Here is a 71,293-nt window from a genome sequence, read left to right on the forward strand (position 1 = left end):
AGCATGAGTTGCATACCCAAATAGAGCTCGCCAAACGATCCGCTACCGATCTTCCGCCCGAGCTTAAACTTTCCACCAATCACGTGCTCCATGATTCAGCTCCCAATCAAACAAAGACAAGCAACAAGCACAGCCCCTTCACCCTCTTAGCTGGCAATCCAATCCAATGCGGTTATACAATGGTTAAAAGGTTTTGTTCATCCAAAAAGTTTATCGCCGACAGATCTTCGATTTCAATCCAGTCTCAGATCCATCGCATCCCAACACAAACACAACGATCAAATAACCTTTTCTATTCATCAAAAACCAAACTAAAACATCCGGACTTCCTCAAAAAAAAAATCTAAGCGATATATGTAGAGAGAGCTGTAGCATCTAGCTGTACTAGAAAATTAATAAATCTAAGGGAACCCCAATAATCACCGAATTGAACTCGGGTTTTAGGGTCACCACACGGGAGTTTTTTCCTTGGGTAATCGGGATGAGAAAAAGAACGTGAAGGAAAAGAGAGCGAGAAAAAAGGCCGCCTTTTTTATGGAAATTGGTAGTGGGTAAAGATTATTGTTGTGGGAAAAAAGAATGGGATTGGAACTTCGTAGTCGGAGAAGAAATCCTAACCTGCTAACGATTCTCACCGTCAAGAAAAAATGAAGGTAGACAGACTCCGTAGGGATCTTTCGGATCTGGGTTAGGGACGAGAATTGGTTTTTTTCTCAGAAAATTCTTCAGAATCTCTGGAAAGGAGTATTGAGAGAGAGGCAGAGACAGTCACATAGAAAGGGTGGGGTTGGGGGAGAAGAAGGGGGGGGGAGGAGGAAGATGGAAGAGAAAGTGGATGATTGATGAAGCAAAAGCTAGATGATATTATTGAATTTTATTTTTTAAAGTTTTATTATTGTAATAGTATTTATTTGGCTGAACTGAGAAAATTATACGAATTATAACCTGAAGGCTGCCCTACGCTACTCATGAACTCTCTACTTTTTATTCAACTTCCGTACAGTTTCCGAGCATGTTTAGGAAGTAAAGTATTCCTACTTGAAAAAATGGAAAGTCATTCCGCGTTTATTTAATAATAAAAAAAAAAGAGACAAAAAAAAAAAAGAAGAAGAGAGAAATAATAATTAAATGGTAAAGCCAGACTTTTATGTATGAACTTTGAAGTGAGTTTTTTATGAGCCCTTCTATTATTTTTCTAAACAATTGATGCGTACTTGCGGCCACTATATACCTTATTATTTAATGTATATTTAAATATTATTAAATTCTCTCACTTTCATATTCTCGCCTGAATAATTTTTAATTAAAATTAAAGTGGTGGAACTCTCTCTCTTGAGTGCTTTACCTTGGTATCTCTCATTGAAACAAAGAGCAGTGCATGGTATATAAATGGTTTTTTACTGCCAAGGTCTAAGAATTTTTAACGTTTAAAACTGTCAATCATGTCACACCAGAAAAGTTGGGCATAACAACAATGGACGTTTAATTTGCAATTTGAACTTCAAAAATATTCGCTAAAATGAAAAAAATATAAACTCCAAAAAGATTTCAGTGGAAGGCATCATTTAAGATTGTCCCCACCGGTGGGTGGTAATGTTGCGTTAAAAATTCCTGATTACGGTGAGCAAAACAACGCAAGAAAGATTGGTTTGTTCATATCAAATCAAATTATTTTATCTTATTTTATTTTATTTAATTATTATAATTTTTTTAAAATTATCACATAAATAATTAAATTTTTTAAAATTTATTTAAAAAAATTATATTAAAATAATATTTTATTCAATTTTTAATAAAACATCTTATTTTATCTAAACTATGTAACTAAATGAATAAACGGTAAACTTCGAAAAAGGGAAAGAATAAATGATAGATTCTGAAGTGAAGTTTTGAGTGTTAACCTTAAACTTGTAAAATAAAATATTTGAGATCAATTTTGCAAGCAAAATCAAACACTCCTAAAAGTTGAAAAAGGAGAGAGAGAGAGAGTGAGAGAAAAATGAAAACCATTATGATAATATGTAATTGCAAATTGCAACCCAAAAGTGAGAAGGTGGGATATATTTGGTAGTGAGAACAGTGGGTGAAGGATAATCCCACCCTGTCTAAAGTTTAATTGCTTAACAGACCCTCCATTACTGGACACCTTTGTAGCAAACGTGCACTTTCTTTTTCTTGAAAAAGTCTCTCAAAAGGCTTAAAGACGATGATGAAGTTCTCCTAAACCTTTTCTTTTTTCTTTCTTTTATCTTTTTTATGTGTATCTGGGCGAGGTTCTCCAAGTCATAAAATAGAGGACCAAAAAAAGCATCTCTCAGTAATCGGAATATCCAAAGGCAGCTTTGTCGACTGGGTAGATGTTTGCAACATTAGCTAATGTCGAGAAGAGTTGAGTGAAATTGTAGATAGTAATATTTTATTAAAATAGATTTAATTTTTTTAGATTGAGATGGATCTAAATTTTTATATTAAAATATATAAAATATGTTGAGATGAATTTTTTTTTATAAAATAATAAATATATAAATTTTAAAAAAATAAAAAATTTCATCCATAATGAAATATATCTTTTCTAAAGGGTAGCTTTCGGTAGTATACATTGCGACAAATGGATGGCTGCTGATTTGACATTTACATTGTTAATTGGGTCTTGTCCACAAAGTTGATTTCTTTTCATTTCCCTTTTGGTGACGGTGGAAACCAAATGTATACTCCATATGGATTTAGGAATAGGAAAATGCTACTTAACTTTATTAATGTTGTTGTTTAAAGATATTGTTTGAATATTTTAATTTTTTTTATTTTAAAGTGATTATTAATAAAATTGTATATTTTTTCAAAAAAATTAATAATTAATAATTTTAAAAAGATATTTGTAAAAAATAATAAAAAAGAATAAATTACAGTCTATTGATAAGTGCTAGCGGCCCACTAGCACCCCCGATTCTCGTTTATGAGGGATGGCTGGTTGGGCTTTGTTTAAGATTTTCCGTTTCGGCCCGGTAGCCAATCTTCAAATAAATTAGAATGCATGAGGAAACAATTGCTTCGACAAAAACGACGAACTTGTAATTGTTTTATAACTCCTTTATAAGCAATCAACGTGATTATGTCGCCTTATCAATAATGTAAATGTCTTCTTTACTTAGAATCTTTTTATTTTGAAAAAGTCTTTTATAAGATGACTAAAAGTAAAACTTTATTGATGGTAAAAGGCATAGTATCACAATAAGTATTAAAGAATACATCTAACAATCATTAAGCACTAGCGGTGGATACAAGCAAATTATAAAAACTATATCCGTTACAAACAATGACCGAAAGTCATGAAAATAGTGTATTATAAAAGAATATCTTCAACTCATCCAACGAACAAGCCGGGTCTTCAAAGCACCTATCATTTCTCTACATCCATAAGCACCACATAATTTCATAATATCAATGTATTTTATATAAATTTTCTCGATATTAAATAAGTGTATTATTACTTGCAGGTTCCTGTTACTAATCATTTGGCTAAACAAGTACTATCAATTGGAGCATATTTGAGTAGTTTTCAAAGTAGAATCAATGATTTAAAAGACTATAGAAACGCCATTTTTCGATGATAAATTGTTGCGAAAGAAGGTTTCATGAGAGTGTTTGATCAAACTAATCACAGATATACCAATCAATGGAATTAAAACTTGCGCAACAATCAATGTATTTAACATGCTCAAAATTGCATTCTCACGACCATTATGACACGTTCTCGTTATGCCGAGTCACCAATAATCACCACAAGAGCATCCTTGAAATGGTGAAATCGGCTATAATCCCTCACAATGATCTCTCTCCCAACAATCTTTGATATAAACTTGGTTGCTGCATGGCAGTCCACGCAGACACGAATGTTCTTTGTTAGTCAAATTGTTTTTCCCGCAGGAGTGCTAATGATGCCGAATGCTATAGCGAGCTTTTCATTGTCGCTACAAAAATTTTCTTCTGTGTGTCCAGGACGTATCATTCTCACTCCATCGGCTCTAGTAAAACTTCCATGGCCTCGTTTATTCTGTCATAATATGGATGAGTTTATCTCCGGACATAAAAGCATGGACCTTCATGAGAGATATGATTTTAAATAAAAAAACATAGTTTAAACAATAAAATAATTTCAGATTTCGTGACAAAAGTAATGTGTTCCAATATGTCGTGCCATAGGGGGTTGCATCCAGCCGAACTCAACACACTTTGTTCCATATTCTATCTTCGTCAGAGATATGATATACATATAACAATTTTTACATCCCTTTATGTAACTCTGTTTTGAATTAAAGATATTTCTATAAAATGATGTTAGTTTTATAAATCATTTTATAAAAATACCCATTTGAAGCATGGTCGTAAAAGGAATTGTATGTCTATATTTAATTTGGTTACCAAACCCTTCTTAACTCACTTTATCTCATCATTATAATTTTTTCAAATTTTTATATAAAATATAATTAAAAATTGAACTTTTTCAAATCCCAACACACTCATAATATGTAAAATTAATATTCTAATAATATCTTATTCAATTCAACTCAACTCAAATCAGTTGAGCCCGACATCCAAATACAACCTTAATCAATGAACCCGAACCGGGTCTGTCATGAAGACATGAAGGGAATTGAACGTATGAGAGCATTGGCATTGCCAAGTCCAAAGTTTAGCTAGAATTTCATCTTTTTGCTCTAAAATGGATTTCTAGATAGATTAGTCCACATTGGACTAGCTATCTTAAAGTCTAAATAATAATAAAATATTAAATATTTTAATAATATTTTTTTATATATATTTTACAAATACACTTCATATCTTAGAAATAACTTTATTAAATAAACTATTATTGAACTATTTAACTACAAATTATTATAAAAATACTATTTTGGTTGTTTTTGGTTGAAAATATGAAAGCTGTAGATAAATACAAATTCAAAATGTGTTGAACTGCTTGACCAGTGCATCAATTTAATTGAGAATGCTTGATGTTGAAGAGTTGAATAGATTTTGAAGAAATCATGACTGCAAACTCCATTCAGCTCTTTATTTCTGGTTGATAATAATAGAAACCTAATGATAATACTCGAAAAATCATGAGGGGATCTGAGAATCTATGTGAGTTTAGTTCTACAGGTTACTGAACAACCATCCATGCTTCAAGGAGGAGAATTAAGGCCATACCAGGTAGAGGGGTTTCAGTGGATGCTCTCCTTGTTTAATAACAACTTAAATGGAATTTTAGCTGATGAGATGGGGTTGGGGAAGACAATACAAACTATTTCGCTGATAGCATATCTCATGGAGTACAAGGGTGTGACTGGGCATCACTTGATAGTGGCTCCGATTCTCCGAAGGCTGTATTACCAAATTGGATCTATGAATTCTCAATGTGGGCTCCTAGGTATGCAGGAAGCATTTTTTTTAAACTGTCAATGTGAGCACATGCATGCACGTTTTCTGTTTCCCAGTGTAATATGTATTTTGAAATCATCCTTTCATGCCACATTTGTGATCCAGTATTGCAACTTTTCTTTACTATGGACGTTTAGATGAGAGAAAAACAATGGGGGAAGAGTTATTAGGGGAGTGGAAGTTTAACGTGTTGATCACACACTACTATCTTATCATGAGAGAGATAAGGCATTTTTGAAGAAAATTCAGTGGTACTACATGATTGTTGATGAAGGGCATCGGTTAAAGAATCATGAGAGTGTTCTTGCAAAGACTCTCGTCTCAGGGTATGACTGACCTTACTTGTCATGTTTTAATATAACTGATGCATTCAAATAGGATTGAAGAAGTGACTCCAACCTCCACCTCTTGCTTTCGGGGGAGGACATGCCATTTTACCTAAAAAGTTTGTAAATCTGGTCATATTAAGAGGCGGTCTAAAAATGTGCTTATTAGAAAATCCAATCAATTAGTTAAATCAGAGGAAGTACTAATCTATTATCTGTATCGTATCAGATAATTATTCTAGTCTGTGGAGCTCAATCAGAGGAAGTACTAGTCTTTCCCACAGTTCCATCACATGATAGCAAAATTTTCAGGGATCATACTTTAATAATTACTTGAACTTCCAAGGGGATTCTGTGGCGTTTTCTTGAAGGTAATACCATAAGGTCTTGAGGTGTGAATCTGTGCATTTGAGAAGGAACATCACACTAGCAAATGCTAGCAATAGCAGTACGTGATTGCTGCCATTATAAACCATACCCAAGAACAATATGCCAAAACAAATAATCATCTTTAATATCAATAGTTCCCCAAAAAAATACTATGAAAAATTAACTAGACAAAATCCTATGTACCATTTTATCCTAAAAAAAAAAAAAAAAAGACAAAACATTTACCCAAACAGATGCTACCAGGAGTGGCAGATCATGGAGGAAGAACCTTCGGCTAGGATTGTGGAGGAAGTCGATGCTGAGCAATTATCTTGACCTGGTTGGGCAAAAGAAGATGTGATTCAATCGGCCTGTTGAAGAGAAAATCAAAATCGGAGAAGAGGGAGAGGAGCGAGGAAGAGAGAGGAAGAGAGGCTTACTTTCAAGAGGTCGGAGACGACGGGTCCGCTGGAGAAAACGACTGGTGGAGAAATTAGGAGTTGCGGGCTGAAGAAGGGGGACGAGTGAAGAAGAATGAGAAAGAAACCGAGTTTGATTTTGGAAAATAAACGAGAAACCGAGGGAAAGAGAGAGGAGCTGGTAGATGAAAAATCATAAAATATTAATTGATCCGTGTACAAGACCTTGCCAGACTTGGAGAGCTTCTAAGAATAACTGTAGCATTTATCTCAAACTTTTCATCTTTGCCTAGGCCATTGCAGACGATTTAACCCAGATTTCTATTTATTTTACACTTGCATTGGGCAATGGCGAGGCCATTGCCAATGCTCTGAGCTGATTCAACCGCACCGCAAGAACTTTCTTTAACAAAATTTAGATGCGTGCTTCAATTGAAATTTAAAAGAAGCTGCGAGATCAGATAAAAGCCATTACCAGATCAAGACTAAAAATCCAAGCCTGACAATAATGACTGATGTTTTACACGCCCACAAACACAAAGTTAGATGAGTACTCGATTCATTGGTCTTACAAACGATAATAGTTCCTTTACGCAATAAGTATGCATTACACATATGGGGACATTCAGCCTGCCGGACCCAGAGTTTGACGTGTTTCAGATTTTGGTTTAAATGGCAGCTCTCAATCGTCTTCTCTTTCAGGGGGGAGACCACAAGGCAAAAGCATTTTCTGCACAACCAAAATCGAGTGGCAGAAAGGATTAGGTGATTTATCAGTAAGGTTTTTTTTTTTATTAAAAAAAAAATGACAAGTCAGTAAGGTTTTAAAAATAGCTGAGCCATCATCCAATATCAGGGATGTTTGGAAAAGTTTTTCATCTCATTTCCTTCCCAATCATCATTCAAAAACATAAACACTTTCAAACTAATCGTTACAACTTTTCTAAACTTTCAAACAAAAAACAATTCAACATTTTCAGATTTCAAAACAAAAATAATATTAAAAATTTATATTCTAACAATATTTTAATTTTATAATATTTTTTATTCAACTTTTTTTCTCTCATTTCCCAAAACATAATAGATATTTAACTCAAACTATCACGCTACTATTCACAAACCATCTTACTACTATTCACAAAATTCTCATCCCATCTCATTCTCCAAGTATTTTTAGATTAACATTAGAAGGAAAATGCTTAGATGGTTCAATTGAATAAGAAATAGTAAATGCTTAGATGGTTCAATTGAATAAGAAATAGTTCGTGATCACCACTCAAACATAAAGCTTTAGATTAAAAACTAGTGTGTAGTATATGTCATCTATAAGGAAATATGAGTGGATTATAGAAACCGCATCATCTGCACAGTGTTCAAAAGCAGGATGTATAACAAATAAAACTTAATATCAGTTTTGCTGAAAGAGGAGAAATAGGGAGCGGGGAGGTGGCAATGAACTCTTGAAGGAAAAATACAACATAATACAATGGTTAAAACCTCAAGACCATAAAAGAGAGTCATTTCCTTACTCCTGTGTCCGTTCTTTGTGCTTTGGCTACGCCTTCAACTTCTTTCGATAAAATTTTTTATTACTTATCAAAAAATAAAAGAATATCAGCTCTATTAAATGAAAAAAATGTGAGGCAGTAGAAAGAGATATTCTATTAAAGTACTTATTAAAAAAAGAAGAAGAGATATTCTATTAAAGTTGTGCATATGAAATAGCAAGAAAATGAGTGAAAAGTTTTCAGCTTCCTTCAGTCGTCTTTTTAACCCAGCAAAGCCAACCCCAATCCCTCATATTTAGCCACTACAGAAAGTTTGAGTAACCAGATTCCCTCATGTTCACACCCCTGCCTTCATAACCTAGTCCTCCGGCCCCATGAGCAAACTAATTAAAAACTGTAAGTTCTTTCAACCACAATCACAAGCCATCTTGACTTATCTTGATGTCAACCAAACAAATAAGCAATCTTAAACAGCTTTTCCAAATATGTCATATGACAGTGAGTGAACAGACTAAAATTTGGCGAACTTTATAGTTTTTTCAACCACAATCACAAGCCATCCTGACTTATCATGACGTCAACCAAATAAGCAATCTTAAACAGATTTTCGAAATATGTCATATGACAGACAGTAAACAAACTAGGCATAACTCGGCGAACTTATCATCTGGCTAAAACAAAAAAAAAGAAAAAAGTCAAGTGTCTTCCTCTCTGTGAAGTATATCATATCAAGCCCTTCAGATCTACAAAAAGAAATCTTTGGTGGTTCAGAAAAACCTTATAACATGTGATTGAGCTTCAAGCCACATTATAGCTTTGGTACAGGCTGCGTATGTAAGTATAACATTGGCCTTGTAAAATTTCAACATCTAACCTGTTACCTAACCTACGTATACAAAAACTCACGAGAAGTGATAAGTCCAAAATGGAAAAATTGCCACCCCAAACTAAAGCCTAAGATCATTATACAGGTATAAAAAAAATAACCATTATACAGGTATAAACAAAATATCCAGTATACAGGTATAAAGAAAATATCAAGTAGAGAAAAAGACGAGTTAGACAAAACCTGCATGAAGTTGTAGTGCTCTCTCCCAATTGATTCATTTTCTGCAATAGCGAAGTACGCTAGTATGGGGTAATGACCAACGTATGATGCATAGCTATCTCGTTGAATGTTCACTGCCCATTCACTGCACATCCAAAGTAAGTGTATAAACACATTCAAATGAAGAACAAAAAACTAACATACAAACTTCACAAAAAATAAGAAGAAGAAGAAGAAGATAAAACATGGGTTTTCAAAGAATTGGCAGCCTCACAATCTATTCAAATCTGCATGCCCAGTACCGACATATTTAGCTTGAAGGTGCTCAAGCTGGGAATTGATGTTAAACCTGTCGCTGGCCTGCACAGTCAAACGTACCAAGCTTATCGATTTTTCAAGCGACTGAAGAAATTAAAATATAAAGATTTTAGTATCAAAGGATGTAAAAATTCAAAATTCCAGCAACGATTTTAAAGAGAAAGTCGAGCTAAATCGAATAGCTAATATTATCAAAGTATGACATCTGTAGAAAATGGAAGACAAACAAAAAGTGTTCCACAAGGCAGCACCGATAGTGTATTAGGTTTTTGACGAGCTACGGGAGTGAGAAGGAATAGGGTTTAGGGTTTCGATTGTACCGTCGTAAGGGGTTCAGAATGCAGGAAGTTAACGTCGAGAGAGAGACTTACCTGCATTTTGACGTCTGGGCGAATTGAACTGCAGTAACGAGGATCGAGAAAGGGAAGAACGAGCAAACTTTCCCCGCGCAGATGGAATGCGGCAGGCCTGTTTGGAAGGGATTCCTGCCCCGTTTGAAGGACTGTTTTGTCTTTGATGTTGAGACGTGTCATTTTATTTCTATCTAATTTTAATTTTTAAATATAAATATTTTTTAATTTCAATTTTTTTAATTAGTACTTAATCATTATAATTTTCTTAAAATTTTAAATAAAATATAAAAAATAATTTAATTTTTTCAAATCTTAAAATAAAAATTATATTATAAAAATATTTTAACTTTATAATATTTTTATTTTTTCTTGACAATTGAATTAAATTATTTATTCTAAAAATTGTTATTCCTTATTTTAATTTTTGTCATCCTATGTTTTAAATAATTTTTATTGAAATGAGATTGATTGATGAAACTTTGAAAAAATCTTATATGATTAATGTAATTAAACATAATAAAAAAGAGTAACAATTTTTTTTTTTTTTATAATTGATAAGACAAACACATCATTATATGTCGATTAATCAACGTCCCCTAAAATACACCAGAGTTCTGTTTTTTTTTTTTTTTAAATATATCTAAAATATTAATCAATGCAAGCCCATATATAATATAAATCATTTATATAACTTATATAATAAAATCTAAATTATAATTTATATAATAAAATTTAATTTATAAGACAATATTTAAATTTTATCAATCAAATTAAATCATATCATATATAATCGTTTTGCTAAGTGTGTGTACCAACTTATAAATTAGAAACCTAATTTCAAACCTAATCGAGAGAGATGACAAACCTAATTTCAAAGAAATTGATTAATTTACTCTTTCACATAGTAGTACAACTATCATCAACAGTATCAAAGAATATATATTTCCAGAAAATATTTGGTAGAGACCAAACAGCTCTTTTGGGAACTATCATCAACAGTATCAAAGAATATATATTTCCAGAAAATATTTGGTAGAGACCAAACAGCTCTTTTGGGGCCTTTGCCCCCAAAAACAACCAAATCCAGGAAGCAATAAAACAAAAGCCATTCAACATGGAACAGAGCACTCTTTTGTGGCCATCTGATGTTATTAGAAATATTAGTGTAGCTCAATAGAATTGACTCTGTTTCTCCGGGACTTCTAGTTGGGAGGCAAGAGGTTCAGAAACCTCCCTTGAACAGGCTGACTGGCAGCCTTGGCTGACTCATCATCTGTCATATGGATGAGCCAAATTAATAACAAATGCAGAAACTGGTCGGCTATATTTAAAGTAAACAGAATCACTCTGAAGATGCTTCATTAATAGAAGAAAACTACTAATAAACTATTATCTAGCAAATAGAAAAAAAAAATTATAATTAAAAAAAAAAGAAAAATTAATCATCCCGTCTGTGCCCTATTACTCCTAATGAGCTCATTGCATAGTAACCGAATAGATTCCTTTTTTCATTAGTAATTAACTGCATTCTAAAAGTACCTGCTGCTATATCTGTAGAAGAAACTCAACTGTACAACTATAAATTAAACAAAAAAATGCAAACTGAGCAGTGGTTCCATTATCAGCGAGTAGTTATCAACAGCTAAAACAGCAATGGTGTTTATATGAACACGGTACCAACAATTCTAGTAGTCAATATTATAAATACACAAACTACAAACAGGACTTTGTTTCGAAAAGAGTGTACTGTATATTGAGATACTGGCCAAGCTGAGGATAAAACGGTCCCCGGGTACTTGGGCTAAGACTTTGCATTGGTTAATAAAATGTTCCGACTACCTATCGAGAAAAAGGGACCCTGGCTTAGCTGTGAAACAGCTCAAGCAGAAAAAGCATATATGTGAGATACTAGTGAAGATACTACCATATCAAATCTTTAGGCTTGGAATGCATCAACTCAAATTATGTATACCAACCTTTCTTCATGGACCTGCTTTTGATGAAGTTTGAATTTCCTTATCAGCCTAAAGAATCAATGATGAATCATGAGAAAGAACATAAACATTAGGTCTATGTATTCTCATACAATTACGAAATGAAAAAAAAAAAATACAAACTAATTTACCTCTTCAAACTTCTCAAAGTTGAGTATCCAACTCATCATTGACCTCAGGAATTGACCTCAGGAATAAATGCAGCTTTCATTTGATACAATCTGTCCCATTCGGTGCCTTTGAACCATGAATGAGCCTAAAAATAACCAGGTCAACAAGTCAATTAGTTAATTAGCAACACAAAGTTCAAATGCAAACCAATATAACATAACACATCATACAACACCTTTATTTCATCTGCGCCTTTTGTTCCAAGACGGTAGAAACACCCCTTTTCGAATGATAAACTGTTGACAAAGAAGGTTTCATAAGAGTTTTTGATAAAGCTAATCACAGATACCAATCAATGGAATCAAAACTTGTGTAGCAATCAATGTCTTTGACATGCTCAAAACTGTGTTCTGACAACCAAAATGGCACGATTTCATTATGCCAAGTCACCAATAATCACCACAAGAGCACTTTCCATCCTTGAAATGGTGAAATCGGCTATTATCCCTCACAATGATCTCTCTCCCCACAATCTTTGATATAAACTTGGTTGCTGTGTGGCAGTCCACGCAGACACGAATGTTCTTTGTTACTCGAATTGTTGTTCCCACAGGAGTGTTAATGATGCCGAATGCTATAGCGAGCCTTTCACTGTGTCTACAAAGTATGTTTTTCTTCTGTGCCTCTTCAACATCATGGAGCACCTCCTTTGTGTCGGGAACATACCCTTCTCGCTCCATCTGCTCTAGTAAAACTTCCAGGGCCTCATTTATTCTGTCATAATATGGATGGGATTGATCTCCGGACACAAAAGCATGCACCTTGTTCTTAACTTCGATCCAGCTGCAAGCTGGTTTCTTTTTCATGCCCTTATTTCTAATGAAGATTCTCAACTTCTCTACATCTTTCCATCTCCTGGCAGCGGAATATATGTTTGACAACAGAATGTAAGCTCCCATATTCTCCGGATCAACCCTGAATATTTTCTCAGCCACCTTTTCTGCCAATTCAACATTCTTCTGAACTCTACAAGCTGACAAAAGTGTTGACCATACACTTCCTGTTGGTCCTATATGCATGTCAGATATAAAATTGTAAGCTTCATCCAGCCTTCCTGCCCGACTCAGAAGGTCTGCAACAGCAGCGTAGTGCTCCAAGCCAGGAGCAATTCCAAAATCCTGTGTCATACTATTGAAATATTTCCAAGCTTCATCTACCAATCCAGCATGGCTGCAGGCAGTCAACACAGCCACAAAAGCCACATCATTTGGTTTTACTCCCTCCATTTCCATCTGCTCAAATAAGGAAATGGCATCATGGGCATGCCCGTGCAAAGCATATCCCATGATCATGGCTGTCCATGACACCATGTCATGTAGCTCCATCTTATCAAAAATCCATCTAGCTATCCTAATGTTCCCACATTTGGCATACATGTCAACAAGGGAGCTAGCTATAAACACGTTATCATCGAATCCACACCTAATTATATATCCATGTAACTGCTTCCCCAAATGTAGGGTCGTCAAGTGAGCACAAGCCGGCATGATACTTGAAAAGGAAACATGCATCGGCTTGATTTTAGCCTCCAACATCTGTCGAAAGAATCTCAGGCCTTCATCAAACAGACCATTTTGCACACACCCTGCAATTATAGAGTTCCATGAGATGCCATCACGCCAAGGTAAGAGATTGAAGAGCCGACATGAATCTTCCATGCAAGTACACTTTGCATACATGTCAATTAAGCTACTTCCAACGAACAAATCCGCATCCAACCCATGTCTGATGGCATACCCATGTATTTCCTTTCCCTTAATAACATCCACATATTCTGCAAAGATAGGAAGGACACTCGACAAAGTGAAGGAATCTGGCTTTATGTTGTCATTCCCCATCTCCCTGACTATTGTTAAAGCATCTTCATACATTCCATTTTGTGCATTTCCTGAAATCACTGTATTCCAAGAAACAAGATCCTTTTTTGGCATCATATCAAATATCTTTCTCACACTGCTTTGATTCGAGTTACTATTATTCTTATAATCATTCAAACCCTCACCACCACCCATCTGTCTCTTTGATTTCTCATCAAAGTATAGCCTCCGTCCTTGGTCTACCAACTCCGCAGTCACAATTCTTCCACTCAATTCCCTAACAGTAGCCACAACATTTTCACCTTCGCCTTTTCCCCATTCCTCGGGCATTCCATCAAGCACTTTGGGCGCACCAGACAGCGTCCCACTCTCACCCAAGCTCTGAAATTTTGAGTACATATTCATAAGCGCATTGCCCGTATACAAATCGAAATCCATACCGAGCCTTATAATGCAGGCGTGTAGCGACTCGCCTAACTTCAAGTCCATCAGCAATGTGCAAGATTTCAGCACAGAAGGGAACACATGGCAGTCCGGGTGCTTACCGGCAGCCCTCATTTCCATGAAAGAAGCCAAGGATTTGTGAAAACAGCCATGGAAAGTATAACATTTGATGAGTGATTTCCAAGCAAGAGCGGGAGGGGAGTGAATGGTGTTGAAGACCAGCAGTAACTCATGCAAGAGGTTAAGGTTTGAGTATACCGATAAGAGGACAGACAAGTGAGTGGAACATGCGCCTTTGGTTGTGAGGATATGGGCGTGAAGCTGTTTGGCCTGCGACTTGGTTTTGATTGTTGTGGGATTTCTGAGGAGGGTTCTGAACAGGGTTTTGGGGGAAGACATTGATAAGAGTCTTGGAAATGGGTTTTGGTCAACAGGTGGAGAATACCCGCTCCATACAGAGAAAAGATAATAGCTACGTACGTTGATTTGAACTCATTATAAACAAGACGAAAAGGGGACTAACAACTAATAAACACATAATAAATGCGACTTTCCATGTCAAACTCACTATAAAAAAGAGGACTACATAGGAAAACTTACTTCCTCCTTGCCGAAGCATGTCTAATTTTGACTCTGACTCATAGTGAAGCTGAGGGTGCCCGGTCTTCACAGACTCCGGGGGAAACGGGTAAAATATAGGTTCCCTATAAAAGTTACCGACTTTAAATTTTAATAAGGTAAAACATAAAACCAAAATAATCGATTCCAAAGATATAAGAAAACAATAAAACTTCAATTGAAGTACACGACCTTGTTTCAACACCATTCAAGCATACAACAAGAAAAATCAATTAATACAATGTATTAACACCAGATGCACAGCCAACATACAGGTTAAAATGGGTATTAAGACCAAAATAAGAGAAGATAGTAATATATGGAGAATGCTTGAGGAAAAAGACTTCGCTTGCAAACCAAAATGCGTTTCCTAAAAATTTAAGGCGTTTTTAGGCATAGCAAAATCCTCCTTACAAAAAAGTTAACTGAGAGAGGCAACAAATAGTATATGGTAGGATACCAGCGCCATGCTTTTTCGCTTATTCAATCAATCAAGAGTTTTATTACGTGTAAGTAAAGTTGCATCTTAATTTACGTATCATTATTAATTTTTTCATATTTAAAATTTAAATTAGTATTGTGTTTAATAAAATCGACTTTTTGACCAATCATATTATATTTATGTACACATTAATGCGTAGTTATATTTATAACTAGATTTTTTCTTTAATCAATGACGGGATCTTCACAGTACAACTCAACACGTTGATCTACTAAAGTACAGCAAAGAAAAAGAAAAAGGTTTAATCACCGAATTAAACTCAGATTTTATGGTCATCAAACGAGAGTTTTTTTTAGGATATTCGGGATGAGAAAATGAATGTGAAGGAAAAGAGAGCAAGAAAAAAACCTTCTGTTTTAATGAAAATTGGAAGTGGGTAAATATTATTGTCGTGAGAAAAAAAGAATGGGATTGGGATGTAGTCAAAGAATAAAAGAAAAATATAGTTGCAAATATAATTGTGCATTAATATATGTACTAATATAATATGATTGGTCAAAAAATAGATTTTATTGAAAACAGTATTAATTTAAATTTTAAGTATGAATAAATCAGTATTGATACACAGATTAATACGCGACTATGCTTGTATGTAGCAAAACTCAAGAATAAATCCTAATCTGTGTTATGAGCTTAGAAGGCTTCGACAGCGGGCCGTATTAGGCGTACAGCTAGTAGAAATGTATATTTTACTTTATTTATTATTTATTTAAATATCCTTAATTATTACAAAATATTAAAATAATATACAAATTTATGAATAATCATCAATTATTAAATTAAATTAAAAATAAAATAAAATATTTAAATAATAACTTTAAATGATAACATTAAAGAAACTAAATAACATTAAAGTATTCGTCCACTTGTCTCTTTCGCTTCTCTCTATCTATTCTCTCATCTGCCAGCTATAAGAGCATCCCCACCTAGGGGGTTGGAGTTTCGTCCCTTTCCCACCTCAGCCTATCCAGCCTCTATTTATAAGGTGTATTTTTTCCAATTTTCTTTAGTTTTCTGACGATAATACTTAGATGTTCTGATATGCTGTTTTTCGGCCTTTTTCATCGAACTCCCCAACCGCCAATATGTCAAACGGTGGCAGATTTCTTTTCAAATGTGTGGCATGTGGGCCTCACGGGCCACCACGCCTATGGGAGTCTCTAGCCTCCACGCGCGGCGTTTTCAGGGCCAGTGATTTTAGATCTTCCAAATTTGTGTGGACCTTCACGGGTGTCTCTAATCATCTTCAAGATGCTAGTCCCCTATGTTCTTGCTTACCCTAACCAACGATCAAGACGATGTGTTCGTGATAGTCTCCTATAGTTGGACCAGATCAAAAAAATGCAATGCACTCCTCTCAGCTACGGCTTTTAGTCGTAGGTTTATAGTCTGTTTATCAGACTATATTAAAATCGCTTTTAAGCGACTTCCCAATATGGGACTGGGTTGGAGCCAATCTTTTGGTGAGATAACCTGCTATGTTGTTTTATTTTTAGTGTTGCTTTTGCTTATTTTGGGATGACTGTTAGGGACTCCCACCCCACTGAATATTGTATCATTGTAACCACTTAATTTATCTATGAAATGCTTTGCTTGTTGAGGGACAGAAAAAAACTAAGTACCATTCTCGTATAATTAATATCTTTAAAAATCTTTTTATGAAAATGATGCAACTCTCTCTTAACCTTGGAACGAGGAATCTAACTCTTGCTCAAGATGAAGCTCTCTCCTCTTTTCATAGAAAACTTCCTTCCCTATCCCCAGACAAAGTTTTTAAAATTTAGCCTTTCCTAACTACCTTTCTCCTCAAATCCTTTGTTGCCTACCAAACCCCAGCTACCTACCAGACCTCTTTGATCCCTTTCAAAACCCAACTTTCCTAGCTACCTTTATCTTTCTACCCTCTGTTGACAACCAACCCCAAATCTGCTCTCACTGTCCCCTTTTCTTGTCGTCCCCACCCACCTGCACACAAACAAACCCACATGTAAACACCTGAAATAAGTCAACTATGAAAGAAATCAAAACATACATTGAGCAACTTATCTCTCAAACGGAATCTTTGTCATGGGATGACCTCATCCTCGAACCAGCACCAGATGAAGCCAAAAAAATCTCTGACCACACCCTAATTGGAAAACTCATCTATACAAAAACCCTTAACAAGCATACTTTTCATACCACCATCAAAGCAATTTGGAGCTTCATTAGAGGTCTGACCATTGAAGATATAGGCACAAACACCTTCCCTTTCACCTTCCAAGCCCACATGACAAAGAAAGGGTCTACAGCCAAAGACCATGGAATTTCAAAGGAGTCCACATGGTACTCAAAGAATGGCTTCCAGCCCAAAGCTTGCAAGAATTTGATCTCAAACACACGGCCTTCTGGATCCAAATCCACGGTCTTCCCTTAGAGATAATAACTCAAAAAAGTGCCATCAAGATTGGAAAATCTCTCGGCAACCTGCTTGACGTTGATGAAAACTTCATTCCTGAAGAATCCACAAAGCAGTTTCTAAGAATTAGAATGGAAATAGACGTCACACAGCCACTTATCGATGGTGTCATTTATCCTAGGCTCAAAGACCTTCCTGCAAAGATTTCTTTTAAATACGAATGTCTCTCAGAGTTTTACTACATATGTGGAAGCATTGGTCACATCCAGCAAATTTGTCCCTTATATTTTGGAAAAGCATGCATGCCGCAATACAATTCAAAACTCAGAGCATAAGGGCAAGATCCTCGTAAAGCTCCAAAAGCGGAAAATTTTTCACTACCACCGGAAATCCAAGAACAAATGTTTCTTGCTAGGCCACCCTAGTTGCCTCCTATCTGCATAAGAGAACCACACCCAGACCAAAACACCCTACCCTAGTATGACACGAGAGCTCCAAATAAAGGCAAAGGAAAGTTGCATTTACAGTCTCTGGAAGAAGATGAATCCATGGAACTGGATCAAACTCTGTATGGAACTTATGCCGGAAGTAGTGCAGGTGTGGCTGCAAACCCTCCACCTTTCCCCTGCATGCAAACAATGAATCCTCTACACACTGCAACCTAGATCCATCTCTCTCTAACCCAAACGCGTGGCATCCATCAAAGTCCCCTGACAACTCATTCAATGGCAGACACATCCACCTGAAATCCCCTTACCCCACTTCAGCATCTGACACAAACTTATCAAAGTGACTTCACAAGCCCGAACATCATCGGTCAAAAAATCTCCCAAACAAACTTCCCAACCAATCACGTGGCCCCCATCAACTCTCATTTATTTCACCCATTGCCTCGGCCACCGTAGCCATCCATTCCCCTCATAAACCCATTTCATTACCAACCCTTCAAAGCCACACAAACAAATACATCGACTGACTCATACATTCCCAACCCACTCGAAAAGTCCTAGCATTGCAAGCCCCGGAACCATCCATCTTTAAAAAAATAATCGCCCAATTTCACTCAAACCAAGGCCCAATTAAATACTAGGCAAACAACCCACATATCTCACTTCTCGTAAGTCCCTCATGTAAAACCTACCTTTCATTTTCCCCTTGCCACCAAGACCAAAGTCCACTTTTTGAAATCAAACAACAAAACCCAATTCAAGATTCTTATACCCACACACCCATAGATGGCCCCCCCTCACAAATCTTATCGCCCAGCAATCTTACATAGAGGAAAAGAAAAACTTCATCTTGCAAAAGTTTTGGAAAGACACAGCCTGAGAAAAAATGATTCATATCCTCAATAATCCCAATCGAATTGAATGAAGAAGAAAATCATCTTGACGAAAGCAAAAACCCAAAACCAGAAAAAACAAAAAAAAAAAAAAAAATCATCTCCAAAGTCAACAATCCAAATGTCAGCTCCTCTTCAAAAATCGGTACAGCCCTCAGCAAGAAAAATCAACCATGCGAAAGGAAGAAAAAGAACAGATACACTCCCTACATTCAGAGGTCTTCAACTCTGACAGGTAATCCATCTCAGTCACAAGTGATGAATTTATATCTCTTAAATCCAACAATCATGGTGGCAAGGTCTATACTGCCCCCAAGTGACCCATGAAGATTTTGTCATGGAATTGCCAAGGCTTGGCTCATCCTCGTGCAATCAGGAATCTCATAGCTATTATCAAGCATCACAACCCTGATTCTATCTTTTTGTCTGAAACTTTGTTGTCTAGTGCTAATGTTTCTCGTTCTGTTAATAGTCTAGGATTTTCCCATTTTGTTCATATTCGCCCAACTGGGAAATGGAGTGGCCTCTTGTATATATGGTATACTGGCTTAGATGTTGAAGTTGTTTTTGCTGCTAGTAATATTATCTCCTGTTTAATCTACTCTAATCCCTATCATTGTCAATGGCTCTTAAACTTGGTCTATTGCCCTGCAAAGCACTCAGAAAAACAAAATTTTTGGGACACCTTAAACAAGATTACTGATTCTTTCACTAGACCCATCATGGCAATCGAAGAATTCAACTCTATCATTAGCCGAAATGAAAAATTTGGAGGTAAACCCTTTGCAAGTTCATCAACCTCAAATGGCCTCAAAAATTTTATGGACAAAAATGACCTCATTGACATAAAAGCATCTGGCCCAAAATACACTTGGTCAAATAACAAACAAGGATGTCACAACATCAGGGAAAAGCTTGACCATGCTGTTACTAATGTTAGTTGGAACATCTTGTTCCCAGATGCTTCTATGTTAAACCTCCCTCTATATTCCTCTAATCATTCTCCAATTATCCTTAATACTTCCAATTTTAATAACAAGAAGAAATCTTTCAAATTTGAGGAATTTTGGCCCAGAGACCCCTCTTGTTTTGACACCATCAAAAAAGCCTGGAGCATGCACTTCCACGGTACCCCATCATTCATCTTGGTAAAAAAGCTCAATGCTACAAAACGAGCACTCAAATTGTGGAACAAAATTTCTTTCGGCCATTTTCAAACAAAAATCAAAACTCTTTCAAATTCCCTCAACCAAATCCAGTCAAAAGATCCTACCCTTGACATGATGACCTTGGAAATTCTCTAAAAAAAAATCTAAATGAGTAGCTGCGTGAGAAGGAATCCCTTTGGCGTAAAACATCTAGTGACACATGACTTACTTCTTCTAACCTAAATATCAAAATTTTCCATGTCTCTGCATCCATTAAAAGAAGGAGAAATACCATTGACATGCTTAAGATTGCAAACAGAACCTGGACTACTGACCCCACTGAGATCTCATCCCTATTCCTTGATCACTTCACCAATATTTTTAATTCAACAAATCCCGAACCTCCCCAAGACCTCAAGAATCTCTTTCTCCAAAAGATTACGAACCACGAAAATGAGATTCTCTGCAAAATCCCAGTTGAGGAAGAGATCCTTGACACTATTAAACAAACTCCTTCCACTAAAGCCCCTGGGCCTGATGGTTTCAAGGGACTATTCTACAAGACCTAATGGGAACTAATCAAGACCGACCTCACTGATACTATCCAGAATTTTTTCCTTTAAGGGAAGCTCTTAAAAGAAATGAACCACACAAACATAGCCCTTGTCCCCAAACTAAATGCCTAAACACTATTCACCAATTCCACCCAATCAGCCTTGCAAACGTCAACTGCAAAATCATTTCAAAAATCTTGGCTAATAAATTCAGGAGGATCTTCCCAAATATCATCTTCCCCAAACTGCTTTTGTCCCTAAAAGATTAATCCAAGAAAACATTATTCTAGTGTAAGAAATTTTCCACCACTTAAAAAAGAAGAAGGGTAAGCAATGGCTCAAGACTGCCAAAATTGACAGGGAAAATGCTTTTGATTATATGGAATTTGTCTTTTATCTTAAATATTTTTAAAAGCTTGGGTTTCAGCTAAACTTGAATTTGCTAGATCAAATAATGCATGTCGACTGTCTCTTACTCCATTCTTCTTAATGGCTCCCCAACTGGGCTGATCCATCCTTCCACGGGCCTTAGACAAGAAGACTCCCTTTCTCCTTTTCTCTTCATCTTAGGTAGTGAGGTTCTCTCAAGATTCATTCATAAGGAGGAGAATCTAAACACTTTGGAGGGTATAAACATCTCTAGAGGTGGCCCAAAAATCTCTAACCTCCTCTTTGCTGATGATCTCATCTGTTTTAGAAAAGCTTCCTTATCCACGGCCAATATTTTTGCTCGTTGTATTGACACCTATACCGAATGGTCTAGACAAAAAATCAATCAAAGCAAATCCACGATCCACTTTAGCAATAACATTTCTCCATCCATCAAAAGAGAGATATAAAAGACTCCCTCAACTTCAAAACTTGCCCATCAAAATTGAGATACCTTGGCCTTCCTCTCTTTATTGGTCATTCCAAAAAAAAAATATCTTCAAGGAGACTCTTGAAAAAATTGAATCTAAACTTCAAGTGTGGAAATCAAAGATCCTTTCTCAAGCTAGCAAAACCACTCTTATCAGAAATGTAACAGCCTCAATCCCTTCCTATATCATGACCACTTGCAAAATGCCAAAAGCTGTCTCCTTAACCATCGACAGCCTCCTTAGGAACTTTTGGTGGGGTAAAGATATCTAGAAAAGTGGCTTCTTCACAAAATCCTGTGACTCCATCTGCATTCCTAAATCCCTTGGTGGGCTTGATCTTAAGAAATGTTCTCTTTTCAACAAAGCCTTAAACTTAAAATTTGCTTGGTCTATCATAAATGAATCCAATAGCCTTTGGAAACATTTCCTAACCACCAAAGACCTTAAAGATTCCAGCTTCTTTGAAGTTCAGCCTAGGCCCACCAACTCTTGGTTTTGGAAATGCCTCCTCAACCAAAGAGAGTTCCTTAGAACAAGCTTTTGCCACCAAATCAACAATGGGGTCTCAACAAAAGCCTGGAAGGATCCTTGGGTTCCAACCCCCCCCCCCCCCCTCCCTCATTCCTCAACTAAACCCAACAACCAACTAGATTGAACCAAACCTGAGAGTTGCAGAACTCACTCCTGAGCAACCTAGAAGATGGAACACTCTTCTCCTCCATACCCTTTTTTCACTTGATTCGGCCATGGAAATCTCTAGAATCCCTTTGTCAAACTATAATTTCTCAACTATAAATGAAAAAGTCAAATGGAAACACCACTACTCTGGCACCTTCTCGGTCAAATCTGCTTACACAGCAATGCTTCCCCCCCACCCCATGAATCAAGTTCCGAACATCCTTTGGAAGCAATTGTGGTAACTCAGAATACATGATAGATTGAAACGCCTCATCTGGAAGGTCTCTCAAAAAATCCTCCCAATGAAAACTCATTTGAAAAAGATCATCAATCTAACGAGGAACAAAATCTATGCTCCCTCTGCCTCACTAAATAAGAAACCATATCCTACCTCACTCTCAGCTGTCGCTACACCAGAACTCTTTGGAGGCATTCTAAGTGGTCCATTGACACCATGAAGTTCACTCGAAACCCAATTTCATAATGGATAAAAATTATCTTGTCCCCCTCTACATCCTTGGATATACATGAGAAAGAGTCACAATCCTTGCAAATATTTGTAGCCTTGGCAATAGACAACAATTGGTTTCTCAGGAACCAAGTCATTCATAATTTTTGTTGAACCCAAGATTTCAAATTTTGTATAATTATATATTTACATATAGATTTTGATGATAACAAATGAATTCAAAGAATAAAAGAGTCTCAAACTTAAGTTGTCTACATAATGGAGTCAAGCACATCAAGGAAACAAGTATAAACAAGAAGAGAACAAGTTTACATTAAATTTATAGAGTAATGTTGTAAATCTCTTAAAAATTTAAAATTAGGATTAAGATTCAAAATTAATATTTTATCATAAAGCATTAAAATACATTTTCCACATGCGCATGAATATTTTAAAAAATAAATTTTAAAATTTTAAAAGATGATTGATTGTCATCTTTCATATGTGCATTACATGATTAAATGTTTGAATTTTGAAAATATTAAAGATGATTTATTGTCATCTTTCACATGTGCATGTTTTATTTGAATATTTTCAAAAGTGATTGATGCTTTTTTTGACTTATGCAAAAGGTAGATGATTTCGTTTGAAAATTTTGAAAAGTAAAGTGTGCCCCTTTTGTCATATGCAAAAAGTTAAAAAGATTAGGTTTGAAATATTTAAAAAGTAAAGTGTGCTCCTTTGTCATATGCAAAAAGTAAAAAGATTAGATTTGAATTTTTTGAAAAGTAAAGTGTGCTCCTTTTGTCATATGTCAAAAGTAAAAGATTAGATTTGAAATTTTTGAAAAATGAATGATGTTGTCTTTGACAATTGAAAAATAAGAACTTTTTATTTGAATTTTTTGAAAAAGTGAATGATGTTGTCTTTGACATGTGACTCTTTTTAAATTTGAATATCAAGTCTCATATACCTATAAATATATCATTTGAGAGCTTCCACTTTTACAACACCAAGAGCATACAACATTCATTCAAAACTTTCATTCTCTCTTCTCTAAACATTGAGCCTTAATTCTTGTTCATTTTAAGAGAAATGTAGTTTGCGTTGTATTGTTCTTATTTCACTCATTGAGAAGTGTTTTCTAATAACCTACATACTAGCAGCTCTTGTATCAATAAAAGGGTGTGTATAACCCTTGTGCATGTAGAAAGTGTTCTACACAGGGAATAGTTGAATCACCACGTGTAAAGTGATTGCAAGTGTAGAGGGTTCTTCACGGATTCTTTGTAGCAGTGTTATTCAAATGTGTAATAGGTTTCTATCTCCATCTAAAGGAGGTTGAATAGTGAATTTGGGGATTCTCAAGGGGTAGCTTGAGGCGAGGACGTAGGCAGGGGGCCGAACCTCGTTAACATATTGAGTTTGCTTTTCTCTTACCCTTACTCTTTATATTTATTGCTATTTTATATTTTTTTATATTTTATATTGTATATTTGATTTATAATTGTTATTTTTTTTAATACAACTCAATTCATCCTCCCTCTTGTGTTAGTCATCTAGGCAACAATTCTATAATCCCTTCCCCCACCTGGTTAATTACAAAAGTTTCAAATGTTCTCTTAGACCACAAAACAGCTTGGGAAAGGAAGGATTTGGAGTTGGAAACAGTCCGACAACAAAAAGTAGCAGGTTACTTCACCATACAGTTCGATGTAGTAGTCAAACCTGAACGTTCGACAACAGCAAGCATCTACAGATCAGACCAATGAATTCTTCTCTTCACAACTACCAGTTTCATCACCAGCACCAATCCAAATGTGGGAGAAGCAACTGTAGCATTGATAGGAAACAAAGAAGCCAAAAATCGCAGTCTCAGGAAAATAAACATTGAAGGTGACTCAAAACGAACAATCCAAGCTATCCTACAGGTTCAATAGCCAACTAGTTGGGAAATGAAACTAGTCATTTCTAACGTCCGGTTCATAGTCCCAGATTTTGAAGCATGGTCAGCAGCAAAGATTCATCGATCTAAAAATCGATGTGGGCACAATCTAGTACAATGGACAGCCTCTGACCACATCTATGGAAGCATACCCCTTTCTACCATACCCCCTATATCCTCTCCTTCCACAGCAGAAATGACCCCCTTATAATTATCTTGTATTATGTACCAACTCTATGTAGTTTGTTTTTATATTAATGCATGCTTATGTGCCGAGAAAAAAAATGCCTTGGAATGAGGAACGAGTTGAGCATGGATGCATCAATGAATTCAATAGCAACGCGATTCAAAATTAGAGATTTTGAATTTGATGTTAATGGATTCAAATAAATACTCGTTCACTATTTTGATCCGTATAAATTTTATTTTAAAATTAAAATTTTATTATTATTGAATTGTAATGTTAACATTTCTCAATATTCTTATGTTTATATTATTTGGATTGTAATTACGGACCTATAATCATATTTATTACAGTATGGTTTGTAAAATTTGAAAAATATTTATATTTTTTTGTTAATAGGTTGTCTTATATTTTTTAAGATATTGTATTTACTAATAAATATATATATTAATTTTATATGAAATTATGTTAATCAGGTTAAGTAGATTATGCATGTTAGTTCAACTCATTTACATGAAATATGTTTAAATGAGTCGTATTGTATTGACCTATTTCTAATTATTTATTAAAAATGTCAAGATGGATAATACGATTACGACCCGTTATCTAAATGAGTCGGGTTAAAATTTAAAAGTTTGACACGTTTAACTTAACAAATTAGATTTGAATTGGTCTATATAGTCAAATATTATTGATTTGACACGATACAAAAATACTTAAAAAACACAAATTGCAACCCCCAGAACGAGCAGTGCAACAACTAGGAACGAGCAATGGAAGAACGAGCAAACTTTCATCCCGCTGAGGGACTTCGATTTACCGATTTGTTGGGCATACGATATTGGATGGGATTCGCAAGTGTAGAGACGGTCAAATTCCCGAGTATTAACATTCGCATGTAACTTTGACGTGATAGGCAGTTGAATTCAAATTGTTTTTCAATTGTTATTCCTTATTTTAATTATTATCATTATATATTCTAAAGACAAGCACATCGTTATATGAAATATGCCAATTGATCAACGCCCTCTAAGATATACCAGGTGTTTTCTTTCAGTAAAACCAGCATTTATTTATTCATCAGTTTTTCTATTTACAAGTCACGTATACATATATATCCATATCATCCACATGGTAAGATTCAATTTATAAAATTTAAATTTTTAAAATTTTTCTTTTAAATTAAATTATGACATATAAACTCTTTATTAAATATATTATCTATACCAACTTATAAATAAAATTTTCATTTATTTTGTTTTGAAAAGCAAAGCTATACCTTTCTCAATCTTAAAATGTACCGTCACAGACCTTTCTCAACCTTAAAATGTACTGTCATAGATCTCAAACGCAAACCTCACTCATGAAATGTTATTTTCTTTTATCAATAAACAAAACTTTATTGAGTTTCAAATAGAGTGATTGACTATAGTAATGTGATTGACTATATTATTTCTTTTATATTTGAAAAATAATAATACAGTTAATCACATTATCAAAATATATAACGAGTACATAAAAATAACTGCACATAAAATTTTTGAATTAAGACAAAAGTTAGAATATATGGAACATATACAAAATCGTAAGCTAGTTTAGCCACACAAGAAAGTCATGAAAAGACATGCCATGAAAGTCGATTACAATTGACAAATGAAGTAAAATAGTGAAAAATAAACTTATCTCATCCATTGACCATTCTCAATCTTCAAACCTTCTTGCATTCCTCTCTCTCTAAATACACTATCATAGACAAATTGAGACCATCTTCCGCACTGTTGCAATCAAAGGATTGCCTCGATCCCTCTCAAAAAGCTATAAAATGTTATTGGCCGTCGTCGTCGGGATTAGGCTTTGCCTTTGAATTTTGAACCGTAATCACCCAGCCGAGCCCACTTATTCAACTCTCTCTCGAGAGAGAGAGGTCACAAACCTAATTTTAAAGAAATTGATTAATTCTTTTTCACATATAAGTAGTACTACTATCATCAACAGTATCAGTAAGTTAATTACAAAACAATGATGCTGGCTATTACACAGGGATTTTTCGCAGCATTACAAAGGAAGGAGAAAAAAAAGTTGAATACACGAGTTTTCAAAGAATATAAATTTCCAGAAAATATTTGGTAGAGACCAAACAGCTCGTTTGGGGCCTTTGCCCCCAAAAACTTTCACCCTAAAAAAACCAAATCCAGGAAGCAATAAAACAAAAGCCATTCAAACATGGAACAAAGCACTCTTTTGTGGCCATCTGATGTTATTAGAAATATTAGTGTAGCCCAATAGGATTGACTCTGTTTCTCCGGGACTTCTAGTTGGGAGGCAAGAGGTTCAGAAAGCTCCCTTGAACGGGTTGACTGGCAGCCTTGGTTGACTCATCATCTGTCATATACATGAGCCAAATTAATAACAAATGTAGAAACTGGTCGGCTATATTTAAAGCTGAAACTTACCCAATTCCCAATTCAACTGATAGCACCCATATCCAAAAACCTAGCACTCTTCCACTAAAACTTTAACTATCCTTTCAAAGTTTTATATCATAAACAATGGTGGCATCTAAAAATTTCATGGCTTCACCGTGCATTCCAGAAATCTTCCTTGCCTTATTATTGTTGATATAGGCAAGCATGAATACCAAAGTCTACAAAATTGCAGAAAGATGGGCCTACAGATATCTAAAAGTTCTATCATTCATACGAATTTGCAAAAGCATTTTGGTTCTTGCAAAAAATCATAAACTCGACGGCATAATAAGCAATTGAAAAAAAACAGCTGGGAAATTTCTGAAAAGCTTACCAAAGAGGGACATTTTGGTTCTTGCACAAAATCATAAACTCGACGGCATAATAAGCAATTGATAATAAAAATTAAAAATTAAAGAAGAAGAAGAAGAAGAAGAAGAAGAAGAAGCTGGGAAATTTCTGAAAAGCTTACCAAAGAGGGACTTGATGGAGGGCCTCTTAGTTTTAGTGCTCTTCTTCTTTAATTCGGCTGTAAATATGAATGCATGAGAAATGGTCACATAAAAGATCACTGCCAAGGACAATTTTTGCACTAGTTGAAGTAATGTTCCAAAAAGACAGACATGGTATGCACGTATAGAGTAGTTATAACCTGTATAATAATTGCAACCTCTGTTTTATATGTTATAATGATCACCTCATAGTATATAAACGTCACTTTTTTGTTTTGATACAACTTAGGGCATCGGGTGTGGTAAGTACAAAAACGAAAAGTTCACTCCCACTCAGGCCACCACTTGAGGAATTGCCTTGAAAAGGGGTTAAAACAAGTAACCATTGTTTGAAGGAAAATGATAGTATGGCTCCCAAATATGCCCACCAAACGTGCCTGCTCATATATTTTATTTTATTTTTTATTATTTTTTTCTTAATAATTAAGGATTAACTATTAGTGAAATTTTATTTTTTTTATTTTTTCCTAATGATTATGGATGTTTAAAAAATGCTTACAAGAAAAAGAAAAAAAAAGGGAAAAAACTATTTGCACTGGTGTGCACATTTGGCGTGCACCCTAGCATTGTCCTTGTTTGAATAAAGTTCACAATAAAATAAAGAAGCAGGTTAACCAAGAGTATTCAAAAATAGCTTTTCCTTTACCCACATATAGTCAGAAAACAGTGTATGATTTAACACAACTCGGCTTAGCCGTAGAGCCCTGTTCCCAACTATATTGGGTCGGTTGCATAAATTCCAAATGCTAAATTCCAAATGCCAAAAAAAAGAGGGTTGTTATAAGTTAACCAGACAGCACAGAAAACTATGGGCAGATCCACAATAGAGTGATTCCTCAAAACAATGTCTACATCATAAATTATACAAATGGCAAAATGGGCCGAACATAGATAAAAAGCACTAGATATTTTTAAAGTTACTAAGGCAAACAACAAATAAAAAAGCTCAACTAAAAAATATTAAAGTACACATCCATTGAAAGAAGCAGGTACATACCAATCCCAGGTAACTGATGATCATTTACAATCTCGAAGTTCTTGTATGTATAACCAACAAAGTTAACATCCTTAGACGACAGCATCTACATCAGAGTAGAAAACAGCAACATAAATATTAGCAATCAATACCACCTTCTTTCAGTAAGAATATTTTTTTTTTTTTTTTAAGTAAACTGCATGATTCTTAGATCACACGGTAAATGGCTAATATGTAATGCTAGCATACTATCAATAAAAGGGACCTAAAAAAAGCACCAGCAAACAAAAAGGAAACTTCTCATCAAATTTTAAGATTAATTGAATACGAGAAAAATAAAAGTTTGCAGACCAAGCCACCAAGGAGAAGCAAAACATTTAAGACTCACGTTCTCCCTAAAAAGACCATAGTGGAAGCTACATTTCTATGAACATGCACATATTAAAAAATTATTTTTCTGGACATGCTAAATAGAATCACTCTGAAAATGCTTCATTAATAGAAGAAAACTACTAATAAACTATATCTAGCAAAATAGAAGATTTTTTTTTATAAATAAAATAGAAGAAAAATTAATCCTGTGCCCTATTACTCCAAATGGGCTCATTGCATAGTAACCAAATAGATTCCTTTTTTCGTTAGTAATTAACTGCATTCTAAAAGTACCTGCTGCTATATCTATAGAAGAAACTCAACTGTACAACTATAAATAATATAAATAAACAAAATTTTTGTTGAAAAAATGCAAACTGAGCAGTGTTCAATTATCAGTGAGTAATTATCAACAGTTAAAACAGCAATGATGTTTATAGGAAAAACACAGTACCAACAATTCTCGTAGTCAATATTATAAATACACAAAAACTACAAACAGGACTTTGTTTCGAAAAGAATGTACAGTATATTGAGATACTAGCCAAGCTGAGGATAGAACAGTCCCCAGGTACTTGGGCTAAGACCAAAGGTTAATAAAATTTTCGGACTACCTGTTGAGAAAAAGGGACCCTGGCTTAGCTGTGAAAGAGCTCAAGCAGAACAAGCATATACGTGGGATACTAGTGAAGACACTACCATACCATATCTTTAGGATTGGAATGCATCAACTCAAATTATGTATACCAACCTTTCTCCATGGACCTGCTTTTGATGAAGTTTGAATTTCCTTATCCGCCTATAGAATCAACGATGAATCATGAGAAAGAACATAAACATTAGATCTGTATTCTCATTCAATTAAGAAATTAAAAAAAAAAATACAAACTAATTTACCTCTTCAAACTTCTCAAAGTTTTGGGTATCCAACTCATCATTGACCTCAGGAATAAATGCTGCTTTCATTTGATACAATTTGTCCCATTCGATGCCTTTGAACCATGAATGAGACTAAAAATAACCAGGTCAACAACTCAATTAGTTAATTAGCAATTCAAAGTTAAAATACAAACAGTATAACAGAACACATCATACAACACCTTTATTTCATCTGCGCCTTTTGTTCCAAGTCTCTGGTCTACATTACATAACATTTTACTAATAAGATCCTTTGCTTTTGGAGACAGATTTGCTTCTTCTGGAAATTTCAAATGAGTTCTCCAATTAACTATCTGCATAATTGATAAAGAGGAACCATGTTCCATCATAAATGACAAAGATAAGAAAGGCTACGGAAAAGAAAACCAAGCAGATGTAAGCCCCCAGAAAAAATATGTGGAATTAAAATTTATAGTAGTCAGAGGTCACGTAGGTATGAGGTAACAAAAGGTAGAAAGGAAAATGCATTAAAGTTCCCAGGAGTAAGAAAATTTGGCTTCAACCAAGAAAAAGAACAAATCTAAGGTATAAAAGAGAGAATTCAAACTAAGTCAATAGATTTACAAATGGCAGATATCCAATAGATGTATGTCAGAAATGAGTTGTCTTGATTGAATATCTTTAGAAAGAAATTTTGGAAATAGATAGCATATTACAGTAAAGGTCTTAAACAAAGGTTGATAGATATTTGGACACTTGATTCACATAATTTTCAAAACAAACTGTCAAGCACCAAAATGTTGATTTGTAAAGATGGACAAAGAAAATTAATTTTGGAGAACCTTCTAAACAATATGGAAAACTAATAAACTGGGGTTGAAAGAATCCTCACTACAAACTTTTATTCATTATAATGCCTATTTCATACAGACTGCCACATAAAAACAAAAACAAAAATAAAAACAAAATTAACTCTATATGAGCACCATTGCATTGCAGAGTATGTATGCAACATGGTTGCAGAATATACAATGAGCAAATGGTAAAGAAGTTATGACCATGCCATTCAACCCTCACACTTAATGCGAACAGTGAACAGGATCATGTGCACAATCTTAAGCATATTTTCAAAGTACAAATTGAAGAGTTCAATTTGCAGTCTATAGATTTTATGTTCATATGTAATCGAAGATTTAAAAAAAATGCGAAAGGCATTGCCCAAGTACACAGGTAGTATATACAAGAGGGACATCTAATTACAAATAGGCAAAGCAGTTAATACAATTTGCCATCTTAAATCTTTTAGGAACACTCTGCTCTAGATACTCAACATAAAAAATAAAAAAAATAAAAAATAAATCCATTATACTCTATTAGCTAGAAAGATTAACTGTGCAAAAAATCTCTAAAAGATTTAAGGAATAAATACATTTTTAAAAACTTGTGATTGAGGAATTAAAAATGAACAAAGATCCGCAATCGAAGAAAATGCATTTTCTTATAATTATGCATACTGTGGTCCAACTCCAGGAGAGACACAGGAGCAGTAGGAAAAAAGGAAAGGAAATAAAGATAAGCATGCCCTGCTTGAAAAATGTTCTAAAAAATCATATGAAGAAAAGAAAAGATCCAATGTTCTTGAAGTTACCTTCCTACAGGTTGACATAGGTTCATCAGAGTAAAAGGGTGGATATCCCACAAGCATTTCATACATGATAGCACCAAGAGACCACCTGGATATGAATCAAAAGGATCTCACTAGCATGCATTGTGGAAAGGATGGATTAAAAAAACAAAATCCAAATACCAACCAATCACATTCCATCCCATATCCTTTCTTCAGCAAAACTTCTGGGGCAATATAATCAGGCGTTCCAACAGTTGAATAAGCCTGCAACATTGAAATATTGAAAAAATTTAACAACATATCCATGTATGTTACCATGAGATTCTAAAAAAAAAAAAAAAAAAATCCATAAAACGGATTTTATTGGGAAAAGGGTGAATTTGGGGCCTTCGAAGATAAGATTCACAAATATGGCATGGAAAAAACATGAAGATAAACCCTTCACACAAATGAAGAAAAGGAACATTGAAGACAACACTGTCTTGTCTCTATTGATGCATGTGATGTTGTGAAACTTACAAGCATCCTCCTGTTCCTCTGCCAATGTTGAAGTTGCTCCTGTTGTGTGCGTTTTGGTGCCACAGGACTAGGGCGTCCATCACTCTGAAGAGCCCCACTAAGGTTGTTTCCAAGAGAAAAATCCTTTTCTTGGAGATTACTGCAGTCTAGTGGTTTACATAATCCAAAATCTGATAATTTCATGTGACCATTTCTATCAAGGAGCAAATTATCTGGCTTGATATCCCTGTAATATGTAAACATGGAATTTGTTATATGAAACAAGAAGACAATAGCAGAAATAACATACTGATAGCCTCTTATCACACATGTCAAAGTACCTATGAATGTAATTATGTTTATGGATGGACTCAATGGCTAGGACCGTTTCCGCAACATAAAATCTGGCCTCATCTTCTGTCAGTATATCCTTGCGCATTAATAAAGTCATCATATCTCCACCGGGAAGATATTCCATGATGAGGTATAAATACTCCTCATCTTGGAATGAACAATAAAGCTTGACAATGCAATTGCTATCAACCTCGGCAAGTAGATTCCTCTCAGCTTTCACATGTTCAACCTGAATAAATTTAAAAAAAAAAAAATAGAAGGTTCAACTATGAACATAAACTTAATAAAATTTTCTGTCCGACTTAGTAAATATATACTTGTCCTCTGCGAAGCATCTCTGATTTTTTAAGCTTCTTCATAGCATATACATGACCAGTTGACTTCTCCCTACAGATTCTAACCTGCTCCATAACATAAAAATTAGTAATGGGAAACAATTCGATCTAAGAACATCACAAAGAAACAAACACCAAAGATGCACCTCACAGAAAGGTTAGTTATATGGCCAGAATCAGTCAAGACCATCACTAACTAAAAACTCCAACTTAGCCAGCAGCACATCCTTCTTACTCATTACCTAAACAGAAAACTACAGCAGAAAAATGTGGCCTGCCTTATAAGAAATAAAATTGATGCAGGCATACTTCATTATACATGTGTAATTATGAAGGCTTTTTCAGGTGACATTTGTAGTAGGATTCCATTCATTTTCTTTTCACTGTATCTTTTGACGCTAGCTAGTATTTATGTAAACATTTCTAGAAAAGCTAGAGAACTTACTTCAGCCCTTAAAGATCCTAAAAATTTGTTGTTCATAGTTATTCAATCTTTTGGGGTAGGAAGTAGCCAATGAAGACATTGTCTTAATGGACATAAATCTAGTGAACAATTTTAGGAGTACTAAAATTGTAGAAGTGCAGGTTTCTGTTGTCATCTGATTCTTTTGTTCCTAATTTCCATCTTCTTCTCCCTCCAGATTATTTCTCCTCTCTTTTCTAAAAGTAAAACCAAGCCCACTCAGGTTACCTCAACTCACCAGGAACATCATAACTCCAAAGCATGACACCATTAAACGTAAAGAATCCCAACCTCCAGGCCTCCTTCTAGCATATAACCCCACTATGAGCATTAGATACATGCAAAATATAGAGGGAAAATGTATAAGAAGAAAATTCACTTGCAACTTCCACTTCTACAAGCTGCGAAATGCCATTTCAATGTATTCTATTATGTTTATTGTTTTTCTAAACTACCAACGGTAAAGGCTTGACAAAAGCAATAGCATCATAACGGCAAAAAGAAATATGAAGGGTCACTTGAATGCGAATGGATTAGAATCAACGAAGAAGTATGTCAAAGCAAAAAAGTTATACCTCTCCAAATGCACCCTTCCCTATCATCGTCAATGGTTCAAAATCGTCAGCACCCATCTTATGCCTTTGAAGACGCATGTATTCAGTTTCCTTCTTCTCCAAATACTTTAGCAGGTTGTTCTGCTCTTCCTCGGAGACCTCAGCATCAGCTAACTTCTTTTCAAGTATATTGCGTCTGAATGGAATTCAAGTATATGCCAACACTCAGGGTTCTAAAAAACTTGATTACTTGAACAACAGCTTTGTTGAAATAAAATCATTATCCAGAAAATTAGGTACTTAACTAGCCAATCACTGGCCAAGAACAATGGTGCAACACAATTTCTGTCTAATAACTTTATGCCAGCATTAGCAAAAGAATTGACCATGGAGCGGCTTTATTTCAATTTGTCCCAATATCTTGTAGAGGGGAAGTTGAAAATTTGGGCCTCTCTATTGTTCATGCAATCAAATCACCAAGCACTGCATATAAAGCCTCACCACTTATTAGTGGCCCAGGGGAGGTAACAATGAAAACAGAAGAGGAAGGTAGCGGCAGTGTACTCCCAATGTTGGCAAAAGCACACCCAAGTGCAAAGTGCCAAGGCCAAAGAGCTTCACTTATCAAAAGTACATATTTTCAGAAGCACGCTTTTTGTGCAAAGCTAACGTAAAGAAAAAGTGCACTTCTGTAAGTTGTTAAAAAATTTATACAAAATATTAGTTCAAGAACCAGAAATTGATTCTTAAGTATTTAATTGACATTGAAGATCATTTATGTACTATATGGTGCGGCTGCCATATGTTGTCACATGTGATGTATATGCTTTGAACCCAACATGTTGGCCTTCCAAATGAATTTATATTCGATTGCTTATGTTAGCAAAGAAGTCAATATCTACAATTCTTGAACTTTTTTTGTCAAGGCCTTTTGCATATATTTTGATTCAACCATGTACTACAATTTGATTATGGCGATCAGAAAAATATGGCACCATGGTATTACTTAAAAAAATATTATCAAATATCATAGATGTGTATATTTAGTAAAGCACAAGAGAATTATAATAAATGCTATGTTTAAATTTTATTTAATTAATGGATTACTTGCTTTTCATGTTGCATAATACTCTAAAAATTTGAGTTGAAAGGCTGAATAGTATACCATCTTTTTTTTTAAACCTTTTTTAATTGTAGTTGATGGATTTTTTGTTATTATAAATCAATTTTAAATATGTATGCTTTACTTTAATCAGGTGTGCGCTTAATGCCTAGGCGATGACGCTTGCGCTTAAGTGCACCTAGTGCTTTCACAAACACCGAGTATTCCTGACAGAATTTATAAACATATCCAATCTATCAGTAATGTAAAATTGCAATCATTGATTTCTGAAAAATAATAGAAGAAGCATTGAAACCGTACCGCTCCTTCCTCTCCTGCAGGTTCTTCATCTGATTCTTGTAATGGTCTTCTATATACTGCTTTGCTGCGGCAACTTTCTGCTTAGTCACATTTGAAGGTGCTTCCTCATTCGTTGGCACCTTCAACACTTCCATCCCATTCCCTACAGCTTCCTTCTTCCTTGAAGCATTTGACTTTTCTTTCGACTTAAACTTACTGAACCAAGCCCTCACCTTGTCCATTTCTTCCGCTCTACTGATTCCGCCCACCTTGTAAATCCACACTTTTAAATTCACATATTACTTCATTTCACCAAAAATTAGTGTAAAAACCTGATCGCATATGCCATGCAGCATCGATCATCTAAACGTCGTATGCATTTGCTCTGTAATTGACAAAGAAAGTAACCAATTTCTATTTCAGAATAATATCATCTATAAATTAGACTGTAACAAAAAATCGCCCCCTATCCTCGAAAAACTTAAAGATCTTACTTTATACAACAAATACACCGAATGCAATGCTTGCTTACCAAGAAACGACAAGAAAATATGCAAATAAATTATTAGCCTCGAGAAACACAACTGAGAATCATTATAAGCTAAGTGCTCAAACCCTCTTTTTAAACTTTAGTCAAATCCTGATCCTAGTTGCATTTTAAAGTTTTATCTACTTATTATTTTCCCGCATTTTGTCAGCAACTAAGCAGAGCTCCAAAACTAAAAATTATATCAACGAACAAACTGAATTTCGAATGAGAATCTCCGAAACCACGATTGCAGATACTTTTGCGCACAGGGAACCGAATCGGACTGTTCCGGAGGGCTCCGATCAGTGAATCGGGGGGGGGGGGGGGGGGGGGAGAGCATACCTTAGGGAGTGAAGGAGCAGAGCAACGGAGCGAAACCTAGAGAGAGAGATACGGACGAACTGAATAATTCGGCGAGGAGGGAAGTGAGGAGAGGAGCACTTCGGGTTGACGACGATTGTGGAGATGATGCCCCATTAGCAAGCTTAAGCTGCCTCCGTAGCCTTTTTGTGTTGAAAGTTGAGACTCTTTGCTTTTTACACCCAAGACTTTTTTTTTCCTTCCTTTATGTGCTTTGTTGGTGTTCCTTTCCCTTGGTGCTTTTTTTCAAAAATATAAAAATAAAAACTAAAATAATTATGATATTATTTTTAGTAAAAAAGCTCGTTACCGAGTTTGAATTCTCGCGAGTTTATCTGATTTCTCGTCACATTTTTTAAATATATTTTTACGAAAAATATTATCTATATTTATAATTTTATAAATTATACCTATTTATCTGTTAAGTATAAAAATTGTGAAAATTAATTTGATTTAAGAAAAGAAAAAAAAAACCCCCCGATAAGACTAGGCAGATATTTTTTATTGAAAGAAACTACTTAGGTCTTAGTTTGTTTTACAACTCATCTTGTCATTATAATTTTTTTAAATTTTTATATAAAATAAAATAAATAATTTAATTTTTAAAATTTTAAAATAAAAATTATAGTAAAAAATATATTTTAATAATAATTTATTTAACTTTAATCTCAATTAATCTTATCTCATATATGAAAACAAAAGACTGCACAAATCTACGCAAAATGCAGGTATAATTAGCTAACTGTCATGCATCAATTATTAAATCTCTATCACGAACAATAAACGTTAATATCTAATCAAATCACATTAGTTTATATTTTTTATTTTTGTAAAATATTTTTATAAACAATCCAATTCCTTAATTTAAAAATCAATACTACATATAATTATAGAGTCTGTAAATACTATATAATTATTTTAAAAAAGAGTAAAGTTTACTATTAAAAAAAATTATATGAGTCTGGTATTTATTCACATTTTAAAATGAATTACGTAGTGCTTGCGTATTCTACAATTACAAATATTATTTTTAATTAAATTTAAGTCTTTTAACAATATACTTTTGATATAAAAGATAGCACAAAAGCATATGAACTTTGGAGTCCTATGCATATTGAAAATTAATTTACTAAAATGAGAGGAAATATAATTTTTTATATCTTAACAAACATCAAAATTAACTAATAAAATTACAGAGAGTTCAAATTAGAAATAATTAAAAGTAGGAGCTAAATGAGTGTATATAGTACGTAAGATTAATAGTTTTTTTTTTCATTATTGGGAAAATAATAATCATAAATAGAGGGAAATGTTTCGTATTTAAAACTTTTTTTAAAATGAATAAATATTATATATATTCATCAAAGAAGTGCACGACATGATATAGACGAACGAGAAAATGGATGGAGGAGATGGTAATTACAGCAATAAAACCTTTAAAAAAAAAAAGAAAAAAAGAAATAAAAAAGAACAAGGTAATGAGATGGACCACTTCAGGACATGGACCCAGTGGAAACTGTCGAAGAATAATTGCCTAAACAATGACTTTACTTGACGCATTCAAAGCCTTGATGTCCGCCTGAGATACTGACCCCGCGTGCCTGTCACGTGTCACCCTCCATTTCTCGTCTCTACTTCTCGAGTCCTCCTGCACCTCCATTTCCTTCCTGCTTACTTTTCTTTACTCATAGATGAAGACCGTGTGACTATCCAGTAAAATGGTACCACGTGTTTATGCATTTGAAAAACGCATAAATTATAAAATAATTAATAACTAAATAAAGTGTACTGTACTGTAGTTTAATATTTGGAATTTCTAAAGTGGTTCTTTTTGTTATTGTTTTGATCACTAAAATAAGTACTTCTTGTACTTCTGGAGAAGCATAACACCTTCCATCAAATACCACATCGTCACACCACTACACTCGTTAGGAAGGAAGGGAGTAGTAATATCTGTGGATCAAAATTCAGCTTTTAAGAAAATCTGAAATCTAATTACGTTGAGATAAGTTAAGTTATGAATAATAATATTTTGTAAGTTTTATTAAGATGGGTTTAATTTTTTTATATAGAAATGATTTAATTTTTTAAGTTGAAATATATTGAATAGGTTAAGATAAGTTTGATATTTTTAAAAAAAGTTAAAAAAATAATAAATTTTAATAATAATTTATTTGAGATAAATTGTATTTAGTTGACCGACCAAACACAACCTAAATAATTTCCCTTTTTAATTCTTTGTAAAGTGCTCCATAAGAGATGGCTCAGTACAAGTCGGCGGTGATCATGACAGTGATGGGGGGAAAGAATCAGTGATGGGCTTTGCTACACGCAGTCGGGAAACGCAGTCGGCGTGCAGTCGGCTGTACGGAATGAATAAAAAAAAATTATAAAAAAATTATTTTATATTCAGGGGGACCTGCATGAATTATAAAAAGTTATAAAAATAATTTTTTTTTTTCATGTAGGTCCTGTATTAATTTTTTTTTTACAGCCGACTGCACGCCGACTGCGTTTCCCGACTGCACAAATCATTTCTCATCAGTGATACATGTGGTTTGTTCAATTTATCAACAATGGCGGCGAAAGGACAATAGATTAAAAATAAGAGGAGATAGTAAATATATTTCATAAAAATAAATTTATAAATTAATATAATTTTTTCTTATTTGTTATATCTATTTTATAATTTATTAATTTATAAGTTTATTTTATAAAATTTTTTTATACCAAAAGTATTTTTCAGCAAACAATATCAAAATCAACAACATCAATTTTTATGTTTTTTTCTTCATAATTTTAATGTTATGAACTCATGGTGCATTCTCTTTTCACTCTACATCGGTTGGCAGAAATCCCCGTACTGTTGTTCTGCATCCACATTCTCAAATTTCAACGTCAACGATCTGCAGGTTACGTAACTTACGTGTATATATGGTGCCTATTTTTCAACATGTTGAGTCGTTGACGATGCTAACGGATGGGCCAAAACAATAAGCTTTTTCTCCACAAAATGAGAAATATTTTTTGCAATCGGAAAATACAGTCGGCGTGCGTGAAGAAAAAAGTGAATTAATACAAGACCTACATGAAAAAAAAAATTATTTTTATAACTTTTTTATAATTTTTTTTATTCATTCCGTACAGCCGACTGCACGCTGACTACATTTGCCAACTGTATGTAGCAAAGCCCCACAAAATTAAGGCAGCCAAAGGGGATTGGACCATGGTGGGAGCCAATCATCCCAGATTTTTTGTTATTTCACATCTGTTCCATTCAAAGTTTGACTCGGTCATTGTGGATTATTATTATTATTATTATTATTATTATCTCATCTCATTATAAATCAAGTTCTTACATTAATATGTTTATCAAGCCATACTGCTTGAAAAACAAACGAAGGACATCCATCCTACCAGATACTTACATCTTCAACATTCCTAGCAAACTTTGCTAAACCATGCCCAACATTCTTTCTTTGCCTACTTACATGCACAATTGAAACTTCCTAGAAATAAGTTCTATGTCTTCGTATCTCATCTAGGACATAGGCAAAATTAGTTAAACATTCAGAAGAGGAATTTAAGGCTTTCACTAATACCAAACAATCAGTTTCCATCAGCATCTTGGATATATCCCACTGCATCCTGAACTGAAGTCTCGGCAACAATGCCGTAGCTTTTATAAATTCTTAGGTACAGCATGCTCTATCTTGCTGCAAGCCACTAGAACATTGCCCTTATGGTCTCTTAAAACCACTCCAACTCCAGCTTTATCGATCTCACCAAAGGTAGCACCATCCACGTTCATTTTCAAGCTGCCCTCTAGAGGAGGTTTCCAGTTTAGCACCCTTTGAATTTCTCGATTGCTGCTCTCAAGAATCTGAACTTGTTTAAATTTAGATTGCATAGACAAGGCTGTAGAGATTACAGAAGAAAACTAGAGAGTGATATTATCATAAATAAATTTGTTTCTTCTATACCAAAAGCCCCAAGTTATTGCTATAAATCTCATGACCTCTTCCTCATTACCTCTATCCTTTACTTCAAGCAGCATAATCTCTCCAAAAGATTTCCCAAGGCCTATCTCCCCCAACAAAGGTTGAAACTGGACACATAATGAGTAGATAGTACTACAATAAAATAAAGCATGTGCTGCATCCTCTCTACATTGGTGACAAAGCAAACAAACATCATTCTCCAGAATTTGTTTCCTCATTAGATTTTGATACGTAGGTAGGATATCCAAAAAAGCTTTCCATACAAAAATCTTCATCTTTAAAGGAATTTTCAGTTTCCACAGGCACTTCCAAAAGGGAGCAAGTAGTTGAACCCGAGACCCTTCCCCTTCATTTTGGGCGATTACATATTGAAGTTTTTTATACTCGCTACAAATTAAGTGGTGCCCACTTTTTTCAGCTAACCAATACCAAGAATTTTCATGACTGGGAGCCACATTAATCTTTAAAATCTAAGATACAACTCTTGGATTGAAGAGAACTCTTAATGCATCAACATTCCACCAACCAAAAACACTGTCCATTAGATCCAAGACTTTTCAGATTTTCCTGAGGATGACCAACCATTTCACCTTGTAAAATAGTTGGCTGGATTCCAGGAATCTAATGATCTTTAAACACATTTGTTTCCACCCTGTTATCCAATCTCCTGACACATCCAGATTTCAACAAAGGCAAGGCACTATGGATGCCTTTCCACACATATGATGAGTTGAATCCAATCTTAACATCAAACAAAGAGCCATTTGGAAAATACCGAGTTTTGAAAATCTTATATAAAAGAGAATCGCAATTAGTGAGTAACCGCCAGCCTTGTTTAGCTAAGAGGGTCATATTGAAGTCATACAAGTTTTTGAAGGCCCAACCACATTTATATTTGGATACACTCAATTTCTGTCATCCCACCCAATGTATTTTCCTCTCCTGAGATTGATTACCCCACCAAAATCTAGTCATCATCATTTCCATTTTATGACATAAAGTTTTAGGAAATAAGAAACAGTTCATTGCATATGTTGGGATTGACATAGCTACTGCTTTTAATAGAATTTCCTTACCCCCTTGAGATAGCATATTACATTTCCACATCTGAATTTTCTACCATAATCTTTGCTTTATACCAGTAAAAGCTTTTTGTTTAGATCTCCCAACCATGGGCGGCAATCCCAAATACTTCTCAAATTGCTAAGTATTACTTCCACCCCACATTACTATAATATTTGCTTTCACTTCGTCTTGCACATTTCTACTAAAAACCATCGAAGTCTTCTCTTTATTAATACACTGCCTTGAAGCTTTCTCATATATATCCAGTAGAGATAAAATTTTAGCATTAGTGGAGACATCAACTTGACAAAAAATCACACTATCATCAGCAAATAATAGGTGGTTCACCTGAGGAGCCCCTCTACAAATTCTCACCCCTTCCACCATACCTGCACTAGCATTTCTTTTCAATAAACTAATCAAACCTTCAGTACACAGAAGAAAAAGGTAAAGAGATAAGGGATCCCCTTGCCTAATGTCTCTCGATGGGCAAACGGGGCCTTTTGGACTGCCATTCACAAGAACAGAAAAAGAGACTGTTGACACACATTGCATAACCAGCTCAATCCATTTTTGGGCAAAATCAAGAGCATTCATCATCCCCCTCAAGAAACCACACTCAACTTTATTATACGCTTTACTCATGTCTAATTTGAGAGACATATAGCCTTTTCGACCCACTCTTTTATTGCGAAGATAATGTAATATCTCATATGCAACTAGAATATTATCCGTAATTTGTCTCCCGGGGACAAAAGCACACTGAGTATCAGAAATGATCATATGCAGAATTTTTTTATATCTATTTGTAATGACTTTTGATAATACCTTATAAAGGACATTACAAAGACTAATAGGCCTAAAATCAGCCACTCTAGAAGGATTATTTTTCTTTGGGATTAAAGTTATAAAGGTATGGTTTAGATCCCTAGGAAAACCTGTTGGGAGCTGGTCGGAGACAGAGATGATTTTAAAGAAAATGGGAGACAAAATTTAACGTGGTTTGGCAATTGCTTACGTCCACAACTGCTGTAACTTCACTATGAAACAATTTTTACAAAAGTCTCTCTGCTCACCCACTCTTCAAACTCTCTTCTTTCTTCTCCACACACACTACACGCAGCACACACTATCTATTTTCTCTCTACACTTGTCTGCACACACCTCAACTGAGCTCTCTCCTATTTATAGGAGAAAGCAGCTTACAATTTTTTTTTAGTGCAGTGATTTACGCAAGAGTCTGAGGCGTCACTTGCTGCAGACACTGTGCGTGTCTGCAAGTGGCGCCTAATATGCCAAAGAAAGAAACGGTGCATGACTCACTGTTCACCATTTTGTCTCTACTCATAACAATCTCCCACTTGGAGACAAATGAGTCTATATATCTTCATAGCGATCATTACAGCAACTTCAAGTCATGTCTTTAAATATGGAGGCCAACTAAAGCTACACACACCTTCAGTTTGTCAGCAGTAACTACTTTTGTAAACATGTCTGCTGGGTTCTCTGCTCCTCGAATCTTCTCAAGTATCAGCTGTCCACTATCGAGAAGAGATCGGATAAAATGATATCGCAACTGTATGTGTTTCGTTCTGGAATGAAAGGCTGGATTCTTTGCAAGAAAAATAGCACTCTGACTATCACTATGCAGAATACCTTTTTCATTCTTCTTTCCCAATTTGTCCAAGAATGACTGCAACCAAACCATTTCCTTCTCTGTTTCAGTTATAGCAACGTATTCCGCTTCTGTAGTTGAGAGAGTAACAATCTTCTATAACTTAGAAGCCCACGATACAGCTGTACCACCCAGCGTATACACAAATCTAGTAGTACTTTTTCTGCTGTCAATGTCACCTACTAAATCAACATCTACATATCCCTGTAGTTTTAAACCTGCTTTTGTAAAGCATAGTGACGTATCTGAAGAGCCTTGTAGATATCTTAAAATCCACTTGACTGCTTCCCAATGCTGCTTTCTTGGATTACTCATGTACCTGCTCACAGCTCCCACTGCTTGTGCAATATCTGGCCTTGTACAGACCATGGCGTACATAAAACTACCAATAGCAGATGCATAGGATATTCTGTTCATGCATTCTTGCTCTTCCTCCGTCTTTGGCGACTGATCCTTAGTTAGTCGAAAGTGACTAGCTAAGGGTGTGCTCACTGGTTTCGCCTTATCCATGTTAAACCTTCTGAGCACCTTCCTCATATACTCTTCCCGCGAGAGCTTAAGAGTATCATTAGCCCTGTCTCTAATAATTTTCATACCAAGGATTTGTTTTGTAGCACCCAAATCCTTCATCTCAAACCGCTTTGACAACTGCTTTTTCAGTTTATTGATCTCCTCGATGCTTGATCCTGCAACGAGCATATCATCCACATACAACAGTAGGATAATATAAGAGTTGTCAAAATTCTTCATATAGCAACAATGGTCAGCCTGCAGTCTTGTAAATCCATTACTGCACATGAAGTTATCAAACTTTCGGTACCATTGTTGTGGAGCTTGTTTTAAGCCATACAAGTTCTTCTTCAGTTTGCAAACTAGATTCTCTTTTCCCTTTATTGAGAATCCTTGTGGCCGGTGCATATAGATGTCTTCCTCCAAATCACCATGAAGGAATGCAGTCTTCACATCTAACTGTTCAAGATGTAGATTCTCTGCAGCCACAATTGCCAACACTAGCCTAATCGTGGTCAATTTTACAACTGGGGAGAAAATGTCTGTGTAGTCGACACCTTCTTTTTGTTGAAACCCCTTCACGACCATTCTGGCTTTGTAGCGCTTGCTATCATTGTGCTCTTCCTTAATTTTGTACACCCATTTGTTGTGCAAAGCCTTCTTGCCTTTTAGAAGCTTAGTTAGCTCCCGTGTCTGATTTGACATCAGAGACTCCATCTCATCTTGCATGGCTTTCTCCCACTTGATTGAATCTTCAATTCCTAGAGTTTCATCATAACTTTTCGGTTCACCATTATCTGTTAGCAAGATGTAGTGTAGAGATGGTGAGAACCGTTGTGGTGGCCTGATTGTCCTTGAAGATCTTCGAATAACAGTGAGTGGTGTACTTTGTTCGATCTGTGTATCAACATTCTCTTGATCCTCGTTCTGATCAGTGTTGACTCGAGTAACATCAAAGTCAACGACCTCAGGTTTCTTTGGCTGCTCTTCAGGTTCAGCTTGTGACTTAGCTTTGTATAGAATCTGCTCATTAAATATCACATTTCTACTTCTGATGATTTTGCGATTTTTATCATCCCAAAATCGATAGCCAAATTCTTCATCACCATAACCGATGAAAAAACATTTTCTAGATTTGGCTTCTAACTTGTTACGATCAGTAGAATCTATGTGAACATATGATACACAGCCAAACACTTTCAAATGAGAAAGATTTACCTTTTTTCCGCTCCAGACTTCCTCTTGTAGATCGAACTTTAAGGGAACTGAAGGTCTCTGGTTAATCAAATAGGTTGCGGTGTTAACTGCATCAGCCCAAAAACATTCAGGCAATCCTGAATTCAGCCTCATACTTCTGGCACGTTCGTTGAGAATTCTGTTCATACATTCAGCTACGCCATTCTGCTGCGGTGTCCCGGGAATAGTCTTCTGAAATCTAATCCCATTTGCAGCACATAATTCTTTGAACCCTCCGTCGATGTACTCTTCGCCATTGTCTGACCTCAGACATTTTAACTTCAAACCTGTTTCATTTTCAACCATGGCTCTGCACTTTTTGAAAGTGTCAAATGTGTCAAATTTATTTTTCAAAAAATAAACCCATACTTTCCTGCTTGAGTCATCAATAAAGAAAACATAGTACCGTGATCTTCCAAAAGAAGTGACTGGGGATAGCCCCCACAAATCTGTGTGCACCAACTCCAACTTTGTAAACTTTGGAGTTCTACCATTTTTCAAGAAACTAACATTTTTCTGCTTCCCAAAAATACAACCTTCACACATGTCGAAATCAGTTGATTCCAACTTTGGTAATTTCTCCTTGGATAATAGTACTTTCATTCCTTTCTCACTCATGTGATCAAGCTTTTGATGCCATAGGTTAGCATTTGCATCAGCAATTGCAACAGTATCTCTAATGCTTGAAGTCATGTATAGAGTACATGTTTTTGTGCCTCGAGCTATTACCATTGCTCCTTTTGTTATCTTTCACGTGCCACCAGTAAATAGTACCAAATGCCCATCAGAATCAAGTTGTCCTACAAAAATTAGGTTCCTCATGAGGTTGGGAACATGTCGCACCTTCTGTAGCAACCATGCACTTCCATTGGGGCAGATTGATTGGTACATCTCCCATGCCTTTGATTTCCAACGCTTCACCATCTATTAAGTACACCTTTCTAAAATTACCAGTGACATAATTCTGCATGATTTCTCGGTGAGCTGTAGTGTGGAATGAAGCTCCTAAATCTAACACCCAAGATTCAATTTGGTTGTCGACTGAAAGGAGTAAGGCATCTTGGAGATCTTCTGTTGTGGCATTAGCAGAGTCATGCTCATTCTTCTTCTTTGCTTCCTTGCAATTATTTTTGAAGTGGCCAATCTTGCCACAATTTCAGCACTGTACTTGTTTTCCGGACCTAGATTTACTTCTGCCTCTTCGGGACTTTGATCTGCCCCGATTTGAACTTCTACTAGCTCCTCTACCTCTCGTCTCGAGGTTTAAGGCAGAACTGGAAGTTGATGCTTCTCATGTATCTCTTCTGCGAACTTACTCACTAAGAATATGGTTCCGGATATCTTGATACTTCATCTTTGTTTTGCCATAAGAATTGCTAACAGCTATTCTCATGGCCTCCCAGCTTTTTAAAATTGAGTCAGAGCAATCAGTGCACGTACTTCATCATCAAATTCAATCCCCACTGAAGCTAATTGATTGATGATGGTGTTGAACTCAATCAGATGTTGAATAACTGGAGTTCCTTCTGCCATTCTTAAGTAGAATAGCTTGTACATCAAATGCACTTTGTTATTGTCTGATGGTTGCTCATACATGTCTGATAGAGCTTTCATCAAATCTGTTGTGGTCTTTTTCTTTCCCACGTTATGTGCAACTGATCTTGACAGTGTTAGTCGAATGACTCCCAACACTTGTCTATCAAGAAAACTTCAATCTTCATTACTCATGTCATCTGGCTTTCTTCCTAGGAGTGGAAGATGTAGTTTCTTCCCATAGAGATAATTCTCTATCTGCATTCTCCAGTATGCAAAGTCTGTACCATCAAATTTCTCGATACTAACACCTTTAGCTTCTTCTCCAGCCATAAATTTACAAATGAGTTCAAATTTAAACAAACAAAGATCACTGTTGCGTCTGAAACACTCGAATTAGCTGGAAACGAGTCCGAAATCATCAAAATTGGATCAAAATTGAGTTTAAACAGGCCAAAACAGTTTCTGCCAACCAGAGTGCGAGAAGTGGCAGGATGGCGTCGGCTCGGCTCAGTCACGCCTAGGCTCAGAAACACGGCTCGGCTCAGTAACAGGGCTTGGCTCAGGAACACAGCTCGGCTCGGCTCAAAATCACGGCTCGGCTCGGCTCAGGAACACGACTCGGCTCCGTCACGGCTACACAGCTCGACTCGACTCAAGCACGTGAGAGACATGCGCAGAACACCTCCAGGGCACGTGAGGGCGCATTGGCGCATGAAATTCAGTCGTCTTTAACCTCAGGTGTGCGTGGGGGCGCGTGAGTTGCAGTAGATGCACGCGCCTATCTTCTGGGAGCGCGTGTGAGCTCATCCGACCTCCGTTTCTGATTCTATTTGCGGCAACTGATTCGTCTCGACGCGAAGAATACCATGGAGTTGTCAAAAATTGATTTCAACTAACTTGAATTTTTAGGCAGCTCGAACCAGAGTTCTGATACTAGTTGTTGGGAGCTGGTCGGAGACAGAGATGATTTTAAAGAAAAGAGGAGATGAAATTTAACGTGATTCAGAAATTGCCTACGTCCACAGCTGCTGCAATTTCACTATGAAACAATTTTTACAAAAGCCTCTCTGTAAACTCTCTCTGCTCACCCACTCTTCAAACTCTCTTCTTTCTTCTCCACACACACTACACGCAGCACACACTATCTATTTTCTCTCTACACTTATCTGCACACACCTCAACTGAGCTCTCTCCTATTTATAGGAGAAAGCAGCCTACAATTTTTTTTTGGTGCAGGGATTTATGCAAGATTCTGAGGTGTCACTTGCTGCAGACACTGTGCATGTTTGCAAGTGGCGCCTAATATGCCAAAGAAAGAAACGATGCATGACTCACTGTTCACCGTTTTGTCTCCACTCATAACAAAACCTCCTTGATTCAGGGCATTCAACAGAGAAGCAGTTACTGACTTTCCAACCTTACTCCAATATTTTTTAAAGAACACAGGAGATAGACCATCAGGGCCTGGAGCCGTAGAAGGATGCATTTGTTGAACAGCTTCCTCAACTTCTTTAGCCACATAAGGAAGTAGTAAATCTTCATTCATTTGAGGACAGACCCTCCTCCCCACATCTGAAAATAAATCTGGAAAATCTGACTGTGAATCAGTAGAGAATAGTTTCTAGAAAAATCCCACTATTAAGTCACTGATCTGATCTCCTCTTTTCCAATTACCCCTATCATCTTGCAATTGATGAATACAGTTCTTCCTTCTCCTAGCATTTGCTTTATGATGAAAGAATCTCAAATTCCTATCCCCTTCTTTTAACCACAATACCCTAGACCTTTGTTTCCACATAATTTCATCCATTTCCAACCATTTCTGGACCTCCTCCGTAGCCTCCTTCTGCAGAGAAATTTGTTGGAAAGTTGGATCCATTTCTTCTATCCCTTTTAATTTTTCTTTCGCCAAAGCCAATTCTTTTTGGACATTTCCAAAAGACCTTTTATTCCACTTTATCAACTCAACTCCACATTTTGAGATTTTAGCCATAAGATGGTTACATTGATCTGTACCTTCTCCCTCGCTCCAAATCCTCTCCACTATGTTTGAACAATCCTTGTTTCCTTCCCACATTACTTCGAATCTGAAAAGCCTCTTCCCCCTTTGCCTCATCGACCCCCCATTTGTGTCCAACCATATCGGAATATGATCAGAATATGCTGCCACTCTATGTTGAACGTGAATAAAAGGAAAAGCCTCACACCATTTCATGTTTCCCAAAAATCTATCCAATCTCTCACTTATAACATCTCCCTCCCTCCTATTACACCATGTAAAATGCCTCCCAGAAAATCCTAAATCCCTAAGGCCCCTTTCATCTAAAACAGATTTAAAACCCTCCATTTGTCTCTCACTTCTATATACCCCCCCATTTTTTTCGGATTGGCTGAGGATTTCATTGAAATCTCCAAAGACCAACCATTGGCTAGTCACTCCCACCCCTAAAGATTTGATCAAAGACCACACCTCCTCCCTCCTTCTGTTTGCGGATGTCCATAGACACCTGTAATTAAACCCACCCCTCCCTCGAAAATAGAATTCTTAATTAAGCATGAATATGATTCTTTGAATAGTTAATAACATGTAAATCACAATCATCTTTCCATAACATAGCTAAACCACCACTACATCCGATAGAGTCAACAACAAAACAATTTTTAAAGCCAAGAGTATACTTACAGAAAACCCATTGAGAAGCTGTAAAGCGAGTTTGTTGCAAGAATACCACGTCAGGATCTTCCTTCGTAAGCAGGTCACAAAACGTTTGGACTCCCCGTGGGTTCCCAAGTTCACAGGGATTCCAACTAAAAAACTTCATTGCATCCGGCTGTGCTAATCCACAGCCACCGCCGATAGCTCGGGAGTAAGGGGTCCCAACCCATGATGTTTCTTCCTAGTTACAGCTTCTTCATCCGCAGCATCTCCCTCCTTTCTCTTTCGGCTAATTAGTCATAGTGCCCTGGTTAGAGTCTGTTTTTGCTTGTTCCCCCTCTCGTCATTTCTAATTCCCGTTTGAAGAGGTCGAGCTCTAGAAAAGGCCTTCTTTGAAGTGGCCTTGGGCTTCGGACTAACATGGTCTCTCAAGACAACTCCACTGAAACTAGAAAGCCCATAGGGCTGGGGGCCGAATTCAAGTCCATACAGAGCAGCAAAGTTCCCATCCGAGGCTGTTGGAGCCACCACCAAAAGTGACGTCACTCCTTCAGTCGGAGGAGCTCCGTCGACATAAGCTGAGTCTATAATCACCATCTGATTCATCTCCTTAGGAAGCTTTGAAGTTCCCCCCTCTTTCGAAACCTGAACAACCAGCTGGATTGGCTCCGTTGTAGACGGAATGGACTTTGGGAGAATCGATTCCTCTACTTTTTTTGACTGCGCCGCCGAGGGATTTCCAAAATCCTCTGTCAATAAACTTCCTCGCTAAGGTCTAGGTTCCCATTTCCCTTCACGTCGATTAGAACCGAAAGTAGCCCTCATCCATTCTCCGTACTGTAATTGCTCAGAAGAAACATCCACTGGAGCTTTCTCGCATTCTCACATTATGTGGCCTAACACACCACAAAAATAGCATAGGTCCTGCAAGCGTTCATACGAGAATCAGACCCAACAGGAATCACCTTCTCCAATTTTTAATCGTTTCTTCCTCTAAAGCAGTTGGGTTATATCAACCATAACCCTAACCCTCATATATTCGCCCCATTCAACATCCCCTTTTTCTAAATCTATTTCAACAACCTCTCTCAGCATGCTCGCTACCCTTTTGCTCACATAATAGTTCCGAGCCATTAGTGGGAGGTCATGTATTCGCACCCAAAAAGCAGCATGTTTAATTTGTATCGAGCTAAGTTGCATAGCACCTTTAAAAGGTTTCAAGAGTATCAGTTGTTTGTCAAAATGCCACGGATCGTCCCTTTCAACCTTGGATTTATCTCCCTCGTTTTCAAACTCAACCAGCATGAAAACGGTATTCAGATCCCTAAATTTTATCCCGTATACTGGTCTCCACACTTTCTTCATAGTAGCTTTGAACGCTTCATGATTATAGTGTTTTCTAGTAAGAAGACACATAATCAAACAATGCTTTCCCCTAGCAAGAACCTCTTCCACCATACTGGACTCCACCAGTACTTCTTAATTCTCCTTTTCTGTAAGGGACAACGATGCATACAGCGAGTCCAACCCCTCAGCCATCTTTACTACCTTCAGACTACTCGTACGCCGACGAGAAAGAGAGCCTCTACTCCAGGGCAGAGAGAGGAAAAAAAAAAACGATGATTTGACTTAGCTTGCAAAGATTTGGATACTTGGTCATCGTACATTATTATTTTAAAGTAAACAAACATTAGGGTTAGGATTACTTTTAGAGGATTCACATTTGCATCTGCATCAGATAATTTTTCCTATAATTTGGTGAAAGTGTTGCAGTTTTGATTCAAAACCACACTCCATCCCAATCTATAAAATGCGGTTGGAGTTTACAGTGTGTACCAAAATTCCCCATATTTTGGGGAACGAATGTATATCTCCAAATAACTTTTCTTTTTCCTATCTCGCATTTCTTTGTTCTAGACGGTTGGATCCCCTCGTCCGATCATCCTCTCCCTCGCAACGTCTCCAATCTTCACAAATCACAACAATTGTAAGTCATCGCCTCTTCCTCTCTCGATTTGGGTTTCTTCTGCCATTTTGTGATATTTTCATGATCTTCAAATCCACCGTTCCTCTCCACATAAAAAAGGTTGTCACTTTTCTATACTCAACTCTCACACATTCTCGCTCTCTGACTCTATGCTTTAAGAGAAACCTGGAAGCTTAGTTTATTAAACGTGTATTTGTGTTGATCGCTCACTTTTTTTGTGGGTTTTGTGTTGTGAAATTAGGGTTTTTTTCCTACTTTCTTTATATATGCTTGGTTGCTGGGAAAATTTTTGTAATTTTGCAAATCGTTGGTACGAAAATCTTGCTGAGTTGTGCTTGCTGTGTGATTTTCACTACCATTTTCTCACCTCTATTTGGTTGCTGTGAAAATCTTTAGGGCATTTTGCTCCCTGATTGCGTTTGTGATAATATAAAATGCTAGCAAAATGCATATTTATAGAGGAAAAATTTACCGTTAAATATAGGACAAAAAATGTTACCATTTGAGAGAAGACAAAAAAAGTTACCATTAGAAAAAAGATAAAAAAATATTACTGTTAGAGAAATGACAAAATATTACTGTTGCAAAAAAGATAAAAAATTTTATCATCAATACGTGACTAAGTGTTACCATTAGAGAAATTGATAAAGAGTAGATATTAAAAAAATACCATTACATTAGAAAATGTACATATTAAAAAAATTACTATTTTTATAATACGGATTTTGGTTTGAAAAATAATAATGTATTTGTTAGTCAAAATCGTATAAATATTTAGTAGAAAGTGATATTTAAAAAAAAAAAAAAAAGATAATAAGACAAAAGAGTTTGTAGTTAAGATTGTAAATGGAGATAAGAGAAAAAAGTAATAAAGAAATAAAGAAATATTATTTAATTGAATAGATATAGGGATGGAGAATGAGATGTAGGAGGTTTTTAGAAAATAAATAAAATTTAGGAAAAAATTTTAAGTGATGTGATTTTGAGTTAAATTATAAAGAATTTTATAGAGGTCCAAATGTGGATGCTCTTAGACCTATCTCAATATTTAAACACACAACTTTCAAATCACTAAAGCATCCACATTGGTTTCATCAAAGCCATCTTCAAAATTTGATAAAAAAGTACATGTTTTTCATAAATCCAAAACCTTCTTATCCATAACTCTACACTGGATTAGTAATTGGATTTATCAAAATAATAATATAATATTTATTTTTAATAATAATATTTTTAATTTTTTTCATATTTTACAATTATATTAACTATATGTATATTAACAATTTAATTTGATAATTACAGTAACCCAAATTACTTAAAGTAACAAATGATTGGAGTTAATGTGATGGAAAATGGCAGAGTAAAAACAAGAAACAAACTTGAGTGATTAATATTTACATAGCCAATCAAACAAACAGTTTCTTTTTGTCCCAATATATTATATCAAATCTCTCCACCAACAAGTGGGTTATAAATTAATTTCTTTACATCCTCCGTCTCGCTCAACACAAATCTATGCCCACACCCTAGTATTTGTTTCTATTTTCAAATGCCTTTGTTTTTCTAAGTTATCTAAATTGCATCAGCTCCAAAACAGCCACAAGTCTAACCCAAGAAATAAAAAAGGAGAATAAGAGAATAAAATCAAGATTGAGAAGTCTTAAGTTTGAGATAAAAGTTTAAAATATTATTTTTTAATATTATTATTGAATTGAGATTTAAAAAAATTAAATTGTTTATTATAATTCGTGTGAGAATTGAGAAAAATTGTAATGATAAAATGAAATGAGATGAGATTTTTGTATCTCATCTTATTTCCAAACTGGCCCTTAGACCTGGTGTGTGCCACTAATAGGGTCCTCGGTCGAGATCCTAGACACCAAGTTGTCGCGTCCCTTCTTGGCGGTGGTCTACCGATGTGAACTGCCACTTGCTTGACCGTGATGGTTATGGGTGGTGTTGGCTGAGTTCGTATGATTGTTCAGTAGCTGATGGTGGGCGTGATTATAGTGACTGGGCGTGCATACATGCATGTGCAGTAGCTGAATGGGCTAAAACGGTTGAGTGGGATCAGGCGGTTAAGTGGATGGCTAACCAAGTCAGGCACACGTGGCTCCTGCTGATGGGCTGACCAAGTCAGGGACACAGGTGTCTCCTGATGGTGGGATGACCAAGTCAAGCACAAGTGTCGCTTGCTTGGGGGCTGTCCAAGTTACGCACAGGTGTCTTCTGATGATGAAGTACACATGGCTAATGGTGGTTTTAGTAGGTTGGTCGAGTGGGTGATGGCTGAGCAGTTTAAGGGATGGTTGGTTACTCCCTACAAAGTATGGGAGCGGTTATGGCTAGACAGGTGGCAACGGCTGGGCGTGTGGCTTGGCTGGTGGGTGGTAACTGTCAGCTTGTCCCTGACCTTGCTCCAAATTCTACCAGGGTGGCTTGGTGTAGACCAGATGCCCTTCAATGGCAACTCATGGCTGCCTTACGCGGTGCCCCTCTCGAACAATTCAAAATGATCAGGAAGCAAATGCAAATGCAATGCAATAGACACAATCCAAAATGCTGAAATATATCAACAATGCATTAATCAAAGAAAAACAATAGAATGAATAGGTTAACCTGATTCACGAATTGCACAGGGTGAGCCTTCTCTTTTGGGATTCACGGATTGCATCCAATGGAGCCTAAGTGACAAAGCACCAATATATCTATAGGGGCTTACAAGCCAAATTCCCAAATGTTCAAATATAAACATAATTGATGGCCTAGTGCCTAACTTATACTATAAAGAAAATAAAATGATTACAAAGGGAAATGGTTCTGGGTCCACGCCTCCTGGTTAAGGCCTCATGTTGTCAGTGGCGCATGGATGACCAAGATGACTCACAGCATAGGCTGAATGCTTATGTGCGTGGGTCTTCAGGTTGGCTTGCCGAGCTAACCTTGGCTGGTCCATGGTCCTTGCATGTGTGGCCCAGGTTGTGTGGGCTGAGCGCTATTGGTGAGTCGCTGGGTTAGACCGTGGTTGGCTTGAGCATGACAGGCTGCTGCACTGCCCAGGCCAGTGGGGCCTGGGCGTTGGTCTACATGGCCCAGGCTGATGGGGCCTGGGCATTGATCAGCAAGACCCTAGCCAAAGCCAGGGCGTTGATCAACATGGCCCTGGTCTAGACCAAGGCGTTGAGCAGCATGCCAGCATGCATGGGCCTGTTGGGCAGCCGCACCGTCAATTCCAATATGGGCATGCATGCGCTGCGCAGGTGCATAGGCCATGCATGGGCCTTGTGCCTACGCACGGCCCATGCATGCGCGCGGTGTGTGCACATAGCCCATGCGTGCACGCTGCGCACCCGCACTAGGCGTGCGTGCAGTCTAGCCGTGCGTTGAGCGTGGTGTGACAACCTCGCTTGCGTGCGCACACTGACTATTTGTTGCCTGATGGAGGGTGACCGTGGCCCAGCATTCACCAAGGGCTCGGTCTGTGGGCAACCAAGTGACGCCAACAGTGCTGCTGGCGTGCTATCCTGGCACGGGCGGGTGCTAGTCAAGGCATGGCCGGTGGCCTCCTGCCTTGGGGTTTTGACATTCCCCCTCCCTTTTAGCGTATCCTTGCCCTCAAGGATCAATTGGGGATACTTCTTCTCCAGCCCATCATAGTCCTCCCAAGTTGCCTCGTCCCTTGATAATCCTTCCCACAGGATCAATACTTGCCACACCCTGGGTCTCCCTCGGCCCCTCTGATACAGCCTATATCCGAGCACTTCTTTTGGCTTCATAAGGATCCTTCCCTCTTGATCCACTGTGGGTAACTCCTCTCCAATGAGACTCGGATCTCCAACCTTCTTCTTGAATAAGGAAACATGGAATACCGAGTGCAACTGTGAAGTTGATGGAAGCTGAAGCTTGTATGCCACACTGCCTAGTTTCTCCAACACTCTATAAGGCCTATAGAACTTCTGGTTCAGCTTTGCACTCGCGGTTTTGCTCATGGTCTTCTGCCTAAATTGCCTAAGCTTCAAATAGACATAGTCGCCTACTTTGAAGGACACGGCATGTCCCCCCTGATTATGATACTTCTTCATTCGAGTTTGGGCCTTCTTGAGCTCTCTTTTAACTTTGGCCAGTACCTTGTCCCTATCAATTAGCTCCTACTCCACTTCATTATTACTGGCTGAGCCCTTTTCATAGCTAACCAAGAGTGGCGGTAGTCTGCCATATACAACTTCAAAAGGGTTTTTTTTAATAGAAGAGTGATAAGAGGTATTATACCAAAATTCTGCCCATGGAAGGTAATTTGCCCATCTCCTTTGCTCTTCATGACAGAAGCACCTCAAATATTGTTCCAAAGTCCTATTGACCACCTCGGATTGGCCATCCATTTGTAGGTGATAGGAGGAACTCGTCTTAAGCTTGCTGCCTTGTAATTCAAAAAGCTGCCTCCAAAATGAACTCATAAAGACCATGTCCCGATCTGATACTATGGTCCTTGGAAACCCATGCAACTTGGCAATGTTGTTAACAAAGACTTTAGCCACTGACTTGGCTGTATAAGGGTGATATAGAGGGATAAAGTGGGCATACTTGCTTAGCCGGTCTACTACCACCAGAATCACTTCATGTCCTCCACTAATGGGTAGTCCCTCTATGAAATCCATTGCCAAGTCCTCCCAAATTCTGTTTGGAATTGGCAATGATTGGAGAAGTCCCGCTTCTAGCCTAGTGTCTTACTTGGCCTTTTGACAAATGTCACAACTGGCCACAAGTCTCTTGACATCACCCTTGATTCCTTCCCAATGGAAGAAGTGCTTCAACCGGATGTATGTTCTCAACCATACAGAGTGATCACTTTCATTGCTGTTATGGAAGCGATCTAGAATCTCCTTCCTGAGATTGGAACATTCGGCACATAAATATAGTTCTTGTAGAAAATCAGACCGTCTCTCACTTTGTAGCTTACAACCCCTTGTCCTTGGGCATCCAAGAGCTCAATGATCTCAAGTGCCCTTGCATCCAATCTGGTAGCCTCTCTGATCTTGTCTCATACTCGCCATTCTGTCCCACTTAGTGCCGAGTTTGATGACCCTTTGTCCTCTCCTACTACCTCAAGTAGTTGGCTGCCTTCCCTTCAGTTTAAGGCATCAACCACCTTATTTTCCTTGCTCAGTTGATAGACTATGTCATACTTAAAGCCTAGTAACTTGACAAGGAACTTCTATTGTTCTGGGGTGACAATTTTCTGCTGCAATAGATGCCTTAAGGCCTGCTGGTTTGTGATGATGGTAAACTTGCGCCCCAAGAGGTATGGGCGCCACACCTTGACAGCATGCACCACTGCCAATAGCTCTTGGGCATAGGTACTCCATGCTTTCTTCATAGGCCCGAGTGCCTTGGAAATGAAGGCCAAAGGCCTTTGGTCTTGGACCAACACAGCCCCGATGCCCTCACTACTTGCATCTGTATAAACTTCAAACGGTCTCTCAAAATTGAAAAGTGTCAACACAGGTGTCTTGGTCATGGCTCGCTTCAATTCTTCAAAGGCTTCCCTAACCTCAGTTGTCAACTTGAAACTGTCCTTCTTGAGCATTGTTCTGAGTGGCTTGGCTATGAGCCCATAGCCTTTGACAAACCTCCTGTAATAACCCGTGAGCCCCAAAAATCCTCTCAAGGCCGAGATGTCCTTGGGTAGAGGCCAATCCACCATGGCCTCTATTTTTCTATAATCAACCTTGACACCATCTCCAAAGATAAAGTGGCCCAAGTACTCCAACTTCTTCTCCATGAAGGCACACTTGGTGGCCTTAATGAAGAAATGATACTTTTCTAGAATTGTTAGCACATTATCCAAGTGTTGCTTATGCTCTTCGATGGTCTTAGAGTAGACCAAAATGTCATCGAAGAAGACAAGCAACAACTTCCGAAGTAGTGGCTTGAAGATGCTATTCATTGCAGCTTGAAACGTTGAGGGTGCATTGCACAAACTGAAAGGCATCACTAGGTATTCATAATGACCTGAGTGAGTCCTAAAGGCTGTCTTATGGATGTCTTCCTCATTCATCCGAATCTGATAGTAGCCAGCCCTTAGATCCAACTTCGAAAACACTGTAGCCCCATGCAGCTCATCCAACATCTCATCAACTATGGGAATTGGGAATCTATCCTTGACCGTCGCTTCATTCAGGGCCCTATAGTCAGTACAGAACCTCCATGTGCCATCCTTCTTCCTCACCAACAGCACTGGTGAAGAAAAGGGACTAGTGCTAGGACCGATTAGATCACTCTTCAACATCTCATCTACCTGCCATTCAATCTCTCCCTTCTGAAAGTAGGCGTATCTGTAGGGTGGCACATTGATCGGCTTGGCTTCATCCACTAGTCAAATTCTGTGATCAAACTCTCTAGGAGGTAGAAGTGAGGTGGGCACCTCGAGTACCCCCCTGTGGGCTCCTAAGACCGGCTTGACCTCCTCAGGCAGTAACTCTAATTCATCATGGGTGCTCTCCTGACCCTTGTTCTCGACTTGCCTCAATACATCCGCTTTGGCTACTACTATGGCGAAGCAATGTGCCCCGCCTTTGCAAAGCTTCTCAAACATAATAGTTTCGCATGACTTGATCTCCTTACTGGCAATGGATGTCCACAGTCGCTTCTTGGAGCCAAGTTTAAACTCCATCGTCATGTTGTAATAGTCATGGACGACTCTGCCAAGGCTCTTTAGCCAAGCATTCCCCAAGACTAAGTCAAGGCTGACCAAGGGCAGCACATGCAAGTCTGCCATAATTCGAACCCCCTGAACATTCATCTTCACTTTACAGATGAGAGCCTCACATTGCAACTTTTCTCCACTTGCTACATTTAGTTCAAATGGTGGAATAGGGCTCGGCTTAAGTCCAACATTGCCCACAATGCTAGAATTAATGAAGTTGTGAGTGAAGCCGCTATCCACCAGCAAAGTCACTTCATGCTTGCTCACCCATGCCATCAACCTCATGGATGTGGGCTTAGAAATGCCAGCCATGGCATTCAATGATAGCTCAGCCTCCTCTGGCGTGCCACCAGATTCGGTTTCCTCGGTTTCCTCCTCCTGGGTGGCTTCTTCTTGGCTGCCTTCCGACTCATCATCACTTGACTCGTCCTCAAACATAAACAAGGCCTGAGCTACCTTGCACTTGTGACTGGGGCCCCATTTGTCTCCGCACTTAAAATACAACCCCTTCTTGATGCGCTCTTGCACCTCTTCACCAGATAGCTTCTTGATCTCAGGTCTTTGTTTAGAGGTGGTGGCTAATGTGTCCCTTCCCTTCCAAGAGACCTTGGTTTGTACAGTCTTGAAAGACTTGCTCCCCATGTCTTTGGTTGGGTGCCGCTCACTAGAATGGCTCTCCTCAAGAATTTCAGTCATCTTCATCACCTTGGGTAGCCTTGTGGGCTGTCTAAGTTTGATTTCCTTGGCAAGCCAAGGTCTCAAACCATCGATGAATTTGCCTATCAAAGCTTCCTCCGACCAGCCCCTAACCATGATCTATAGCTGCCTAAACTCCTATTTATAGTGCTGGACCTTGCCCTCTTGCCTTAGCTTGGCCAACTGCCCATAGTGATTGACAACTGGTGATGGCCTAAACTGACTGAGGAGCTCATTCTCAAAGGTTGTCCACTCCAACCTCATGTGATCCTTGTCGTACTGGTCCCTTATCCAATGGCACCATTTTCCAGCCCTGCCTTCAAGATAAAAGCAGGCTATCGACACCCTCTCATGGCGTGGGATATCATAAGTCAAAAAATAGTAGTGGACCTTATCCAACTACTCATAGGGGTCACCACCGCTATACTTCGGGAAGTCGACCTTAGGTCGCTTGGGTCCCCAATCCTGATGCCATTTTCCCCTTCTATCTTCATAGTCGTCCCTCTCAAATTGCAGCCTATGATAGCCACGACCTGGCTGTCTTCTCCATGCCCTGGGTTGTTCACGCTGGTAAGGCTCCTCAAAGCCTTGCTCGTGCTCAAATTCCTGGTGCTCATGGTAAACACTAGGGCTCCTAGCCCGATAGCCAGCCAATGGCTCCTCTATCTCAAAGGCTTCATTCAGAATCCACCTCTCATGGTAACCTTGGCGGTTCTCTACACGGCCACCATGCCTCAAATCTTGACTAGGGGCCGCATGCATGGACTCGGTCACACTGGCTTTCAGTCCATCAGCATAAGCATCATCCCCATGAGGTGGTGTCCCTGAACGGTTCTCGGCTAGTCTCCTCTCTAGCCGCTCCAATGTTGTGTTCGTCTCTCTCCTTATATTCTCCATGGCCCTCTAGTTATCCTTATTAGATGTCTCCATGGCCACACGCAACTCGGCTAAGTTGTTGGTGACACCATCAAGAATTAAAGTAATCTTGTTGGTGTAATCCTCTAGAACTTCTAATCGGGCTCTATTAGAAATGCCCATAGACTCCTCTACAGACTGCTTCTCTTGCATGTTGATACACTCTTACTACTCTATCACTGCTGAGTGGCTTGCAAACTGACCCACACAGATGGTTTAGGCTTGCAAACTGTTAGTCACAAGGGATGAAAAACAGGCTGATGATGGAGGTTCGTGGTTCCAACCTTAGGTCTTTCACCTTCAAGGGTGACCGACCCCAACCACAAACTGAGTCTGACCTTGGGTTGCTCACGTTCTAGCATGGCAACCGCTCCAAACCTATCTACTCCTTCCTCTACCACAACCATCAAACTTCACAATGCAACAATAACAACAAAAAAGAAAAAATGCAATAACGTCAAGATCCTCCGTGGATCCCCCAACCAAAATCACAAAGACGAGTGATGGTTTGCCTACCTCAATAGAGAAGTGAGAACCTCTCTTGAACCTTCAAGCACGTGGCTGCTCTCAATGAAAGCACCAAATTGGTGATAGGGTCCTAGGTCGAGATCCTAGACACCAAGATACCTCGCCCCTTCTTGCTCCTTGATGACCGATATGAACTGCCACTTGCTTGATATTGATGGTTATGGGTGGTGTTGGCTGAGTTCGTATGATTGTTCAGTGGCTGATGGTGGGCGTGACTCTAGTGACTGGGCGTGCATGCATTCATGTGCAGTAACTGAATGGGCTAAAACGGTTGAGTGAAATCAGGCAGTTAAGTGGCTGGCTGACCAAGTCAGGCACACATGACTCCTGCTGGTGGGCTGACCAAGTCAGGCACACAAGTGTCTCCTAATGGTGGGCTGACCAAGTCAAGCACAGGTGTCGCTTGCTTGGGGGCTGACCAAGTCACCCACAGGTGTCTTCCGATGATAAAGTACACGTGGCTAAGGGTGATTTTAGTAGGTTGGCCGAGTGGGTGATGGCTGAGCCGTTTAAAGGATGGTTGGTTACTCCCTATAAAGTAGGGGAGCGATTATGGCTAAACAGGTGGTAAGGGTTGGGCGTGTGGCTTGGCTGGTGGGTGGTAACTGTCAGTTTGTCCCTGACCTTGCTCTAAATTCGACCAGGATGTCCTGGTGCAGACCAGATGCCCTTCAATGGCAACTCGTGGCTGCCTTACATGATGCCCCACTCGAACAATTCAAAATGATCAGCAAGCAAATGCAAATGTGATGCAATGGACACAATCCAAAATGCTGAAATACCTCAACAATGCATTAAGCAAAGGAAAACAATGGAATGAATAGGTTACCCTGATTCACGAATTGCACAGAGTGAGCCTTCTCCTTTAGGGTTCACGGATTGCACCCAATGGAACCTAAGTGACAAAGCACCAATGGGTCTATAGGGGCTTACAAGCCAAATTTGTCCAAATGTTCAAAGATAAACATAACTGATGGCCTAGTTCCTAACTTATACTAGAAAGCAAATAAAATGATTACAAAGGGAAATGGTTCTGGGTCCACGCCTCCTGGTTATGGCCTCATGCTGTCAATGGCCCATGGGTGACCAGGATGACTCACAGCATAGGCTGCATGCTTGTGCCCGTGGGTCTTCAGGTTGGCCTGTCGGGCTAACCTTGGCTGGTTCATGGTCTTTGCATGTGTGACCCAGGTTGTGTGGGCTGGGCGCCATTGGTGAGTCGCTGGGTTAGACCGTGGTGGGTTTGAACATAGCAGGCTGCTGCATGGCCCAGGCCAGTGGGGCCTGAGCATTGGTCTGCATGGCCCAGGCTGATGGGGCCTGGGCGTTGATCAGCATGGCCCCGGCTGTAGTGCCAAGGCGTTGATCAGCAAGGCCCTGGCTAGGGCCTTGAGTGGCACGCCAGCATGCGTGGGCCTGCTGAGCAGCCGCACCTTCAATTCCAATGTGGGCGTGCATGCGTGCGCTGCGCGGGTGCCTAGGCCATGCATGGGCCTTGTGCCTATGCACGGCCAATGCATGCATGCGGTGTGTGCGCATAGCCCATGCGTGCACGCTGCGCACGCGCACTAGGCATGCATGCAGTCTAGCCATGCGCTGAGTATGGTGTGACAACCTCGCTTGCATGCGCGCGCTGACTGTTCGCTACCTGATAGAGGGTGACCGTGGCCTAGCATTCACCAAGGGCTCGATCTGTGGGCAATCAAGTGATGCCAACAGTGCTGCTGGCGTGCTGTCCTGGCACAGGCAGGTGCTAGTCAAGGCATGGCCCGTGGCCTCCTGCCTTGGGGTTTTGACAGCCACACTGTTGGCAACTAGAGCAGGGGATTAAACTTGAATAAAATACATCTCTGATAGGTGAACAGTAACCATTTAAATTTAAAGCAACCCATACTTTTACTGTAGTTCAAAACTTCTCGTACATTCATTTGGCTAATCCAATGTAGCTATGTTTTGAGTAAATTCATCATATTTTACATTTGGCTAGGTTTTTGATGAAATCAATGCCAATACTTTAAACATTATTTAACTTAAAATCTCTTTACATGTGAGACTCATAACTTTTTTAACTCAACACATCCTTATCACGTGGGATCAACAATCTTTTTAAATTTTTTATAAATATATCTAAATTCATCTTAATATCTAAATATATTTAAATTTATCTTAAATAAGTTCTATAAAATTCACTTTATTATTTTAATTTATTAATTCATAATGAAAAAAAAAAAAAAACCTCAACTTATTTCAAGTTATCTGAGCATTTGAGCAAAACCCGAAAGGATAAGATTTGGAAAAGGCTAGCCCCACGACAAAGGCAAGGCAACTTGGGTAGGGTGTGGATTCCCTTGGAACCAGGGAACCCATGTTCAGCAATCCATTTGTGGGACTTATCGACTCAAAGGAATTTTATGTCGATCTTGGACATGAATTCGTCGACTAGACCCCTTCCATTACTCGAAGCCTCGGTCTGGATTACCAGATTAGATATAAATTATTCAGCAAATCTATACAGCAATTTTACATTTTTTTATATCATTAAAAAAATATAAATTTATTATTTTATCTTCTATTATTTTATATTAATATGTTAGGTATAGAGGTACTGTATTGCAATGCTCTAAATTATTTCATCTGAGTTGTACAGTATGTTTCACCTGCTGTCTAAATAGTAGAATATAAAATTTTATCTCATTTTTTATTTTTTAACTACTGTAATGATTGTCTGACATAAAACAGTAAAAAAGACATTCAACATTTAAAAAAAAAAAAATTTGTCTTCTTCATCAGTGCTTCCCACGTTCCTTTTTTTTTTTTTTTTTTTTTTCCTTTCACATCCCATTTCGAATTGTGTTCCTCTCTATTCACGCCTCTCCCGCTCTGTCCAAAACCCTCCATTTCCCCAGCTAACCAGTGAAACCAACGCCATCCCCACCGCACTTTTAATACATCAGAAAAGTCTACCCAATTTCTTTTTTCATTTTTTTAACTTAGTGATTAAGTAAATTTTTTTTTAAGTGATATTATAAATTTTGTTTTAAAAATAATATTTAAGAATATAAAAAATTGAATGAGAAAAATAAAAAATAAAAAATAGTCATATTCAGGAACAAGTCGAATTGTTCCGTGACTCTTAACAGTATTCTTAATACATAAAATTATCTATTACAATAATCAAATTTATTCTAATTAGAATAAAAAATTTCGAGTTTTCTACATATAAAAAAATAAATAGATCATAATTAGAATAATATCTTTTAACAAAGAAAATTTAATTTTTGGAAAGATAGAGTAATTTCGGCCAACAAAAAAAAAATGGGATTTAAGTTTGTTTATATTTACATATTTTTTAATTAATAATAAGTATTAATTTTTATTAATATATTCATAACTATTACCCAATAATTATTAAATGATTTTCAATTATTGGTGGGACCTACCCATTTATCAAATCCTAAAAAATAAAAATTATCTTATCTCACTATCTAAACATATACTTTTTTATAAATCATCTAATCTCATCTTAACTTAAAAATTTTATTACTGTTCAAAATATCATATTTTATTTTATTTTATTTTAACTGTGTAACCAAATGAAGCCTAATTGTCAATAGTGATAGATGTTTGTGCCATGTTGTTTGACAAAACTTATGTTGTTTGTGTTATGAATCAAAGAAATTTGTAAGTTAGTGTGCAAGGTGTGTTTAATTTGACATGTCAACAACGTGAAGGATATATCTTATTATCTTACTACACCGCCTTGTAAGTAAAAAGGAATTTAAAAATTTAAATCAAATCCATCATCGTTTAAAATTTAAACTTCTGAGTGACCAGAGTTTTAAGAGCTATCTAATTTGGCATTCAATCCAGTTACACATGAGGCTTCAGCTCCTTACGAAAGAAGTAATAATTTTTATTTTTATTTTTATTTTTTATAACAAAGATGTAACCATTTGAATGGCAGAAAGACGCACACACATGTAATGCTCTCCGAGAATAAGTTCATGTTCATTTTTGTACAAAGGAACAACAACCGAGAAATTATAGGATCTATGTTTTCGTGTTGAGAGGGCTCGGATATTGGGTTCAATGTGTCTGGCTGAAGGAAAAATAATCCAACATTATAGATGTCGGCAACAGAAAAATGGGTGTATGGAATCTGGATGTTAACGAACCATTGCATTAGAAACAGAGAGAGGCCAGAACTTGTTCTGCTTGGAAGGGAAGAAATGCCCACTCGAGCCCCTGACACTTACCGGTGTTTACATCTTTAGAAAATTGCACCTGCTGTGAAAATTGTAACCTTTTATAGAACAGCCAGCCAAATGGCGAGCCGTTACCCCCTGTGATGGGGAATGCTACTCTGAATCCTTGTTTTTTTTCTTTTTCTTTTGTTGGGCAATTTTGAAGAGGACAATAGAGCTCTAGGGGGGGTGGGGTTCTCGAACTTCATAGTCACTAAAGATCAGGACAGTGTCATTTGGCCCATATGCCGTTGGCTGCTATCATGTTTCTACTCTACAATGACCTATTTCCTTGCTCTTTCATGGCTAGTTTTGGCTTGCTCAGGGTCTTCTGTTCAAGCTAGCAATTACAATTTACAAGGGGTGTATGCCGAAGTTGAAGGCACTTCAATAACAAACATGTCCGGACTTTCTAGAGTAAAAACATCATCATATTTCATTCTCAACGCACAAGTTGTTGATGATGCATTAGCCATAATTCTGAAGGAATGCATAAGCTAGATACTATCCAATTAACGAGGAAAAAGTACATGCTGTTACAAAATGTGTTTTCCAAACGGGGCCAATTGGACAATTGCTATAAGAGCATCCCCATTGGGTTCCCCATCCTCATCCCTATAATTTAACTCAAATACTCATTTTTTCAAATTATTCCCTAAAATTTGTTTATCTTCTAAAAACCTCCTACATCCCATTCCCCATCCCTATTTCTAAAAATTTTTTTATTACTTTTTTCTTTCTCTTCCATTTACAATCTTAACTACTAACTCTTTTGTCTTATTATCTTTTTTTTCCAAATATCAAATTCTACTAAATATTTATTGGAGATTTTGACTATCCAATACAGTATTTTTTTTTAAATACTAATTCGTATTATAAAAATATAATTATATTTTTAATTAGTGAATTTTCTAACGTAATGGCAAATTTAATTAGAAGAGTACTTAATATCAATTTCTCTAATGAAGATCCGTAGTCACGTATTGATGATAAAATTTTTTATTTGGATGAAATAGTAATATTTTCTGTCTTTTTTAATTAATGGTAACGAAGACCCGCGCTCGTATTGCATGCAAAATAAAAAATAATCAAGACCCGCTTCATAAAATAATTGTCCCAAACATAATTGTCCCAAACATAAAATAAATAACATGATCATAAATAATCAATCCAAATTGGCATCTCTAATGCGTCTTGCCATGATTTCTCTCTGGAGTTGCTGGAAATAAAGCCGCTGCATTTCTGGCATGACACTCACATCCATCATCATGATGCGCTGATCTGATTCCTTCTTCGCGATCTCCACTTTCTCAGCCTCCAACCGCAGCCATTCGTCCTCTTGCCGGATTTTACTGAGCTCTTTTTCTCGATCAAGCGACATCTTCTCGGCCTCCAACCTCAATCTTTCATCCTCAAGTTGTAATTTTCTGGCCTCTGCCTCCTTGTCATACTCCATCTTCTCGGCTTTAAGGCGATAAAATTCTTTTCTCCTGAGCGCGTGACTCCTCCAAAAGAGTATATTTCATCTTCCTGAGTTGGAAATTCTCCTCTGCTTGCCTGCCTTGGGCCTTTCGTTTTCCTTTCTCAGCTTTCCTTCCAATTGGTCGGTCGGGCTCGATAACTTCATGAGCATGCATTTGATCCGCGTCGATATCAAAAACTGAATCAACTGCAGCGTCAGAACATCGAGTTGGGGTCGGGGATGGGGACATCGTCTTCCTCCGCTTTGGATCCTCCTTTGTGGCGCGCCAAATCCACTTAGGTTGGTCCTTCAACAGGTGCCAATAATGCTCGAACTGAAATGAGCATTTCTCGAGTGATTGGTACATTAGCTTCGCCTTCTCAAACTTGCATGGGAAAAATTTAAAATATTAAACCAATGTCACAAACGAGAAATTAAACGACAATTATTGAAGTAATAATTTGGAAATTCTACCTTATCTTGTTCGATCATGCCACTTTGATTTAACCCTTCAACTTGGGCTAGTTTCACACAAAATTTGTTTGTGGCCTTTTGGATAACCGACCACCGATGAATTAAAGACTTTATTGTCCGGTCATTTGTGGTTTCCTTAAATTGCTGGAAGTACTCATAAATTTTCTCCCAAAGTTGGGAGTGTTTTTGATCTGTTCCCTGAACAGCAACAAGGCTACAATTTAACCATGCCGAGACAAGTAACTTGTCTTCTTCGAAGTTGAAATTTGCACCCCTCACTGATTTCCTATTGCCGATAGGCTCATTAGGGGGTAGGGGTGAAGAGTCACCAAGGGTCATTGGAGATGATCCACTTTGCCCACCATAAGTGGGGTCGAGTTGAGGATCTTGACTTAAGAGATTCGTGAAGAACATATGTCCAGAGTCTTGTGAATCCATCGCTAAAAACGCATTGAAAATGTTAGAAACGAAACTTGTAAAGTTTGGGGTGTTAGTCCGGGTGGATGGCTCATAAACCATTTGGTATGATCTTGGAAAATTGGCCACCGACTGATAGCTGCTACAACCGGTTGCCAATACTTATTGGCCGTCCTGATTACCTAGCCATTAGGGAAATGACCATTTATTTCACATGATCCCCACAAACGGTTGTCATCATCACAGCCTTATGGTTTAGTTTACACATAATTAAACCAAATTAAATCAAGATACCAAACAACATGCAAAACAAAATAACCAAAAATACGAGCATCCCCATCCGATTTAATAATATATCGAATATATAAATAATTATAAAGGTTCAGAATGGTGTAAATATTGACATCATGTGTAAGCAATAAGCCCAACATCGAATGGCTGCAAAATCTCACCCGAACCCCGATTGCCTTTTGTGGTATGTACCACAAACTGCAATATGGCGATTCGGGTGAAAATTACCCCGCCATATCGATGGGGCCCCAATTACACTTCTGAATTAACCCCATCATCACAGCCTAATTATATTCCCCCCTCCCCCGAATGACACGAAACACTACAAATGACCAAACAACAACGAAAAAATTACTCAATAACCAACAAAAAAAGGGAAATTCATAGTCTGTGTCCCACATGAAAGAGATAAAAACAAAAACAAAAAAGAGACATATAAAAATAAAATAAAAACCCTAATAACAACCACTAAATAACAACCACTAAAAAAAGGAAATTTTAGACAGAACTATTTGTTAATCTTTGAGGAAAAAAGAGAACTCAAATATTTGTTAATATAGATGAACTCAAATATATTCATCCACAAAGATATAAAATGGTATCTGGCCAGTACAGCCACGGTAAGAAGGTCTATCCACTCATATTCACAAAATTAAAAACATGAAGACCAGTGTTTTTCAACCACTAGTTAATAAAAAACAATACCTTGTGTCCTTCCCAAACAATCCTACCTTTAACCAAAAAAAAATACCATAGCTCTAACAGAACAAGCTACAAAGCTTGCCTGTCATACGCAATAGGTCAGGCCATACCATAAAGAAAAAGATATTATATATAGATAGATGTTATATATAGATCTGTGTTCAAACAAGGTAACTGTATAGAAAAACTTCAAACATCACCGTGATATTCAACAATTATATGGTCATCAATGACATCAACTATAATAGAAGAGATTTTAAAAAGTAAGAGCAGAATTTGTCGTGGGATCCCCATCTGTAAGAGCAGAATTTTTCATATCAATTTAAACATGCAATGAAACAACCAATTCAATTCAAAGCAATAAGGAAAAAAGTAATAGACCAAATGTATACAGGCAAACTAGGATATTTGAGACTTTGAATGGAAAGCGCCAGCCTCTCGAGCATCCATAGCAAAAAAAAGAGAGATATGGTAGCATTCACAAATAATTACTCCTTAATATTCCATGGAAATATCGCAGAATGGTGCTCTCCCATGTCCATATCACAATGCATACAAGCAAAGAAAGAAGGGAAGCAATTCATAACCCAAAAAAAACCAGGAAAATAAATCAATGAAACGGGATTACTCAAAAATTGACAAAGCCACAAAGTAGGACAAAGCCACAAAGCAGGACAAAGCCAGAAAGGGTCAGATCTTAATGATTCTCCTATGGTTATGATGGCATATAGATGAGACAAAGATGAAATTCGGAACAAACAACAGAACAGATCTCTCAAACACAAACTGAGTCCCATCCAATTTACACATAAAACACCAGAAAGTGAAGTAGGTTACCTTTCCCTTCAACAAGCTTATGATACCCAGGATGGAAAAAATACAATCGCAGACAAGAATCCAAAATTTGAACTTACAATAAATGAAAATCACAAAAGGGAAATATTAGGTTCCTAGTTAATTGCGATTAAAATGCACCTGTACTTGTATTCATCCCTTGAAAACTTTTCTAAAAAGAAAGCCCAGAATCCAAAATTATCAATAGACCCCAAATCAACGAAATGGCAGCACCCCTCGATCACAAATGTTTCAGCACATGATGTAACAGAAGAAGAAAACAAACCCAAATCTGGATTGGGTTTAACTTTCTCAACCGAATCGAATACCAAAAAAAGAGAGAGCTCCAAAACTAAAATCAGCACCGACAATAGAAGCAATACATGGGTACTGCTTAATTTTCATTTCAAACAATATATAGTCAATCAAAAACAAATTTATACAGCATCCCACGGGGAAAAATACCATAATTTCATTCCAATCAATATACAGTCAATCTTCCAAATACTCCTTGGTTCCTCCAACAAAAAGCGATTCGGACAAAACAGGGAAACCCAAAAGAAAAACAAAGCCAAATCAGAGAATAAAATAGCACTTACAGTTGAGGAGGGCAGAATCCGGCTGTGCTGCGTTGCGAGGGAGGGGGGGAGAAGAAGACGCAGGCTGGAAGGGGCAACCGTTGGGGCGAGAGAGCGATGCGGATGTACAGTGAGTCCTCAAATATGGGGACCTCCTGTAGCACCCCTAATTTTCATCCCCATTTTGGAGAACAGGATGGAGAGGGTTTTTGAGCCAAATCCCATAATTTTTTCCCAAATTATAAGGATGGGGGTGAGATGCAGAACGGGATGGGGATGCTCTAATATGGGATAAAATTGGGCAAGCAAAATATTCGATTGACGACATGATGAAACCACAAATTCTACAAACTTCAGAAGCACATCTTTGTTTTAGTCATCACTCAATAGAGCTGAAATAGTTTACATAATGCCCAGAACAAAAAAAATGAAGAATAGCCTATAGATGCTGGGAGTCTATGGCTTATCAACTAAATCATTATAGAAAAAGGGAGTGTAAAAAATGAAGTAAACATCATTTAATGCTACAAAATAGATTTGTTTTCTGCATGACTACTCGGGACAATCCTTGTAATAATCCCCTGGAGCAGCAGAGACTTCAATGAGAAACAGGGAACATAGAGGCACCCTTGTCCTATTCTGAATCCCTGAGGCTTTCACTTGTCAGCCACATTTTCTTCTGAATAACAAACACAATGTCATCCCCATCCTGGTCTGAATCTGAACTGGAATCAGATGTCGCCACTGCTTCCCAGTGCAATGGCACTAAATACTTCTTTATAAAATTTATCACTGAGAGCTTGTCACGGATTATTATGAAACCCGTAGGCCTAACCATACGATCCATCTCAATCAGCAAATCTTCAGGACTACAATCTCTCTTCTCAATGTCAGAAAAGACAGTCCAAGCATGGAGTAGATCATAAGTTCTGGGGTATGTTGAAAATGCTTGGCACCTGTTGAAACAGATTTTACGGTACATCAAAAGTCGAAATCAACCACCTCCAAACTTCATCTGATTCTTCAGGAATCTATGGACCATGACTTCTAGAATGAAAAGCCGATAAAATTTAAAAATATATATATATCGAAAAACTTGTCTCAAGGCATGCGAAACTTGAAGTCAATTACCAATTGCCATCACTTTTCTGGGTGCGAATACTTATCTCACTCCCTAAATGGTTGCCGTCACTTTTCTGGGAGCGAATACTTATCTCACTCCCTAAATGGATCTACTTCACTCCCCAAATCTTGCAAGTGTATTAATCGAACTCCAAATATTGCCCAGGAAAACTATCTTATATAATCAGTCCAAATATAACAATCCATTATAAGACAGAGCAACGCATTACTTGCTAAACAAATAATCTCAAGATTATCTTTCAGAAATCAGTATGCATACCAGTCGTGAACAGTGCCTATAAGGCCTCTGTCATAGATCAGCTTAAGTGTGTTCGGTCCATCTTCAGGGACAACATTCATCACCCAAACATCCTTGTCCTTCAGAGCAGCTGCAAACGAACCCATGTTTGTCTTCATGTCCATCACATTCCTTAGTGTGTTTGATGAAATCTTTGGACTCAAGAGATTCCAATAACTCCCAACCCTCTGTTGCCAGACTTCCTATACCAGTTACCAGCAATGCACAAGCCCACCACATTAGCAGTACAGAATAACTAACGATAAAAAAGAAGTAGATGAGTGCTGCCAATTAATTACCGTGTCCTTTTCAAACATTTCCTTTGAATAGCCAAAGTCAGCAAGTCGAGGAGGAGGAGCAGTTAGCCTAGATGGCCAAGGAGCCAGTCCACTCCCCTTAACTCTATGATCATCTGATGAAACCAAGCAAAATTTCAGTTAGCACCCTATTAAAGCTATTTCAAAAACAGTGTCTCAGCGAGCTTTTACATTCTAACAATAGAAGAAGGAGAAAAGTTACCAAACACAAAAACTACACAAAAACTATAGTCCCAACTTGAAAGTAGATAACTCAATGCCGTGATGGTGCGACCATTTCTCCCTATCCAAATCGTCCACATACTGATAAATTGGTGTTGCATGTGAAAGAGGAATGGAGAAACTGTTAATTATCTACTGCTTCATTGGGGGTAGTGTGAAGACAGTGGTGGAGCTCTTTACTACTGGATGGCTTTACATTTGTGCCTTGATAAAATTTATGAAGTTATCACTATGATAGTTGGCATCATGATAGATTTGTAATCTCCAATTAAAAAATATCAACATTCTGGTAACAACTTCCAACAGTGAAGAAAGCAAACAAATTATACTTGAAAAACATTGAAGAAAACACTCACGATCAGAGTATGGTGTGATGCATGCTTCCATTGACACACCCCAAACTTTATCTGGATCATCACCAGACTGGCAAAGAGGAGGGAGAGTACCAGGTTCTCTTTCCATATAACAGTCATTTGTTAGAGGCTTTTGCCAAATAACAGTTTGGTTTCTCTTTACAGCTATTGTCCAACACATGCGTCCCACAAGGGCACTCATCTCTCTCCATATTCTAAGATCCTCTTCATCCTGGGCATATGCCTCTGGAGATGAGTAGGCAAA

At 37.3% G+C, this 71,293-nt stretch overlaps 6 protein-coding genes across 16 annotated transcripts in view; all 6 read right to left on the bottom strand.

Moving 5' to 3' along the window:
• Positions 1-825, bottom strand: part of LOC122276862 (casein kinase 1-like protein 10) — a 12,133-nt gene extending 11,308 nt beyond the window's left edge. For both annotated transcript variants that reach the window (XM_043086763.1, XM_043086758.1), the window contains exon 1: positions 17-825. Coding sequence is in view for 1 of the 2 variants with exons in the window: in XM_043086758.1 (XP_042942692.1) it covers positions 17-92 (76 nt within the window). In the remaining variant the exon portion in view is untranslated. The remainder of the gene's footprint in view (positions 1-16) is intronic.
• A 6,182-nt stretch (positions 826-7,007) lies between these two features.
• Positions 7,008-9,972, bottom strand: LOC122276871 (uncharacterized protein At4g14342-like). 2 transcript variants are annotated; one of them, XR_006228934.1, is made up of 5 exons: positions 9,796-9,972; positions 9,381-9,466; positions 9,128-9,251; positions 8,080-8,142; positions 7,008-7,280 (listed from the first exon to the last, which is right to left on the bottom strand). XR_006228934.1 is itself a non-coding variant. In XM_043086767.1 (4 exons), the coding sequence occupies exons 1-4, from the start codon at positions 9,955-9,957 to the stop codon at positions 7,233-7,235; spliced, it is 420 nt and encodes a 139-aa protein (XP_042942701.1). In that variant the 5' UTR covers positions 9,958-9,972; the 3' UTR covers positions 7,008-7,232. The 2 variants fall into 2 exon arrangements, 1 of the variants encoding a protein (XP_042942701.1); XM_043086767.1 differs by lacking the exon at positions 8,080-8,142.
• Positions 9,973-10,643: 671 nt separating this feature from the next.
• LOC122276879 (putative pentatricopeptide repeat-containing protein At3g23330) lies at positions 10,644-15,146 on the bottom strand. Of its 4 annotated transcripts, XM_043086789.1 has the most exons (5): positions 12,118-15,146; positions 11,903-12,027; positions 11,754-11,801; positions 11,525-11,616; positions 10,644-11,050 (listed from the first exon to the last, which is right to left on the bottom strand). In XM_043086789.1, exon 1 carries the CDS (start codon positions 14,600-14,602, stop codon positions 12,329-12,331), a length of 2,274 nt encoding a protein of 757 aa, XP_042942723.1. In that variant the 5' UTR covers positions 14,603-15,146; the 3' UTR covers positions 10,644-11,050; positions 11,525-11,616; positions 11,754-11,801; positions 11,903-12,027; positions 12,118-12,328. The 4 variants fall into 4 exon arrangements, with proteins under 4 accessions (XP_042942723.1, XP_042942708.1, XP_042942712.1 ...); XM_043086774.1 differs by lacking the exon at positions 11,525-11,616; XM_043086778.1 differs by lacking the exon at positions 10,644-11,050 and having other exon boundaries at positions 11,361-11,616; positions 12,118-14,824.
• Positions 10,644-36,395, bottom strand: LOC122276898 (serine/threonine-protein kinase tricornered-like). Of its 5 annotated transcripts, XM_043086794.1 has the most exons (14): positions 36,189-36,393; positions 35,339-35,702; positions 33,937-34,111; positions 32,881-32,964; positions 32,551-32,792; positions 32,231-32,456; positions 31,896-31,975; positions 31,733-31,817; positions 30,306-30,437; positions 30,103-30,216; positions 29,957-30,004; positions 28,855-28,939; positions 27,818-27,874; positions 26,973-27,262 (listed from the first exon to the last, which is right to left on the bottom strand). In XM_043086794.1, exons 2-14 carry the CDS (start codon positions 35,557-35,559, stop codon positions 27,192-27,194), a joined length of 1,620 nt encoding a protein of 539 aa, XP_042942728.1. In that variant the 5' UTR covers positions 35,560-35,702; positions 36,189-36,393; the 3' UTR covers positions 26,973-27,191. The 5 variants fall into 5 exon arrangements, 4 of the variants coding, with proteins under 4 accessions (XP_042942735.1, XP_042942731.1, XP_042942739.1 ...); XR_006228935.1 differs by lacking the exons at positions 26,973-27,262; positions 27,818-27,874; positions 28,855-28,939; positions 29,957-30,004 and adding exons at positions 10,644-11,050; positions 11,525-11,616; positions 11,754-11,801 and having other exon boundaries at positions 36,189-36,395; XM_043086801.1 differs by lacking the exons at positions 26,973-27,262; positions 27,818-27,874; positions 28,855-28,939; positions 29,957-30,004 and adding exons at positions 10,644-11,050; positions 11,754-11,801 and having other exon boundaries at positions 36,189-36,395.
• Positions 36,396-65,043: 28,648 nt separating this feature from the next.
• On the bottom strand, positions 65,044-68,904 carry LOC122276943. Its single transcript, XM_043086832.1, has 2 exons — positions 65,895-68,904; positions 65,044-65,805 (listed from the first exon to the last, which is right to left on the bottom strand). The coding sequence occupies exons 1-2, from the start codon at positions 66,411-66,413 to the stop codon at positions 65,425-65,427; spliced, it is 900 nt and encodes a 299-aa protein (XP_042942766.1). The 5' UTR covers positions 66,414-68,904; the 3' UTR covers positions 65,044-65,424.
• Positions 68,905-69,058: 154 nt separating this feature from the next.
• The window catches only part of LOC122276920 (probable methyltransferase PMT3), a 4,952-nt gene continuing 2,717 nt past the window's right edge, over positions 69,059-71,293 (bottom strand). For both annotated transcript variants that reach the window (XM_043086810.1, XM_043086814.1), the window contains exons 5-8: positions 71,032-71,293; positions 70,436-70,548; positions 70,119-70,339; positions 69,059-69,672 (exon numbers count right to left, since the gene is read on the bottom strand). The exon at positions 71,032-71,293 is cut by the window's right edge and continues 333 nt beyond it. In XM_043086810.1, the coding sequence (XP_042942744.1) occupies positions 69,351-69,672; positions 70,119-70,339; positions 70,436-70,548; positions 71,032-71,293 (918 nt within the window). In that variant the 3' untranslated portion in view covers positions 69,059-69,350. The remainder of the gene's footprint in view (positions 69,673-70,118; positions 70,340-70,435; positions 70,549-71,031) is intronic.

Source organism: Carya illinoinensis, chromosome 1, assembly GCF_018687715.1.
Source record: "Carya illinoinensis cultivar Pawnee chromosome 1, C.illinoinensisPawnee_v1, whole genome shotgun sequence".
In the NCBI taxonomy this organism is placed as follows: Eukaryota; Viridiplantae; Streptophyta; class Magnoliopsida; order Fagales; family Juglandaceae; genus Carya; species Carya illinoinensis.

What these genes read in the sequence shown, in the direction of transcription:
- LOC122276871 (XM_043086767.1), bottom strand. Translation starts at nt 9,957, where the DNA reads ATGACACGTCTCAACATCAAAGACAAAACAGTCCTTCAAACGGGGCAG. An exon ending in CATGCAGATTTGAATAGATT is followed by an intron (nt 9,252 to 9,380) that starts GTGAGGCTGCCA and finishes TTGGATGTGCAG; the next exon opens with TGAATGGGCAGTGAACATTC. An exon ending in AGCACTACAACTTCATGCAG is followed by an intron (nt 7,281 to 9,127) that starts GTTTTGTCTAAC and finishes TTGGTTGTGCAG; the next exon opens with AAAATGCTTTTGCCTTGTGG.
- LOC122276879 (XM_043086774.1), bottom strand. Translation starts at nt 14,602, where the DNA reads ATGTCTTCCCCCAAAACCCTGTTCAGAACCCTCCTCAGAAATCCCACA.
- LOC122276943 (XM_043086832.1), bottom strand. Translation starts at nt 66,413, where the DNA reads ATGGTTTATGAGCCATCCACCCGGACTAACACCCCAAACTTTACAAGT. An exon ending in GCATGATCGAACAAGATAAG is followed by an intron (nt 65,806 to 65,894) that starts GTAGAATTTCCA and finishes TTCCCATGCAAG; the next exon opens with TTTGAGAAGGCGAAGCTAAT.
- LOC122276898 (XM_043086794.1), bottom strand. Translation starts at nt 35,559, where the DNA reads ATGGACAAGGTGAGGGCTTGGTTCAGTAAGTTTAAGTCGAAAGAAAAG. An exon ending in GGAAGGGTGCATTTGGAGAG is followed by an intron (nt 32,965 to 33,936) that starts GTATAACTTTTT and finishes GTTATGGAGCAG; the next exon opens with GTTAGAATCTGTAGGGAGAA. An exon ending in AAGCAGGTCCATGGAGAAAG is followed by an intron (nt 28,940 to 29,956) that starts GTTGGTATACAT and finishes ACTCTGATGTAG; the next exon opens with ATGCTGTCGTCTAAGGATGT.